The following is a 72,089-nucleotide window of genomic DNA, read 5'->3' as shown; positions in this document are numbered from 1 at the left end:
CTTTATCAGTCATCTGGACTGCTTCTTTAGGTGAGTGACCAACTGAGCCTTCCTTAATCTTGAGATTTCGACCATCCATTCTATCCTGGTCTCCGACAACTATACGATCAGTCCCAGATTTAGATCTATCTTCCACTTCTCTCTTGTCATCACTAGTAATGTCACTGCCCAATTCTGTACTCCCACTAATGTCGGTCCCACTATTATTTGAAGATGAGTACCAAGGGGATGGATGAAAAGAAATTTGTTTTGAGGCCTGTTCCTCATTTGTGGCAGGAGACTTTGTAGCAGCTCTTTCTGCTTCACTTGCTTGTGATGGTGGAATTCTTTTCTGCTCGTAGAGTTCCAACATTTGATAGCTAACTTCTGCAAGAGAATAACCATAAGGACTCAGCAGACTATACAAAAATACAGTCGTTGTTTAACAGCAAACTACCATGGAATAAAAGTGGGCTTTGTTCTCTAATAAAGATGTCTAACTCAATCAGATAATGGGGATAAAACAATCCAGACATGTGACAGTAGCAGAAATTATTATAATGCATTGAGCCATCACAAGACAGAAGACTAGGCAAATTGGATCAATTTTCTTAGCATGCAAATAAATTGAGAGGATGGCACCAACCCTCCAATTGGCATTTGGTAAGATCATACTGTTGCCACCAGTCCTTCTCACCATCTGACGGAAGATTCACTTTCAGGAACTTGGCAGCAAGAAAAAGGGCACTTGCTGCAAGATGGTTTGGCTTAAATTGCAGGCAGAGCGATGTACTCAGCCTGAAAGCCACTTTCCAAAGTGTATACAAATAAAACTACTAAAATGAATTCAACAAAATTAAATTAGAACAAGTGGCAACTTAATCATACCCGTCATCAACAAAGGACCATGCAGCTTGTACAAGGGCATAATTCTTTGCGAGATTGAGCTTGATTATGCCCTCAGCAAGGGGCTCATACGGAAGTTGAACATTCAGGTAAAAATCTAAAGTGGCAAGTAACACCCTCTCTCCAAGTAAAATTAATTCTTTCTGCTGCTCATACACTTCCTGCATCATTTACAAATCACAGAAATAAATATAATAAGGGTTATGGAAAGAGAGTGCAACGGTTGGACAGGGGCGGACCCAACCATACTTGAGGGTAGGAACTTACACCCCTCAAAAAGCAAATTATTAATTCCCTAAAGATGGTAAAATCTGTCAAATTAGTTTCTAAAATTCTAAGAAACTTGTCATTAATCTCTATAAGGGTCTGTTTATAAAAAACTTCCGTGACTAGTTGGGCGGATTTCACAAACTAAAAAAACTACTTATTATGTTCATAAATAGGTGATGAGGTGTAAGCTTAAAGATTAGATTGAGGATTTACATTTGATAAATTTGTGGCTAAATAATTCAGTTTTTAATATCAATGAATCAAATGAGTATTTGAGAATAACAAATTTAGCAATATAATAAATTAACAATCTTGATGATGAAAAAAAATTGCACCACCTGGCCCAAAGTTCCTACATCCACCACTGTGGGTGGAATCAGGGCAACTATCCAATAGGATGGGGTGTAGAGAAAAATGTTTGCTATGGTAAAATTTCATACCACCAGTTCTATTTTACGTAGAGACTAAGCTTTTCAGTATCGATGTGGAATGTTTACGATTACGGCTTTATCTGCATCTTAATCCGGTATGTTTTCTTGCTTCAACCTTTAAGTTAATGTTGATAAGAAGAAATTTACATTGTTGTATCAAAGTAAATAACTAAATTTGTAATTAGTAAGTAAAATACAAGGCTAGGGAAACTTTTTAATAATTGTTCTCTGGTGGTTAAAACACTTTCCATAGTGAAAAATTGTCTAATTGTTCATTTCATTTACTCAATCTCTTGGATAATTTCTTAATATGTTGTTCTAACATGAACAGATTCCATATGCCTTCCTGGATCTTGCACAAATGAAACATTGTTTAGCTGATATTCCGGCATTGGGAATGTTGCGTCATTTGCATCTACTCTTTGTTAACTGTGAAATTTTGTTAGGTTTACTTTTAAAATCACCGTGTCTGGAGACTCTGGTTTTAAAGGATTTAAAGGTTCGTTATTGATGCTCTTTAAATTTCACAAAATGCATTTAAGATAAGGTCTTTTGGTTTAATAGTAAAAATATGATTGAAGACAAGATATGCATTTAAGATAAGGTCTTGTGGTTTAATAGTAAAAATATAAGTGAAAACAACATATCTATCTGATTTTGTAATTTAATTCATAATATTTGTGTAAGCTTTTCCATTCCATTATCTTATTGAACCAAGTCGTGTAATATTAACAAGTTCTTTTTTTTTTTCTTCTTCTTCTGATTATCAGGTTATAGATTCTGATGAAGAACCGGTGAACTTTGCAAGTGTGCCTGACTGTTTTTTATCTACCCTCAAAGAGGTAAAATTTGAAGATTTCGCAGGTGGTAGGCATGAGTTAAGTTTTGCTAAATTTGTTATGGAAAAGGGTCAGGTTCTGGAGAGTATTAGTTTCTCATGCTATCATGGGCTGCGCGGGGCGGAATTCGAAAAACTTAAAAAGAGATGTTTTTATTTAAGAGAAGTTTTAATATAGAATTTTCACGTAATCTGGTTCCTGAAGATATTTAATAGTGTGAGGAATACACTTTTCATATTTATAATTGAACATTGTTCTTGGATGAATGTATTTCAAAACATGATTATTAATATTATTATTGCATATTAAATTTCAGTATGATTATGTGTTGTCCTCAAAAGCTTGAATTACTTTGTAGATTTTAATCTAAAGAAGTTGTAGTAGAGTCATTGAACTAAATTATAAGGGGGGAAATCTTTAGGGGCTAAAATTGCTCAAAAAAGTTGAAGGTCAAATTAACACAATTACGATATTTGGAGTCCGAAAATGCAATTAAGCTATTTTTATTGTTGTGTTATCCCCTTGATTCCTAGGAAAATTGGGTCATAGTAATTTGAAGTTCGACCATGAAGTACGTAAAAAATTATGTAAGATTCGCTCTCTTAAAATCTCTCTCTTTCCATCTAATCCCCTTTACGCCCAAAGTCCTTTCATTTCTTCCCCTCTAATCTCCCAAATATATCATAAATTATTTTGAATTCTACATAATAATCAAACTAAGAAAAATGGATTAGTGAATGTGTTCATATTATATCTTGAAATATTGTCAATAATTAAACAGGCACCATTCAGTTTTATTATAATCAATCTACTAATTTTTTGTCTTCTAAATATACCAATTTGCAGTTTTATAGTTCATCTAAAGTAATTTTCTTTTCAACTGCGGTCCCTTAAATTTTCTGTTTTTGATTTAAGTCTTTTTTTTATATATATATAAAAGTTCAGGTTACAGGTTCCAAATGATTATTTTATGACTTATCATTGATAAAACCTTGAAATATTAGTTTAATTGTTGAACTGTTTAATCTTTATTTATTTATCTATTGCTTAAAATAATGGATTAAATAGCCAAGTTAATGATATTTAAGGTCTTGACAATGACATGTTATCATAAAAAGTCACTTAGAACATGCAACATAAATGGAGACAAAAATTGATAACAGAAAAGGTGGTTTCATGGCCAACGGTATGTTAGAACCTTGGTTACGTATTATTGAAAGTAAGTTCCTTTGCAACGATTTACTTGTATGATCATTTTCTCATTTGATTGTATTGCTGAATGATTATGCGTTGACTATTGTTGAATATTTGACAATGTTTGAATCTATTGAATCTGTTTTGCTTTTATTTTTATTATTAAAAGTTAGAGGATGATTTTTCTTCATATAATTCTCCCAAAAGGAAATTCATTATTATATTTTGAATCTTCTTGCTTGAGTTGTCTTGACACCGTTTTAAACAAAATTTAAGCAAGATGTAGTCCTCAACATGAGAGCATAATACATTTATTTAAATTTGAAATGCAAGGAAACTTCACTTAAAAAATAAGATGAAAGGTGAAAGTAGGGAATGAATAATTAAATGACCAAGTGATACATACCAATAAACTTTGGCTGATTTATTGTAACAAAGATCTATAGACGAGAAAAGAAAAACCAGAATCATCTTCTTTTTTTCAAATTTGTATCCATTTATTTTACTTGAAAAATTGCGCTACAAATAGTATGCAATAAGTTGAGGGATCTTATTTCCAAGTTTAGAGCTTGGTTTTCTATTCATAATTCATGACAACAAAGTTGAAGGCTTTGGCGGCAAAATTTAATGTTTGGCAGCTCTTGTAATCATATTAATGAACATGTGTTCTCTTTCTTGGTTGTTTTGGATTCAATTCAGGTTTTTTTATTCAAATATGCATATTCAAGCCGGATTCTAGATAGTGAGTTTGTGATTAATTATGTTGCGCCTTTATAACAAGCTTGATGGCATTCTTGTTTTTCCAGAGTGTTAAAATTATTTTTGAAACCTTGTGTTTGTTATGACTGAAATCAGTTTTCCTTCTTTTTTTGAAACCTTGTGGAGGCTATATAAGGCTTCAATACCACTCAGTCAGGCCGCAAATCCTCAAGCAGATTTCTACTTGCTTATGAAATGAATGGAGATGTAAGTGCATTTGATTTTAAGCTTCACATAGTTTTCTATATTATGTCCACATATTAGTCTTAAGTGTTTGTTAGGAACCAAAGAATTGAATGGAAAAGAATAAACAATTTTATTGAAAGATTGGGAACGGACATAAGAGAATAGGAGAGAAATCTAAGGGTTTCCTCTTCACAGTTTTAGAATGTTTTCTCAGACTCCACCCTGTCAATTGAACTTGGACTCCTTCTATGGTCTTGAGTTAGATGCAGTTCGTTCCTCATGTTACAAGATCGTGCAAATTTCATTGGATACCATAGTGCCACCGAAACCAATGGATGTTGCTATAACAATTGAGGATGGGTCAAAAGCCTATGAAGATATCACTTTGTCATTCATTTTTCTGTTAAATAATCATTGATCAGTTCTACAATTTGAAGGGTATTGTACTTTTAATCGCTTTGAGTTCTACAATTTGATCAGGGTGTTGTACTTTGAAATATGAGTGGAAAATCTTGGTTAAAAGCGCTTGGACAATATCAGGCAGCTTTTGATGAAAACGGCAACTTAGTTTTTTCTTATATTTTTACTATTGGAAAAACTGTGATGACAATTTCTGTTGGAAATAATGCTGTCAAGTCATTTGAGGTGTTTGGAACACTTGTGGATTGTGTCATTAGCATTATGTGAGTCCTTGTTGAACAACAAAATTTCATTCTCTAATAATTTGGTAATGAAATTTGTGCAAGTCTTGTATGCATCTAAGAAAAATGGTCTTTATCATGCTAAAGATTCCATCTTGGTGGGTATAACTGAATTTGAAAAATGCCTTGTGGACATTGGATTGTACTTTCAAAATTGGTTATGTAGAGACAATAAAGTTGGTTGTTTCTACACTTGCTTCCATTCTATAGATGCTCTTCACACACCATTTGCAAATTTATTAGCTGACTCATGACATGCTAGAACACTTGGGAACATTGGAATATCCGTAAATGCTTGTTACTCTTGCACATTCATGTCAGAAGATGCTTTTAGTATTCTTAATAGTTTCTATGACGACACGGTAGCTGCATCGTTAACAGAAAGATATGAGTGGATGAGACAGTCCCCTTTGAGGAAACAAATAATACACAGCTCTTGCAAACTCTTGATTTTTTGTTTTTGCATTTTGGGCCCTCAAAGGGAAGCTTTGGATCAACCTCTTTAGTGCTGCTGCCAGCATGGTTGCCTTGCCACACAAATGTTTTTGAATTACATATCAAAGTTGCAAGGGCTGCTTTGTTTAGTGCCCAATGATTGGATTCCATGTTTTACTGGCAAACCCACTGCATCTCCTCAAATGGATTGGTGAGGAAACCCCAAATTGATATCAAACAGGTATTCTTATTACTGTACTCTCTCTGTGCCTTACCTAACTAAAGTTCAATCAATGGAAATTAATCAGTTTGTAATTTAGAGTAACTTAAGGGTTAGTTAGATTTATTCGGATGCAAGTCCAGGCGAGTCGCGCAAACTTGTAAATTTTGTACTGGCAGTTTGTTCCGATGTACAAGTATTTGTTCCCTGATTTATTAAAATAAATATGGAAATATATATATATATATATATATATATATATATATATATATATATATTAGTTTTTTTTTTTTGGGATAGGATCAAATGTTTAGAAACAATTTATTCTTTCTTTTTTTGATTAATTATTTACCAAAAAATCTCTATTGGTATTATTATAGTTTGTTTGCCAAAAATTATTCACTGTCATTCTTTTTTTTAGGGCTTATCATCCTTATTTTTTTATTCCTATTAACCTTTTTTATTTTTATTTTTCCTAGAAGAACCAAAGGAAATTGATTTATAAAGAGCACATTGCACCAAAAAATAAAAAAGAACTTATGCTACTAAACGAAAGCAAAACACAAATGCTAGAACATCCGATACAAGAATATTAGCAGCATGAACTCAAGAATACTACCATCCAACAAATCAAAGAGTAGTCAATACAAAGATGATTGAACAAAGATTAGTAAAAAAAAGAAATTGTAGGGAGAAATCAAATGGTAAATAATTAATAAAAAAAGAAAGAATAAATTGTTTCTAAAATTAAAAATTAGATAATTTGATAAGCATGTGAGCATTTAATGAATTGATGAGAGACGTCGGATTAAAGTTGAATTAATGGTTATGATTTGATGTCAAATTTAATTTGACACCATGGTATCATTTGATCCTATCCCTTTTTTTTTTTGACAAAATATATTAGTGGTTTTGATCATAATAAATAATTTCTAGGCTTACTAGAGAGATAACCTCTTCCTAGATAAAGAATGAATAGATGGATATTCCAAGTATAAAAAGTTAGTCAGATAATAAATGATTCAATCTTGTTTTGATTTTTTTCTATGCTCTAAAAAGAATGATAAAATTTAAAGTTTAAACAATATTCAAAGTTAAAAAAGCAAATCTAAGAAGTATTCAAAATATTCACGAAATATCTGTATTGATATACATATATCTTATACATATCCAACATCAATAATACATCTTCTTGGTATTTGTGCTTAGAATCAGAGTTAGGTATTCAAACTCTCGCCAAAAACAAGCACCATAACCTCTAGGCTTATAGTGATATGTTTTTCTTGACAAAAAAAAATATATTTTTATCTAATAAGTACCATTAATATTCGCGCTTAGTATTCCCGATTCCCACGATTCATTTGTATGAGTATCTATTCCTTAATTTATTAAAATTAATATGGGAATAGATACATATTTATCAGTGGTCTTGATCATCATACATAATTTATCTTGGTGCAAAGAGATACGCTTTTTTAGATAAAGAATAAATAAATGTACATTCTTGGTAGGGAAAATGTGAGTCTGAAAATGAATGATTCAATTTTGTTCTGACTTTTTTTTTTGATAAAAAAAATTGTTAATACTTCAACAATAGAGCAAATAGTGAAAAATGTTGCTATAAAGGAACGAACACTAATAAAAAAAAAAATTGAATCATAAAGGTGAAAACAATAGACCATTTTTTTTATTAGCAAATAGTGAAAAAAATTATTAGTGTTCGTGCGCTTAGAATGGTCTATTGTTGAAGTATCATTTTTCACTAATTAAAAAAATGAACACTAATAACAACATTAATAAATAAAAAATTGATAAACAACATTTTTTTTAAAATGGTCTTTAATTGTGGATTCTATTGATCAAAATATTCTCGCATGTTAAAATCCTCTGTTAATACTACCATGTTTATCCTTCAATATATTTATTTACTTTCATATCAGTCTCTATAAATCATTATTTATTGTCATTTCAATCCTTATAATAAATGAGTTGTTGAAAGACTACTTTAACTCATGTCAAAAATTATTTTGACTAGAATTTCAAACATTAAAAGTCTATTGTGACATTAATTTCATTTTTTTTTTAGAATGGATTAACTTTCACTTCTTACCGACAACAAAAAAATATTCAAAGATAAAAAAGTAAATCTTTTTTTTTTTTTGACAAAAAAGAGTAAATCTTAAAAGTATCCAAAATATTGACAGAATATCTTGTACATATCCCGATACATCTGCATTAGTGTTCGTGCGCTTAGAACTGGAGCTAGGGTTTCAAACTCTCACCGAAAACAAGCACCATAGCTTCCTTCTCTTCCACCGGCGTAGAACTTACGTCGTAAAGCGTCGTTCACACTAAACCCATCACGAAGCTCTATCCATCTCCCATCGCCATAAAGGAACGAACAAGGTAGTGAAAAATGTTGTTTCAACCAAAGGTGTTCGTTCATCTATGGGTTTGTTTTCCTTTTCGATTGAATTCATGTCCAACTCTAATTCATTTGTATCCTTTGGATGTTGTTTAATACTATTATTTAATTTGAGCTATAAGAGTTGTGATTGATGATGTTTTTTTCTTTTTTTTGAAAAAATGATTGAATGTATATATTTCTTGATTAATGAAATCTGTTTGTCGAGGGTATCTTGTCTGACACCACAAACTTAGATAACAATATAAGAGAATGAAAGTAATTGAATGTAACCAAGTGTTTGTAGCTCGAGTTTTAGACTGATCGTATCGTTCCGAAACTTCATATCTTATAATTAATTCATGTTTTTTAATATCCACATTCCTTTCCTTAAAGCTCGGGAATCATGATAACATTATTTTTTATACCATTTGTCATTTCGTTGTATTTGTAGGAATTTACTACAAGCATGAACTCTTGTCTTCTTACTGCATCTGATAGACATGAGAATGAGCCTTCCAAGAGGATGCAAATATCCAGTGCTGGTCAAGATATCATAAGCAACCTACCTGTCTTTATCATTGCCCACATTCTTTCTTTTCTTCGTATTGAAGATGCAGTCCGCACAAGTGTTTTATCACGGAGGTGGATATACATGTGGACGTTTGTCACAAAACTATATTTTGGAGATAAACCAATCTATAAGTTAAAGAAAACTAGATTTATGAACTTTGTATGCAGGGTGTTGTTTCATCTTAATAGTGCAAGCATCGATTCATTTTCTTTTTATCTTTCAGAGCAGTATGATCCCTACATTATCAGTCAGTGGATATCTGTTGTTTCAAATAGAAAAGTAAAAAAGATTCATTTACGTTCGCTTGAAGAATGCAACATTTCAGTTTATCCCATTTTCAAATGCCAGACCTTGGAGGAATTGGTGCTGGCGTTGGGTCATTCTACTGTCCGATTTCCATCCTTTGTTTGTCTTTCATCCCTCACAGTCTTGCATTTGATTGCAATCAGGACTGGAATGACAATTACTTGTTACTCTTCTAATGAGTCAAAAGAGTTACGACTTAATTTCCCAATTCTTAGAGAGTATGTGACAAATGCTTGCACTTGGTCAGGTGTAAAGTGTGTCACTTTAGAAGCGCCTCTACTTGAAGTGGTTACTATGACCCGTGGTAATCGTTATTCGCGATCTGATTTGTCACATGCTGAAATTAAGATCCATGCTTCAAATATTCAGAAATTCCGTTATGATGGTTATGTGTCAGCAGAGACCATTTTACTAGATGCACATGTTGCGAAGGCTGATATTTCTCTAATAACTTCAAAGGTCAAGAGCGTGCAACAAATGGGGATTTTTGTTCGCAAGCTTTTCAGTATTATTAATGTGGAATGTTTACGGCTTTATCTGTATCTTAATCCGGTATGTTTTCTTGCTTCAACCTTTAAGTTAATGTTGATAAGAAGAAATTTACATTGTTGTATCAAAGTAAATAACTAAATTTGTAATTAGTAAGTAATATACAAGGCTCGGGAGACTTTTTAATAATTGTTCTCTGGTGATTAAAATACTTTAGCATATTATATGATTATGAAGTTTTGAACTTTCACTAGTGATAAATTGTCTAATGGTTCATTTCATTTACTCTATCTCTTGGATAATTTCATAATCGTTGTTCTAACATGACAGGCTCCCTATGCTTTCCTAGATCCTGCACAAATGAAATATTGTTTAGCTGATATTCCGGCATTTGGAATGTTGCGTCATTTGCAGCTACTCTTTGTTAACTGTGAAGTTTTGTTAGGTTTACTTTTAAAATCACCATGTCTGGAGACTCTGGTTTTAAAGGATTTAAAGGTTCGTGATTGATGCTCTTTAAATTTTACAAAATGCATATTATTATTTTTTGGTTACTTACACAATGCATTTAAGATAAGGTCTTTTGATTTAATAGTAAAAAAGATATGCATTTAAGATAAGATCTTGTGGTTAATAGTAAAAATATTGATTGAAAACAAGATATGCATTGCATTTAAGATAAGGTCTTGTGGTTTAATAGTAAAAATATAAGTGAAAACAAGATATCTATCTGTTTTTGTAATTTAATTCAAGATACAAACATGATATTTGTGTAAGCTTTTCCATTCCATTGTCTTATTGAACCAAGTCGTGTAATATTAACAAGTTTTTTTTTTTCTTCTTCTTCTAATTATCAGGTTATAGATTCTGATGAAGAACCGGTGAATTTTGCAAGTGTGCCTGACTGTTTTTTATCTACCCTTAAAGAGGTAAAATTTGAAGATTTTGCAGGTGGTAGGCATGAGTTAAGTTTTGCTAAATTTGTTATGGAAAAGGGTCAGGTTCTGGAGAGTATTAGTTTCTCATGTTATCATGGGCTGCGCGGGGCGGAATTTGAAAAACTTAAAGAAGAGATATTTTTAGTTAAGAGAAGTTTTACTATAGAATTTTCACGTAATCTGGTTCCTGAAGATGTTTAATAGTGTGAGGAATACTCTTTTCATATTTATAAATTCAACATTGTTCTTGGATGAATTTATTTCAAAACATGATTATTAATATTATTATTGCATATTAGATTTCAGTATGATTTTGTGTTGTTCTCAAAAGCTTGAATTACTGTGTGTTGTCTTCAAAAGCTTGATTTACTTTGTAGATTTTAATCTAAAAAAGCTTAATAGAATCATTGAACTAAATTTTATGGGGCAAATCTTTAGGGGCTAAAATTGCTCAAAAAAGTTGGAGGTCAAATTAACACAATTAAGATATTTGGTGTCCGGAAATGCAATTAAGCTATTTTTATTTTGGTATTATCCCCTTGATTTCTAGGAAAATTAGGTCTTAGTAATCTTAAGTTCGGCCATGAGGTAAGCAAAAAATTCTGTAAGATTCACTCTCTTAAAAAATATATAAGATTTATCTCTTTCCATCTAATCTCCTTTACCCCCAAAGTCCTTTCATTTCTTCTCTCCAATCTCCCAAATATATCATAAATTGTTTTGAGTTCTACATAATAATCAAACTAAGAAAATATAGTCGATAATTAAGCATGCACCATTCAGTTTTATTATGATCAATCTACTTCAAAAACATTTTTCAAAAAATTGCTAGGTTTGTGTTAAGTATGATTTTATTTTCTAAGGGTGTGTTTGGATTGAGGGTTTAGGAGGGGATGGTTTACTTTTCATTTTTAAATAACGGACTATATAACATGTTTTTCAAAATTAAGTTAAGTGTGATTGAAGTATTATATGATCGTTTATCATGTGAATATGTTAACTTTTTAGAAAACATTTCATAGTGACCATATATAAGGCTTCAATACCACTCAGTCAGGCTGCAAATCCTGAAGCAGATTTCTACTTGCTTATGAAATGAATGGAGATGTAAGTGCATTTGATTTTAAGCTTCACATAGTTTTCTATATTATGTCCACATATTAGTCTTAAGTGTTTGTTAGGAACCAAAGAATTGAATGGAAAAGAATAAACAATTTTATTGAAAGATTGCGAACGGACAAAAGAGAATAGGAGAGAAATCAAAGGGTTTCCTCTTCACAGTTTTAGAATGTTTTCTCATACTCCACCCCGTCAATTGAACTTGGACTCCTTCTATGGTCTTGAGTTAGATGCAGTTCGTTCCTCATGTTACAAGATCGTGCAAATTTCATCGGATACCATAGTGCCACCGAAACCAATGGATGTTGCTATAACAATTGAGGATGGGTCAAAAGCCTATGAAGATATCACTTTGTCATTCATTTTTCTGTTAAATAATCATTGATCAGTTCTACAATTTGACGGGTATTGTACTTTTAATCGCTTTGAGTTCTACAATTTGATCAGGGTGTTGTACTTTGAAATATGAGTGAAAAATCTTGGTTAAAAGCGCTTGGACAATATCAGGCAGCTTTTGATGAAAACGGCAACTTAGTTTTTTCGTATATTTTTACTATTGGAAAAACTGTGATGACAACTTCTGTTGGAAATAATGCTGTCAAGTCATTTGAGGTGTTTGGAACACTTGTGGATTGTGTCATTAGCATTATGTAAGTCCTTGTTGAACAACAAAATTTCATTCTCTAATAATTTGGTAATGAAATTTGTGCAAGTCTTGTATGCATCTAAGAAAAATGGTCTTTATCATGCTAAAGATTCCATCTTGGTGGGTATAACTGAATTTGAAAAATGCCTTGTGGACATTGGATTGTACTTTCAAAATTGGTTATGTAGAGACAATAAAGTTGGTTGTTTCTACACTTGCTTCCATTCTATAGATGCTCTTCACACACCATTTGCAAATTTATTAGCTGACTCATGACATGCTAGAACACTTGGGAACATTGGAATATCAGTAAATGCTTGTTACTCTTGCACATTCATGTCAGAAGATGCCTTTAGCATTCTTAAAGAACTGAAAAAAATACTAGTTTCTATGACGACACGGTAGCTGCATCGTTAACAGAAAGATATGAGTGGATGAGACAGTCCCCTCTGAGGAAACAAATAATACACAGCTCTTGCAAACTTGATTTTTTGTTTGACTATTACTTTTCCCACCCTATGGTCTTCTCACGCGCCCTATGCAAATTACCAACATGTCTTTCGGATTATATAATCCGGAACATCTATATGTATTTCGGAAAATAGAATCCGGAAAATTGCGAAGTATAAAAGGAACTTCACCCCCCATTTTTACAATTTCACTTTCAACATTCTCTCTCTACATTATCCCAAGTTCCAAACACCAAAAATCTTGTCCAAATTTGAAGTTTTGTTGATCAAAAGCACCACATTTCAACCCTTTTCAAACATTATGGAAGGTGATGACAGTCGGTCATTCACTATTTTTAAAGTCTTTTTAAATAAATTTTCAGTCTATTTTTATTAGTTTAGTATTTAATTTAGAGTCAAGTTATTATCAGTATTATTGGTTATATTAATATAATCAAAGAAGAGCAAAAGAAGAGGTGACAAAAAGCAACATATTAATTGATGGGCTTATAGGAGAAAACGTACAGGAACAAGGAAAGGTGATCACGCTTTTGGAAGATATAAACACAGGAATCACGTTTTGGTAGAAGAACTTGTTCACGTTTTGGAAGGTTTTGGAGGCACGGTTCCCGAGAGCAGAGAAGAAGCAAGGCTTCAACACATGCACAAAGAAAAAAAGGCATATCAGTTCAAGAAATTCTCAATATCAAAACATTGTAATTTCTTTTATTTATTGTGAATGACAATTTAGTTTTTATTCAATTCAATTGTTTTTAATGTTTTTTATATCCTGATCAAATATAAACATGATTTAGTGAGAACGAATGACTACTAACCCTAACTTTCGACTTATACCTAATTGAATTGTTCTAATAAACATGGTTAGTCTAGGAATGGATAATCCTTTATTAGTGATACTAGGTTAACGTTCTTAAACCTTCAAAGATTATTAGACCACCTAAGGGGAATTAGGGGCTGTAGTTTGAGAAGAGGGTTCTAACTCAAGAGATTGATTAGGACTATTTTGTTAACTATCATGGAACTAGAGAATCATTCATAAGAATAGGTGCAGTATACCAATTAGGGGAACATAGATGATTCGAAAGACCTGATCTCATCTCTCTCTTATTCTTTCCAACTCTATCTTTACATTCTGTTTATTTAATTTTATGCAAACCAAAACTACTGCTCAGGGCAACTAAAAGAAATTTATACATCCTAAATATTTACCTTATTGCTAAATTGAGATTAACACAGTCCTCGTGGGAACGATATTTTTACTACTTCGATAGTATTTAGTACACTTGCTTTCGATAGTATTTAGTACACTTGCTAGAATATCTATCAAGTTTTTGGCGCCGCTGCCGGGGACTGTTGAGTCATTTCAATTTGGTAATTTTGTTTTTATTTAGGATTTCTGTCATTTATATTTTTGTTTATATAAAAAAAATATATGATTTATGCTCTTCTTTTTCTTCTCATTGTACTGTGCTACTAAAATGTTTCTTCAAGTGTTGCAGCTATGATAGACAGGTTATACCTCCATGACACAAAAGAGATTGGTATGTTGAAGTATGAAAAATATATGCTATCTTTGAAGATAGGATATTTGGACAATAAAATCTCAAGATTAAATGAGAGATGTGGTCGTTACGAGGGGGATCAACCAGGTAGTAATTGTGAAGAGAAGAAAGAGGTGATCAACATCGATTACAATACTCAACTTCAAAATATTTTAGATGATTTCTTGGTGTCAAATCAAGTTTTATTTGAGAAGTTTGATGTTCAGTGTAGTAATCTTGTTGAGAAAGCACATGAGTCTCAGAGGAAGTTGGTTCAGATGGAGACTGAGTGTCACAAGGTTGTGGTAGAAGAAAATTGCAAAGTGAGGAGTGTTGATATTTTCTCGAAGTCTGGATCAACAGGGGTTAATGATGATTAAAAAAATCTGGTAAAATAAAAAAAAATCTGGAAATATTTAAAAAAAATTGTGGAAAAGATTAATATATAATTAAATTTTCGAATTTTTTTTCCATAATATCATATTTAAAAAAACAAAATTTCCAAAAAAAGATTAATCATGTTTAAAAAAACTACATTTTCGAAAAAAAATTATGGAAAAGATTTAAATAAAACTTCTTACTTTTGAAAATAAAAATATGAATTTTTTTCAGATTTTTATAATTTTACCGGAATTGAAAGAAATCTTGAAATTTAATTTTTTTTTTCTAAATATATTAATTTTTAGAAAATTTTGATATATATTAATCTTTTTTTTTATTTTTTCATTATTTTTCTTTTTACCATATTTTTTTAATCATTTTTTATTTTTATTAATTTTTAAAATTTTTTCATTAAATTTCCAGGTTTTGTTTTATTTTTTTTCGTTTTTAAATTTCTCGTTTTTTTAAAATTATAAATGACGTCATGTTTTTTAAAAATATATTTATAATTTTTCCAGATTTTTTACATTATTTTTTATTTTACCAGATTTTTTTAATCATTATTAATTTTTCCATCTTTTTTTAAAAAATTTCAGTATTTTTATTAATTTTTAAATTTTTTTTATTTTTATTTAAAAAAAATCACAAATGCCACGTGGCGTTCATTTACACGCGTGACATGGAAAAAAAAATTGACACGTCACTGCCACGTAGGAGATTCTGCTGACACATTGGGGTGAGGGGTCAATCCTGAAGAATCTTCATTTTTCAAGGATGGAATCTAAAAAAATAAAATTACAGGGACTAAAACTAAAAGTGCACTATATTACAGGGGCCAAAAGCACTATTAACCCTTATTTTTATTTAGTTAATCTTGTTGTACTTTATTGTAACTAGTTTTTTTGTCTCTCTCAAAAACTCCATGTGTTATTAGATGCTGTTCATTATCAGTAAACTCCTCCTTCAGCTTCAACTTTGTCACTCTCTTTCAAAGTCAAATTGTTTCCCTGTCTCTCCGGTTCTAATTATACCTTCAACATTATACAATTTCATAACTTCTTCTCATTCTCATTTCCACTTGAAATATGGGTAATATTTTTTTTGTATGGCTTCGGGAAGTCGTGATTATTTAAGAAATTATTATAATTATGATTATCATGTATGTACCAGTACATTTGGGAGTAAGAAACAATTTCAAGATCATATGAAAACTCATCCAGGGAAGTATGAATGTAAGAAATGCAAAAGTATTTACGTGGAAAAAGCTGCTAGAGATGAGCACGTCAAAAATAGAGATTTTAGTAAGAAATAATTAATATTGGTGTTTTATGTAAGTATATGTGAGAGTTTATGTGTTTTAAGGGTCATTGTTGTTTTATTATGTTATGTATTTTTATTATTTGATAAAAAAAAAAATGTATGTGTGAGAGTTTGTATGTTTTAAGAGTCCTTGTTGTTCTTTCAAAAAAATAATGAAGAGTCATTGTTGTTGTATTATGCTTTTTTTTCAAGTTTAAGTGATATTATGAATTTTGAATATTTGATAAAACAAAATGTGTGACAATCTTGTTAGAAATGACGTCTATTAATGTTTATTCTCATCATTTTTTTATGTAATATATTTCTCTCGTTTATGGTAAGAGTTTTTGTACCTTTTAAACATGTGGTTATTGGTTTGTTTCGTGCTCATGCGTATGAGAAAAAATTGATTGAAAGGAAAGAACCCACCTTTTCTACCTCATCAATTTCTGACGGAGATTAGTCATCACTAATGGTGTTGTAATTTGTGTGCCTATATCGTGGTTACCCAAAAAAAGTATAACGAATAAAGATATTTTTTATCTCATAACATACTTGTTGTAGTATGACTCAAAATTTGATGGATGGAGAATATTGTTGCTAAAAATATAAAAGATTTGTTTCAAATATATTTTGTGCTGAAAATATATTTATGGACAATAAATATATTTGTGTACCGTATGAAGAATGATTTGATGCAAATATATTTTGAAAGGGAATATTATATTTTTGATGCAAATATTCTTCCACTGAAGGAGAAAAAAAAACGTATCTTCAGTGTGTTATTCGTTCCAAATTTATGAGTTATATTTTTACTATAAATATAGACCTTGAATCAGAGTAAACCTGGAGATATAGGGGGCTGAAACAAGGGTTTAGAATGGCAACAACAAAACTAGGGTTTGTATAGAGTTTGTCTCTTTAGCAACAAACACTAGGGTTTGAGGGTTGATTCACCTTGGGAAACACTATTAGGATTGAGTCTCTTGGTTACAGGAAGAGACTGGGACTTTGGGTAGAATTAGGCGGGAGACTTATTCTTGTAACTCATTGATATCTCTTTTTGTAAGGTTACTCATCATTATAGTGGAACGGATGGCTGCTCTCTCCCCTAGACTGGGTCAATTTGGACCGAACTGGATCAATAAATTCTTTTGTGTTCTCCCTTCTCTTCTTTTCTCTCGTTGTTTTCTAGTTTTGGCTTGTGATTATAATTGTTCCATACACTTTGTTTTGGTTGCTTGATTATTCCTTGTTCCACACATCAAGTTTGTTATTGGTGTGAGTTTTCTCATCAAATTCACAACAATATTACATCAATCAATGTAGATTGGTATTTTTTATAATAACATTGATTGATATTTTGTAACATTGTCCCTTCATAGAGTGCATTGAATTTTGATCCTCTAGAATATCACAACAACAAAATTAAATAAATATTAGCATAGGAAAATAATTAAGGGTCCATGTGAGTTTAGCTCAATTGGTAGGGACATTGCATAATTTATGCAGGGGTCGGAGTTTGAACTCCGGACACCCCACTTCTCCACATTTAACAAGAATTTTTTTTTATTCATGCTCTGTCATCCATAAAAATCACATCCGTTAAACATATGTGATCTTTTTTAAATTCGGCATTATCCATATTCTAATGATCTTAATCTTGAGTCTCGATATTTTATATTTAAAGTATGAATAATGTTAATAAAGTTTCTAAAAAAAATATTTAAAGTGTGAATAATGTTAATAAAGTTTCTAAAAAAAAATAATAGTATATAAAAAAGTGTATGAAAAAAACTTATAGAAGTGATATTTGTCAAACCTGAAGAATGAGAAAGGTTGATTTCAAAGATGTAATTCTACTTGTGCTAAATTTAGGTGGGTAGTTGTTTAGCAAAAATCCCTTAATTTATACTCCCTCTGTCCTAAATTGTATGACGTTTTGGGCATTTCACACATATTAAGAAATGCAATTAATATTGTGTGGAGACGAGATATTATGAGTTGTTTTACAAAATTGTCCTTAATAAATAATATGGGAAAGATAAATGAATGAATTGAAAAAAGAGAGTAATAAATAGTTAAGGTTATAATAGGAAAAGTAACATTAAAGTTGCATTGGTATTGTAAAGCGACATACAATTTGAGACCATTTTTTTCCCTAAAGCGACATACAATTTGAGACAGAGGGAGTAGTTCTAATAATATGCGAGTAGTTAAAATTTGAATTTGCATGATGCTAAAAGATAAAGAAATAACAAATATTTTAACCAATTTAAAAAATTAGGTTTTCAAGAGAAAATATAACAAAAAGCTTTAATAGAAAGAAAAAGATATAATATATGTAGTTTGGTGAGACATTTATGTTACATAAAAAATAATAAATAAAGTATACTAAAAATTTGAAAAAAAAAAATCATTAAAATAATAAAGTATCTAGAAGTCTTAGCTCAACTGGCAAAATGCCGAAATTGTTAGGCCGGATGTCATGACTGGGGTTCGAACCCTGATACCTCCACTTGTGTGTGTGAGTTTATAATGGTTTTGTTATTTTGTCTATCTACCAAAAAAAAATCATTGAAATAAACTATGATAAAGTAAAATAAAACAACAGTAAAAAGTTAAAATTAAAAAATGTACATAGATGTATAGTTAAAGTTTGAATTAGAACATGATGTCAAAAGTCTCCGTGAGCATAGCTCAGTTGGTAAGGACATGCATTGTTATATGCAGGGGTCAAGGTTCGAACTCCGGACACCTCACTTATTCTCCTTAAAAAGGGAGAATTCTAGCCACTAGACTACGTTACCAAAAAAAAAAAAATAACATGATGCCAAAAGATAACGTAATAACTAATTTAACCTTTTTTTTTCAAAAAAAAAAAAAAAACTAATCGAATGATACGGTGCTAAGAGATTACTTAGTTACTAATTGGAACTTCTTTTCCTAAAAAAAAAAAAAAAAAAAATAACTATAAATTTAAGGTAATCAATGTCTAAGCTTTTTTTTAAATAGCTTGGTGACGAGAGCTCACATATTTTAACGTGGAGAAGTGGGGTGCAGGGTTCGAACTCCAGCTCATCCTTATCAACTGGGTTAAAATTACAATGATCGTTTAAGTTAAAAACTACGAAATATAACTTCAAATATAATCAATCATTTTTTTTAAATTATCCACATTTATTATCTTGATGAGATTTTTGTCATATACAGTGAAAAAGAACCGCAAACATCGATCGCAAAACATAAGAAGCATGTGAGCATAAGCTTGACCAACCTTCGAACTGAACGGGAAGTTGTTGAATTATGAAACTGAAGGACACATCCCAGTCCACTCAAAGTGTTTAGCTGTCACTCTCAGAACGTGACCCAACTTATTTTCTCTCTTAAAACACCTTCATTAAATTAATTAATTTAATTACATATTTACTAAAAAATAATTAAAAAAATACATAGCAAAACAACGACTCTTTGTTAAAATTCATATATTTTAGTAAAACAACGACTTTGTTTTTTGATAGAACAAACCAACAACCACTAATGTTAACCAAGAAATAAAATGATATAAAAAATAACGTTCCACATGCACATATACTCACACATTTACAAAGAAAAAACTAATAACTTCGTCCTCATAATAACAGTATCAATATCAAAAATCCCTTTTGTCTAATTTGTCGCATAAGATAAAACGTGCACTTGGGCTTGGAACCTGCGTTTTTTGTTTTTTTAATAACAACAACATTTTACATTACACAATCCTAGTGCTATGGAGCTAAGGTTTTTGGTTCGGACAACCGTTTGATTCCGAACCTATAAAATTAACAATATAGCATTAGCAAAGTTAATTGTGACGGTGGATTAGTCTGCTACGCCTTGTGAGAGAAGGCAAAATCATGAAAAAGCAAAGTTATTCACAGAAAAGCAAATAACAACATTGATTCATCACAAAAAGAATTGCTTCTCTTCCAAGCCAGCTATACAGTTAGTTGATTTTACACTACCACTCATAATTTTCCACTTCCACCATTAAAACCTCACACCGTTACTCACGAGAAACAAACTTTCCGTTACTATAAAACTCATCAAAACGTTCTTCTTCCATTCTTCTCCATTTCCCAATGAAGATTTCCACATTTTCTATCATTCTTCTCTGTTTCTTTCAATCTACACGAGCCATCTTAGATCCTATTGATTTCTTAGCACTTCAATCTATTCGAAGATCGCTTCACGATGTTCCTGGTTCCAAATTCTTCTCATCATGGGACTTCACCGATGATCCCTGCAACTTCGCCGGCGTTTACTGCGCCACCGATAAAGTCATTGCACTCAGTCTAGGAGAATCTAGAGCCGGTTCACCTGGCCTCACAGGAAAAATCGACACCGCCATCGGAAAACTCTCGTCTCTCGTAGATTTAACCGTTTCTCCGGGGAGAATTTACGGTCATCTCCCTCAGTCCATTTCACAGTTGAAGAATCTCAGGTTTCTCGGTATTAGTCGGAATTTCATCTCCGGTGAGATTCCGGCAGGGCTTGGTCAACTTCGTAATGTCCGAACTATTGATCTAAGTTACAATCAGCTCGCCGGAACTATTCCTCCGTCAATCGGAAAATTGCCGGAGTTAAAGAACCTTATTCTCCGTCATAACCGTCTCGCTGGTTCAGTTCCATCATTCGCATCGGCTCGAAACCTAAACCGGCTCGATCTAAAGCATAACACACTCACCGGTTCGCTTGCTCCTGATTCTCTCCCATCTTCACTACAATACCTCACTCTCTCATGGAACCAACTCACCGGACCAGTGGATCGGGTTTTATACCGTTTAAACCGGTTAAACTATCTCGATCTAAGTTTAAACCGGTTCACCGGTTCAATCCCGGCTCAACTCTTCTCATTCCCTTTAACAAACCTACAATTAGAAAGAAACCAATTATGCGGTCCGGTTGAACCGTTCAACGAAGTTACAATCCAAACCGTTGATCTAAGCTTCAACAAATTCTCAGGTGGAATATCACCTTTATTAGCAACGGTGCAAAATTTATATCTAAACAACAACGCTTTCACCGGTGAAGTTCCCGGTAGCTTTGTGGAACGGTTATTAGCGGCGCATATTCAAATATTATATTTGCAGCATAATTATCTCACCGGAATCGTGATTAATCCAACGGCAGAGATTCCGTTGAGTAGTTCTCTTTGTTTGCAGTATAATTGCATGGTTCCTCCTGTTCAGATGACATGTCCTTCCAAAGCAGGTTACCAGAAAATCAGACCTGCTAAGGAGTGTAACAAATACCATTGAAAATCTCATACCATATATCATATTATATTATATAGTTACGTAACATATTCAGCACTATATTCTAGTCAGATGAGCTAGCTAATATTGAAACATTAAAACTAAAACCATAGACTATATTATTATATATATAGCTTTTGTATTTAATTATTCTTTTTGACTTGTTTTACTAATTTATTATTGTTATTATTTTAGTTTTTTTGAATGATATTAATAAGATAAATTTGAAGACTTGCAATTAGCAGTCAGATCCATAATGTTCTGTTTATTACTTTTACTAATGTAGTATATTCAATTTAGCTAGCAAATAAAATGAAAAAGCAAAAGTTGTAATTCTATCAACAACAAATTAAAAGAAAAGAAGCAAAGTTATGTTTTATGCTGGAATGCTCTTGCGAATAATTTTCCTTTGATACACAATATCAAACTCCAAAAAAATAAAATTCATATAGTAAAAGACCGTAAAGATATATAATATAATGGAATTTTGGGTTGATATGCAATTTAGTGTGCGGCTGTGTTTTGCCGCTAGATTTTTTAGAAGAAGAAAAAGGCCCAGCCTAGCTTGTATGATTATATCTTGAAGGATAAGCTCCTGCAATAAAAGTTTAGATACTTGGTAATGAATATGTTCCCATTATTTTTTACTAGTTTATAATGTTTTCTACTTTAATAACTAATATTTTTTATTCATTTATTTCCTATGAGTTTATGAGAACATATTTTTGGATCACATATTTCGAGTATGTTTATATCGTATCATTGTATCACATATTCATTTATTTCCAGTGAATTTATGAGAACATATTTTTTTATCACATATTTCGAGTATGTTTGTATCGATCCCACACAATTATAAATTAATCATTGTATCGCTTTCTCAAGTATATTTGTAATAGTAGTTTGACTGTTTGAGAAACATTGTATCAGCCTTTCCAGTGCGAAAGTAATAGAATTGTAAAGCCTGTTGAAGTTGATAACACAGAGTGTAAGAAATTTGTTTTAGTGTGATCAAGAAGAATAGTGTTGCTCAAAACGTTCTAGTGGCTTAAAACTATGATGAAAAATTTCACACGAAGTGTGGCGAGTGTACTTGCCTACATTGGATGAACCAGAATAATCTCTTGTGTGGTTCTTTTACCCTTATCTTTTGTTGTCTGTCTTAAACAAAAATCACACGCATTCGCGTTCGTAATATTTTCATTACACTATCCATGATGATTTGGTTATTATTAAACTAATGGCATAACATCTATCCAAAACAATGGCCCATGGTAAATTATTTGGCAAATATTTATCATTATACTATCCAAAACAGTTTGGTCTTTGTTAAGTTAAATTGTCCAATATTTATCATTATACTATCGAGAACGATCTGGTCCTTATTAATTTAATTGCCTAATATTTATCATTAGGCTATCCAAAACGATATGGTTGCCTAATATTTATCATTATACTATCCAGAACGATATGGTCCTTAATAAATTAATTCTACCAAGAATTTCTTAAGTATACAAATGTCATAAGTTGCAAGACTAAATTTGAAAAGGAACACAATTCAACACACGCACAACCCACCCCACCCCGCGGCCATTTTTTCCACGTTAATCACTTCAATCATAGTCGATGTTTGCCTTTTATCTATAAGTAGCCATTTATTCTTCAATAAAAAATATTTGAACACACACTATCTCCTTTTCATTCTTATTTTTCTTTCAGGGCGGTTATTATGTCATGGTTTCACTGTTCACCATTCATATTATCCACAAAACCATTTTGCTCTATTTATTGGGATAATACGACGGTAAATGAAGACCTTTGTATTAGTAGTTTTGTCGTTAGTACGATTGATCAAAGAGGATTGTCATATATCATCTTGTATTCTATATCAATTTGAATATGAAATTGTTCATAACAGTTTCCATCTTCTCTTGCTATGTCACCTTGGGTTATCATCTTCTTCAGATGGTACGCGAGAAGGACAACAAACTTTCTCCCGCGATATGGCGATCATGGTGCTTGGAGTCTACTCCATCATATTATATTCTAGAATTCTTGAGTAGTTGGGACATGAGGTTGTTCCCATTCTCGTTTGTTTTTTAGGCGTGCAATAAGTTTGTATAGTAGTTCTCCAAAGCAAAGATATTATAGGATTTATTCGATGTTTGTATGCATATTTATCTGATGAAATGATGAAGATGATGTTAATGTATTATGAATTTGTGTTCAAATAATAAACTATGTTGGATTAATAAATTATGTTGTTTGTTTTTATTAGAGTATGAATAATCAACTATAGTTAGTTGATAGATAAACTAGAGTTAGTAGCTTGGTTAGAAGTTAGTTAGAGTTAGTTACTCAAACTAATCTCTATATATAGGAACACTATTGTACTCATTCACTATCTTTTGTTAAATCTAGTTTACTCTCCTATGAGTCACTATGGGTATCTCCCACATGAATACACCTATGCTCTCTTTCTAGCTGATCACTATGATCTTTATCCTTGGGATTCCTTGATTACTAACAGTTTTTAATAATGTCGTCATTTTAATAAATTATGTTGAATTAATAATTTTAATAAATTATGTTGAATTTGAATTGGGAGCAATCCGATCAAATAGCCCGAATATCATTTTTTTGACTGGGTTTCAGGTAAAACCAGACCCAAACCAAATAAATCCACTTACTCAATAATGACAACATTTTTATTTTTATTTTCATTGAGAAGAAGAATAAGAAGAAGAATACAAAAGATTTTGGTCATAAACAAGTATAATTTTCAAAATTGACAAAAAAATATTCTTTATATTGAAAATCAAAACATGTTAGAGTTACAAATTCGGAAGCTGCAATTTTATGTCATGCAACTATATTTTGTTGTAAGTATTTTATGATGAAATTCATTATTTAATATTTACCATTATTATTATTTTTATGCTAAAATATAGTGAAAATATGTTCTATAAAGATATTTAAGACTCATCATTTATTCATTTAATATTGAAAAAAAAAAACATAAAAATAATTTAGGTAACCCACTGCCTAACTCAAACCAGAAATTAGTGGGTTTGTCCAAACCGACCGAATAGTGTAACGATGATTTATGAACATTTCGAAAAGAAAGAATGACGAATCAAATATTCAAAACTATTGTTCATGTATCATCGCTCCATATATTTTTATTCAGTTGTTCAATTTTTAGGGTAGAAGTGATTTTGATTTTAGGGTTAGAAGTGATTTTCGATTTTAGGTTAAAATCAAACATTACACACACTTCTTTTACACGTACAGCGTGGCAAACAACAATATGTTGATGGTATTGCATTTTATGGCTGTTGCAATTTCATACTTCCATTCTTCCATTCTCAACTTCATCAACTTCGGTCCTTTTCCAAGTTTTCAACTTTCTTCCATTTTCAATTTCATCAGCTTAAATCCTTTTCCAAGTTTTCACCTTTCTTCCATTTTTAACTTCATTTAAAGATTATGAACTTCTACTAAGCAGCTTAAATGGAGTTGAAAGAAACCTTTTTTTTAACTGCATTTAGGACAAAGTTAGCAATGTTTGAGTTTTGCTTTACTAGTCTATGATCTATTTTTTTCTTCCTTTATTTGAAGTGTCTATAATCTTGATTTTCTTGATGTGTTTTTATGATTCTGTTTTTTTCTTTCTTTCCGTGTTTAAAGTAAATTTAAATATGTGTTTGTAATTTGTATGCATTAATCACAACTTTATACACTATTTTTCTTGTACGCAGGTGAATCATATTAAGGACTCGTTCAGTTCTAGTCATCAATATTTTGATTCATTTTTGAATCCTCTGCTAGATGACACTCGAAGCACAAATATGTTCTGGTTTGAGTTTCACATCCAATTCACCGTTTGCTGAAGTGACATCCTTTTCACTCGAGAAGGATGTGCATTCATGTAATGAGAGGTCTGGTGTTGTTAAAACTAATATTTGGGAAAAGTGGTCTCCTGCCTTTGAAAAAAACATTCAACAGAACGGTGTTTGCAGATGTTTTTATTTTGGCAGACTTCAAACCAAAATCTATTGACGATTTGCAAAGCTCTAAAGGAATCTGAAGTCTTATAGTGTCATCTAGGATCCTAGGGGATGATCAAAGTATGCCCACTTTCAAATCACTTCTGAATGAATCGATTTTCAAGGTTTAAAGATTATGTTGTTTATTTAGGGTTAAAAGTGATTTTAATTTTAGGTTAAAATCAAAATTACTTCTGAGTGAATCGATTTTAATAGTTTAAAAAAAATTCACTTAAGTGATTTGATCAAATGAGAGTTTTAATTAGTAAGATTTTAAGTATATTTTTAGGGTTCTTTTTTAGGTTCTTGTTTAGGTAATTCAGTTTTCATGTTTTAATCTCTATGATTTTTGTAAATTTTGAGTGTTATGTTTTATGTTCATGACATAAATGCTATGGTACTTTGATCATTAACCCTTTATTTTAGGTTAATTCACATAAATGGATTCCCTCTCACTTCAACAAAACCTGACTGAAAATTCATCACGCGTCTCAGACACCTCAGTCTCTTTCCCCTCCCTCTCTAGCATTTGAAACGAAAGAATGGCGAGTCAAATATTCAAAACGATTGTTCAGGTATCATCGCTCCATATATTTCTATTCAGTTTTTCAATTTTTTGGGTAGAAGTGATTTTGATTTTAAGGTTAGAAGTGATTTTCGATTTTAGGTTAAAATCAAAATCACTTCTGAATGAATCGATTTTCATAGTTTAAAAAAAATCACATAAATGATTTGATCAAATGAGAGTTTTAATTAGTAAGATTTTAGGTATATTTTTAGGGTTCTTTTTTTAGGTTCTTGTTTAGGTAAGTCTGTTTTTTTGTTTTAATCTCTATGATTTTTGTAAATTTCTAGTGTTATGTTTTATGTTCATAACATAAATGCTATGGTACGTTGATTATTAATCCTTTATTTTAGGTTAATTCACATAAATGATTTGATCAAATGAGGGTTTTCATCAGCAAGATTTTGGGTATTTTAAGGGTTCTTTTGAAGGTTCTTATTTAGGTCAGTCTGTTTTTTTTTTTATTTAATCTCTATGATTTTTGTAAATTTCTAATGTTATGTTTTATGTCCCTAGAAAATCAAGGATCAACTCTTCCTTAGAATGGACTTCTTATGGGATTCCGCACCTCAAAATCCAAAATTTTATAGTTTAGACCCTTTTTTTTCATCATATTCTCATAAAAAAATCTGAAAAATATTTCTTAGTTTTATTTTATTTTTAGAATTTTTTGATGGTATTTTTATGATTTTATTTGACAGGTTTTTATCATTTTTTACTTTGTTTTTCGGTTGTTTTTAAAAGCAAAATTTAAAACTACTAAAATAGGAGAGATTCTAATTGCCGATTATATATAAGCATATTTTGAATTATAAAATTCGAACACAGTTTATATGTGTTCGGATTTTATTATCCGAAATCCCATAAGCATTTTTGTAAAAATTATAGGGTGCGTGAGAAGTAGATGGGGTGGAAAAAGTAAAAGCCTTAGAAATGGAGAACGAATTTGACTAAAAAAATGGAAATGGACAATAAAAAAGTTGTGGCCCAATCGACATGTTTTCGTTTTAACCACGGTTGAATCGTGACTGATTTTTTTTCTTCTTCACCAATTCAAATTCTAAATCGAAAAAATAAATACCTTAGATTTTAAAATCCGAACACTTAAATATGAAATTAAATTTCATTTTTTTTTCCTATAATTTTTTTGCACGAGAAGGGTTCAAAACAAGTATAGGTAGGGCTGGAAATGAGTCGATTGAATCGAACTTGTATGAGCTCGACTCGACTAGTTAAGAATTGGCTCGGTTCGAACTTCGGTTCTAGTTTGACACGAACTTTTTTTTTTAGCTCAAGTTCGGCGCTTTTAAAGTTCACGAACAGTTTGGTTCGACTCATTAGGTTCAATTCGTTTGTTCAAAGCACATAACTTTAGGTATGGAAATGAGTAAAACCAGTTGAACCGCATAGCTCAAAAGTCAAAAAATTTAAACTTTTGACACATAAATATATTGAAATTTATACCAAATTTTAAATTCATTTGTTCAAAGAATTCGTTTGTCTTAGTTTTTAAAGTATTATATATATAAACAATTATCAAATTGTGTAAAATCAATTATATAGAATTTAAAAATATTTTTTAACTGTTATATATATATATATATTATCGAGTCATCTCGTGAATCAAACGAGTCCAACTACATATAGCTCAACTTCAGCTCAATTAGTTGACGAACTTAATTTTCAACTCAAGTTTGGCTCATTTGGTTCATGAATCAAGTTCAACAAATCAATTTTCGAATCGAATTACGAACTCTAATCGAATTGGTTTGGTTCATTGTCAGCCCTATATATAGGGGACACGTCCGGCCAGATTCTAAAATCCGAAGTGCTTCTTTTTTAAGATTTCATAATCCAAACACACTATCTACACTCTAAATCCAATTTTGACATAAAGGGTGTTTGGATTATCAAATCCAAAATGCTTATTTTTCATCAATTAACAAGAAAACATGAAGCTGCAATTTTTTTCTTTGCTGATATATAAAACCAGGGAAAGTATTTTCTAAAAGGATATTTTTTCTTTGCTGATATATAAAACCAGGGAAAGTATTTTCTGAAAGGATATAACAATTCAGCACATGCAATAACACAATGATATTGCTTGTTATATACGTGTACTCTAATGACATGACTAAATGCATAAAAATAATTTGTTATTTTTGTTTCCACTGTAGTTTAGACGTAGCAAATCTTCATCAAAATCTTATGCAAAAATTAGAAATCAAATCCATGACAATTTTTTCTAAGTGTCCAAATCGCTTATCACTACGCAGGTTGTGATTAATATGCGGATCAACTCAATTTTGCCCTACTGGGTGGAGTCTGTATCAAAAGATTCGTCGTTTGCTTCATCTGGAGTGGGAGGTGAAGGTTTGCCATACCTATCGTGAAGCCAATTTGTGTGTCGATGTTCTTGCAAAATTAGGTTTCAATTTGGGTTCTACTTTGATTTGTTATGAATCATGCCGCCCGAGTCAAATTAGTTATTTGTTATTATTTGATGTTGCTGAAATCAGCATCCCTCGGTTGATTCTCGTATAGTTTCTTTTCTCATTTGAGCTTAGGCCCTCTTTTTTATCAAAAAAAAAAAAATCATTAGAGCATCTCTAATGTTGATCTTATTGAAATATAGCTTAAGCGGTCCTTAATTTAAAAAATAGATATAGCATGTTCGCGTCCACGTCGCTTATTTATATTTGTAAATGTTAATACATAATAAACGCTCATTCAGTCCAATCCAACAACTCCAATAAATTTACTGAATGGGTCTCACTTATAAATGTTTTATATTATTATATTTCAATAATAATAAATTTATCGTTTCTTAATAATTTTTTATAGAAGTGTATCATAATTATCTAATATAAAATATTATATTATTACAATTATGAATTTTATTTCCACATTTTTTTTAAACTTTTTAACAATTTAAAAAGGAAAAAATCCTAACTTTTATGAATTGCATTTTAATTCTGAGAGAAAGTGCGAACAAAAATAGAGAAAAATATATTGTTAATTTTTCATTGGTATGTGTAATCCACCAACAGTGGTAATTTTTAGCTTGGAATTCAAGAATTAAATTTTTACTATAAAATATGCAATAATACCCACATTGTGCGTAATCCAACACTGGTAATTTTAGCTTGGAATTCAAGAATTAAATTTTTACTATAAAATATGCAATAATACCCACATTAAAGCAAGAAAGAGATAATGCTTCTAGAAGCATTTCTGCTTAAGAGCAAAAATCACTTTTAATTCTTCTTCAATGGGAGTAGTTAATACGTTATATTTATTTATTTTTTATAAAAATAAATTATATTCATTCATTCAAATTGATAGAGTATATCGATATAATGTAAATTCGCTAAAAACAAAAAAGCTAAATTTGTGAACAGACTCACAACATCTATGTTAATAGCATAAAACGACAAAGTACAAATGTCTACACATATGACTATATTTAAATCTCATGAATAACCATGTCTCCGAATTTGTAACGTGGATGACGTCAAAGTCATTGATTGGATCTGCACTGGATCGAAGCTAATCGGACAATTTGAATCAATCAAATACTTGAAAGAAACAAGAAAGACAAACAACGTCGCACAAAGACGACGAAATCTCAAAATAAAAAATAAAATAGATGTGAAAATCATTTATTTCAATAAAAGGGAAAGAGAAAAACGAGTTAGAGGGGTGATTTTAGGTAAAAAAAAAAAAAAATTAACCCTAAATCACCCGTCTTTGGTGGATGAAGAAGAAGAAATTAGGGTTTGCGTGACGGCTCACAAGAGAGAGAAATACGTTATATTCTTAAAAATCAATTGGCTTAAGTGCAGTTTTACCCCCTATTTTGATTGAATTTGGATTTTGCCCCCCTATTTTAAAACTCGGAATTTTACCCCCCCTATTTTGATTGATTCTGGATTTTCCCTCTCCTATTTTAAAACTCGGAATTTTGCCTCTCCTTTTTTAAATTCAAACAATGTAAAATGAGCAAATCATATGACGCGCGAAAAATGAATTCTCTGTATATTAAGTCAAGCCTAAGTCATTCATTCAATAGGAGTCTAACTACTCTATGTTAAGAAACGAGGTAATAAAACTAAAAGCCCTAGAAATATTTGCAAGTTTGTAAAACTTAAAGAAATGAGCTATTACTTTTTCACCCTACCTATTTCTCGTGTGTTCTATATTTTTTTATGAAAATGCTCATGCGATTTTCAGATCTTATAATTCGAATTGGGGTGAAAATGAGTTTTTCACCAATTCAGATTTTATAATTCAAAAACTTCAACAACAAAAAAAGGTTGTGTTCCTTGTTTTTTTTTTCTTTTTTCCTTCAGATTATTGAATCCGAACACCCGTTAAACACATTTTTCAGGGAAATATTGTTTGGATTATATCATTTGAATTATATAAGCACAAATTTTGAGTCTTTTTGCAACATGGAGAACGAGTTTAAGAGTCATATTAATCTTCCTAACTCTCATCATTCTGTTTTAGGTCATTGTTAGTTGTTCTTAGTAAAAAATTCGGTTTTTAGGCTACTTGATCAGATTGCTCCGAAACTTCCCTAGAAAATCAGGAAAAAAAAAATCAAGGATCAAGTCTTCCTTAGAATGGACTTCTTATGTGATTCCACTCCTCAAAATCCAAAATTGTATAGTTTAGACCCATTTTTTATTTTTATTTTACATATTCTCAGAAAAATTTGCTTAGTTTTATTTGATTTTTAAATTTTTTTGTGGTATATTTATGATTTTATTTAACAGATTTTTATCACTTTTTACTTTGTTTTTCGGTTGTTTTTAAAAGCAAAATTTAAAACTGCTAAAATAGGAGAGATTCTAATTGCCGATTATATATAAGCATATTTTGGATTATAAAATCCGAACACAATTTAAATGTGTTCGGATTTTATTATTCGAAATCCCATGAACATTTTTGTAAAAATTATAGGGCGCGTGAAAAGTAGATGGGGTGGAAAAAGTAAAAGCCTAATAAATGGAGAACGAATTTGACTAAAAAAAAGGAAATGGACAATAAAATAGTTGTGGCCCAATCGACATGTTTTGTAGGATAATTTCCTATTTACGCCCCTCAAAATCTCTTTCGACCGAAAAATATTCTGAGAGTTATCCATCAAATATTGTAAAAAAAAAAAAAAAAAACTTTGAAAATTATCTCTCGGATTTTTTAAGGGACGTAAGAGACATTGAGGGGGGGTCTAAAAAGAACCGCTCATTTTGCAGTCAGACATGATTTGTAAAGCCTAGAGCAAATATATGGAACGAAATCTATAGATCCTAATAATGATAAATTAAAAACCATATCACAAGCATATATAAAAAAAACAACAACAAAAATTTCCCACCCTTCATGTTTCTCATGTGGTGGCCTCTGAAATTTCAAAAATGTTCTTAGATTTTTCGATATTATAATCCAAAATAAGGTTTTTCTCACCCTCCATTTTTGGCTTTCATTTATCAATGCCCAAAAAATTAGTTGTTGTCGTTTTATTCATGGTTGAATCGTGACTGATTTTTTTTCTTCTTCACCAATTCAAATTCTAAATCGAAAAAATAAGTATCTTAGATTTTATAATCCGAACACTTAAATACGAAATTAAATTTCACATTTTTTCCAATAATTTTTTTGCACGAGAAGGGTTTGAAACATGTATAGCGGACACGTCCGGATTCTAAAATCCGAAGTGCTTGTTTTTTAAGATTTCATAATCAAACACACTCTCTACAGTCTAAATCCAATTTTGACATAAGGGGTGTTTGGATTATCAAATCCAAAATGCATATTTTTCATCAATTAACAAGAAAACATGAAGCTGCAAATTTTTTCTTTGCTGATATATAAAAGCAGGGAAAGTACTTTCTAAAAGGATATAACAATTCAGCACATGCAATCACACAATGATAATTTTGGTTTCCACTGTAGTTTCGAAAAAGCAAATCTTCATCGAAAACTTATACAAGAACTGGGGATCAAACCCATGATAATTTTTTCTAAATGTCCAAATCGATTATCGCTAGCAAATTCATTGTTGGTACTTGGTACCATTATGTATATATTGTATATATATGCATGTAAATATTTGGGCATTGTTAGTTTTATATGTATATACACTCTATTTTTGCTTGTGTAAAAATTGATTTTGGTTGTATGAATGATTTTACTTTGAGGTTATAATTTGTAATTTTTGTTTTCTACAGTTGATTTTATCTTTAAAGTTATTGTCAAATCAACTTTTACATAAATACATTTATATTCAACTAATATCATTAGAGCATCTCCAATATTGATCTTATTGAGATATAGCTTAAACGGTCCTTTAAAAAATAGATATAGCTTAACTAACATGTACGCGTCCACATCACTTATTTATATTTGTAAATGTTAATACATAATAAGCACTCATTCAGTCCAATCCAACAACTCCAAAAAAATTACTGAAAGGGGTCTCACTTATAAATGTTTTATATTACTATATTTCAATAATAATAAATTTATCGTTTCTTAATAATTTTTTATAGAAGCGTATCATAATTATCTCATATGAAATTATATTATTACAATTATGAATTTTATTTCCACATTTTTTTCAAACTTTTTAACAATTTAAAAAGAAAAAACATCCTAACTTTCATGAATTGCATTTTAATTCTGAGAGAAAGTGCGAACAAAAATAGAGAAAAATATATTGGTAATTTTTCATTGATATGTGCAATCCAACAGTGGTAATTTTTAGCTTCGAATTCAAGAATTAAACTTTTACTATAAAATATGCAATAATACCCACATTCAATGTAATTAAAACCGGACCGGTCGGTCGAACCGGATAAACCGGGAATCGGACCTGCATCCGGTCCGGAGAGACATAAAAACCGGATGGTCTCAACCGGAAAAACCGCCGGTTCATCAGGTTTTGAAGGTTGAACCGTGATTTGTGATTTCAAAATAAAATAGATCTAGCTTGGGAAACGAAGGGAATCAGTAGAAATCCAGTAAAATAGAAGGAAAGAAAAAAAGAAAAAAAAAAGGGTGCAACTATCCTTCATAGTAAAACAGAGAAAGAGAAGAATAGGAGAATTGGAGAGATGCATCAAGAAGGAAAAAGAACAAGCATAAAATGAAGATGAAACATTCAGTATGATAGAGATTTGAGATAGCTTATTAGTGTGGCGGCTGTTGTTTAGATTTAGGGTTATTGCTATAACTTAGAACTTTTAGTGGGCTTGGGTAAAAAAAAACGTGGGCTTGGACAAAGAAATATAAAAAGAAAAGAAAATAACTAAAAAAGCATGTCATTTTAGCCAATTAAATAATAAACGTGAGAAATTATTCACATTCTAAAGCTACTTAATACTTTTTATATAATTTAAATTATTTTTTCCTTCAAAAATAATTTAAATTATTATGTTAATTTCATGTGAAAAAAAATGATATTATACTCTCCAAAAATTATAAAAAGTAATACAATTGAATATAAAAATGATATAAAAGTATCACCGGTCCGACCCCAGTTGAACCTTTGAACCCTGAACCCATATCTAGACCGGTTTAAACTCCGGTCCGGTTTTGATTACCTTGCCCACATTAAAGCAAGAAAGAGATAATGCTTCTAGAAGCATTTCTGCTTAAGAGCAAATCACTTTTGATTCTTCTTCAATGGGAGTAGTTAATACGTTATATTCTTAAAAATCAATTTTACATAATCAAAATTAATTTTGTTTATATATATATATATATATATATATATATATATATATATATGAGTTAGGATCCGTTGACACCAGGTGTCAACGGATTCGTTAACACCAAATTTCATCCATTAAATTGGTTTAATCTAATGGCTATTATTATTCACTTAAAAGTGCACGGTGACATCAAATTTATTTTACACACCTTAATACATTGGTTCTTCACCAATCTCTTTCTACACTCCCGTAATTGACCACACAGAAAGTTTGTTGCAAATTTAATTGAAGGGTTTTCGATTTCACCAAAACCATGAAATTGGTTTTATATATTCATATATGAATTTGATATCTTACTCTTGCCATCAATTTTATGTTTTAAAATTCAATTTGATATCTCAGAGATGAACACAAGGGCATCAACAAATAAGTTTTTGTCATGAACTTAAAGATTTGTACGACAGGCATGGTGTTTTTATTTTTCAAAGAAAGGGTATAACCTTTGTCCATGAACGTTCCTCTGCACAACCACAACGTAAATGCTTTTGTCGAAATTTCACTTTTAGTAATTGATTACCTCATACTCTCTTCAATTAGCTTCTCCATGTGACTTAGAATGCAAATTGATATTAAAGGGGGAAAGAGACGATCACAATTCCTATAAGAATTTGTTGGAATAGAAGTGAAATTTTATCGGTCATCGAAGAGGGAGGTAAACGGAAACGTAATCACCAACAATGATGAAAGAAAGAGCTACAACACCTGAGTGCAGGGGGAGTCCACTCTAGTTATCATGTAGATGAATTATTAGCCATTCGATTAAAAATTTAGACGGTCAGAATTTGATGTCAACGGATCTTGACTATATATATATATATATAATATGGGAGTAGATTAATTAAGTACACTTTGGATGCCATAAGGTCAGAACGAGAGAAAGAAATTTTGGAAGTTAGTTTGCTAGAAATCAGAAAAACCCAACAAGATAAGTAGGTCCCAACATTTATTTACCCATAGAACTATAGAAGACATTTTCTGCTACTTGATTTTGACCCCCAAATCAGGTAAAAACACAAGCTGTTGTTACAAATTTTGTCTTTTGTGGTAGTTGCTATTTGATTTCTCCTTCTCCGGTTCTTTAAAATATAGTAACATAAAATGTGTCTAACATTGACATCTAAAAAATGTTAAAAAGATGGATATTATAAAGAAAATTGTAAATGTTAACTTGTGCTATCAAAGACACATATTAAAAAATTTATTTTAAAAATATATGTATCAAAATTATCTGTTCAACTTCTTAAAAATTAGGTTAAATGCATCTAAAGGTTCTTTAAGTTTTTCGTTTTTCCCAAAGTGGTCCTTTAAGTTTCAAAAGTCCCAAACAAGTCCTTTAAGTTTAAAAGTCTCAAACAAGTCCTTTTAATTTTTGAATCGTTTCAAACAAGTCCTCTTAGAGTATGATGGTGATGATTCAGATGATAGCAACAAAGAACATTATCCACCATTTGTCATGCCTAAAAAGATGACTAATTTTAACTGGGTGTTAGGAGTCAAATTTGGTACCAAAGATGAGTTCAAGGAAGCAACTACCAACTATGCTATCTACAATAGGACTTGTTTGAAACGATTCAAAAACTAAAAGGACTTGTTTGGGACTTTTGAAACTTAAAGGACCACTTTGGGAAAAACGAAAAAACTTAAAGGACTTTTAGATGCATTTGACCTAAAAATTAAAATGTTATATCTTTTAATGCAAAATTGCTCTTTTTAGATTGATTGATATGTGTCTTTAAGCAATCTTTTTAGGTTGCTTAATATGTGTCTTTAGGACACAAGTTATTATCGCCTTAAAAAATAGGTCAAATATTTTCCTGGGTCGTTTAAATTTCACGTTTGTTTTAGATAGGTCCTTTAAGTTTTTAAGGTTTCGGATAGGTCTTTAAAGTTTCGAGTTTGTCTCGGATAGGTCCTTTCTGTCAACCTCCGTTAAGCCAAAATTGTTTTGTCCGTTAAGGCAAAACTAATTTGTCTGTTAAGTGGGTGAGTTGGTTCTCTCTAACACTTGGCATCAATTTTTTCCCAACCAGATCATCTTTGGCTTAACGAACATATCAACTTTGACTTAACGGATGTTGAAAGAAAGGACCTATTTGAAACAAACTCGAAACTTAAAGGACCTATCTGAAACCTAAAAATCTTAAAGGACTTATCCGAAACAAACTCGAAACTTAAAGGACCTATCTGAAACCTTAGAAACTTAAAGGATCTATCTGAAACAAACATGAAACTTAAAGGACCCCGGAAGGTATTTGGCATAAAAAATATTATTGAGGGTTTTGTTGTGTCATGAGGGGAGGTTGGGGGATCTTCCACATTTATTTGAGAGTTCTGGTGGGACATAAGGGAAGGTCGGGGGATCGTCCACATCGAGGTTAGAGCAACCACATAAGTGGAAGAGACGCCACACTTTTACTCAAAACCTCAAGGCATTGAGTTTATGGTCATCTTACTTATATTCGACGGTTACTTTTCTATCTAATATGGAACATATAACTCAAACTTGCACACAACAGGTTCATCTAACTCGAACTTGAAGAGATAATGCTTTATATCTATGTGTTCATACATAGTTCATAGAACTATAAAAAAGCTGTTAACCAGTTTGTATCTTCCCATGTTTTACTCAGGACACTCTTTGTAGTCTTTTTCCTCGTCTTTGTCATTCTAGTTCTTGTTTTATATTTCAACATCATTTTCTTAATCAGTTTTTTGTATTTTCTCACGTTCCATCTACGTATCTTACAAAACCTTTTGTCACGTTCAGTATACATGTATTGATTGATGACTCCGCAACTTTATTAGGAATCACTTTTCAACAATCGAGTGTTAACTCGTAAATTCGTCCGAGTTTACGTTTTTAGGTGGCAAAAACATGTAAACTCGGAGATAAACTTGATTTTTGGTGAAATCAGAAAGTTTGATCGAGTTAACACGTGTTAAACTCGGTAAACTCGTCCGAGTTTACCTTTGAATTTTTTTTTCTTTTTTTTTGTCTCATTTTCTTGCAAAATCCAATTCTTTTTTCAATCCCAAAGTGCTGAAATGTTGTCTTTACGGTTAACATAACTCATTTTTTTCATGTTTGTTATGTACAGAAGTTACGCCAATGCGTGACAATGACATACATTGAATTTTAGGGAATGCATTCATAAGCTTGTTATTATTGATTGATTTGAAATCATTCACATTATCACCTGCTCAAGTATTTAAATGAGAAAATATAACAATTGATGTTAAAGTTACAATTGAAGATGAAACAGAGTTTAAATGTACCGATAAATTTTGTTTTTTATTGTTAGAGTTTATTATTTAAATGTGGTTAATTGGTTATATTTTGTTTAAGAGCAATGATATTTGAACAACCATTTGCTAACAACTTTCATGACAACCTCATTTTTCTCTCTTTTCATTGGTTAAAAACAATGGAGAGAGAAAAAGGAAGAGAGAAAATAAGAATATAATGTGAGTATGAGAGATAAAGTTGTTTAAAAGTTGTCAAAAAATGGTTGTACAAATATCATTTCTCTTTGTTTAAATATTAGCTTACATATGTTATATATATAATAAATTTTATATAATTTAATTTTAGGTAAACTCGTACGAGTTTATAAGTCGAGTTTACGATTCGAGTTTACATAAATAAAATGAGTTGAGGTAAACTCTCGAGTTGTAAAACCCTCCTAAGAATTATCTTTGTAATTTGGAGGTCGGTCAAAAAGTAAGTAAATTTTAGAGAAAAAAAATAATTCAATTGCAACTGAAGTACTTTTAAACGATTTGATTTTAATTCAAATTTAATTATTTACCACTTCGATCCAACCACTGATTACTAATTTTAATCGTGTTTGATATTCTTGTTAAAAGAAGCATATAGGATTCAAATTCAGATTTTGAAACTTAGAAAGAAACTTTCTTATTGCATGTAATAAAATAAAAGTTTTGAGAATAAAATTAACACGGTTTTTATGTAGCAAAGGATAGCCACCAGTGACTAAACTATACATTTCAGTGTGGAATTTGAACCAACTCAACTAAGTCGGGAATGTTTGGTTATGCATAAAAAAAAATTGAATCAATTGATTTTATAAAATAGACTGAGTTAAAAGATAAGTAATTTCTATTTGGATACATTCATTAAAAGTTTCAATTTTTAGATGGAAGTTAGGGTCTGTTTGGTAAACTCAAAAAAAGAGCTTTTATTTTTTGGAAAACACCTTTAATAGGCCATTCAAAAATCAAAATTTCTTGGAAAAAAAATCTGAAAATGGCCTATTAGGGGTGTTTTCCGAAAAATAAAAATTTTACGAGGGTGCAAATCAAACCGAAAATTTTATAGGGGCGAAAACCAGAAATGACATATATTACAGGGATGAAAAGCACTATTAACCCTTAATTTTATTCCTTTAATGGTAAGAATTTATTGAAAAAAAATTAATATTAAACATTTTGAGCAATAAATTAACACAATTTCTAATAAATAATAACTATTAATAGAATTCTTAACATGTGCCTTAAGGGCACAAGTTAACTTTTCCCTTATTCGATTACCACCTTACTCCTTCAATTTTTACTTTTTTAGGGTCAAAATAGTCATTTTCACATTGAGATGACATTTCCTTAACCAACAATTTTTGCATACATGCTGAGAAAGATTGAGCTATGAGTGAGACCCAAATTATGAGATGCCTATGACTTTACCATCCAACTCTCAACAACAAAAACAATGTTTATTAGTGAAACCACATTGGGTCCTATTGATTAAAATTATAGGATTACCACCTGCCAGGGTGTTTGGTGTGGCCGGGTCCAACTGACCTATAATCATTCAAAGTCTATAAGCAATATCATATTGGAAAAACATCCTTGTCCAAAGATCATTAATAATATTTAGGAAGTTAGTGTCTCATTTACAATGTCACACTTTCATAATATAATTAGTTAATCATGTAGGTTTAAGCTGTTCAAAGGTCACCCTCCCTAGATATAACATTTTCTAATAAAATTTGTTGACCATATGCAATATTAGATTGGGAAAATAATTGTTTTTTTTTTTTTACCATATTCTCGTTCAAAGCTCATTAACAATATTTTGGAAGTTCTGGTGACATTTCCAAATTCACACTTTGAAAATATAATAAGGATATAGGTTTGTTCAAAAGATAACCCTAGCTATATCATGACATTAATTTGAATTGTTTTATTTATCATTTGCTAAGCACCAAACTTCTAACCCTAGCCATCAAACTATCCTTATTTCCCATATTTAGAGGTCCATGTCTAATATACTAGGAAACTAATTGACTTGTGAAAACCAAAGATCTATAGACAATTCCCTACTATGATGCGTGCTGTCTGAAAACAGACATATATAGAGAATTATGTTTCTAGTTTTACTCAAACATCTCTTTTACCGTTAGAGGTGTATCAATTAATCTAGTTAGTGTACTAAACTGCATTTTCACATTGAAATCTCATTCATTAGCTAACACGAATGACATGCTACAATATATAAAATTTTCGTTGGTTGAGAAAGAAAAAGGACGAATTGAAGTGTAAGCATTTGGCAAAGTTATACTATTTTTCAAAAGGGATATAATTAATCAAATATTATTAAACTTGACCCTCAACTCTGAATGTAGAATTTTTTTATGATTATTTTTTGTATCTTTGTATACGTTCACTTTCAATTTGGTACATGCATTAATTTTAACATTAAATAAGTTTTTTATCCTTATAAATATAACGAATTTTGATACTAGTCCCTAATATATAAAATCAGATGTTTTCATCTCACAAAAATATTTGTTTTTAGTCTCTAATTTTGATATTAATTTATATTCATATGATGTCACGATTATGACTTTTTTTATGTTCAATATGTTAGCATATTATGTTGATTTATTATCTTCAATTATTGTATGTTTATATTATATTCAAGAAATGTTAATTAAGATTACTGTATGTTCAAGAAGAAGAAGAAAAAAAACATAAAACTCTTCTAAAAAATACACACACATAAACTATTAATAAATTAAATTTTATTTAATTCATCCAAAAGTGTTTTGATAAGATAATACATATCTTTTAATTTGATCAACAAATTATTCGAATATGTGTTTGAACATGTAACAACGTTAAAATAAAATTATGAAAAATAATTGTGATCTATTTAAGCCACATAAGACTCAAACGGATTAATGTTCGCAGCTAGTTAGTGTGATCGGTGGAGATATTCAATTAACACTCAAATAAAATATCTTAATTTTGTAATTTAGTTAATAACAACATCTTATCTTATGTTTAGGAGAGAGTCGGTAAGTCCGATATATTTATAGATTAAAAAGCAAGCTACCGACCAAAAACAAATTGAAGTTGTTTGTCTATGATCCCCAATAAAGAAAACCCTTTGTTGACAATGACTCCTCTCATTGTCGCATCTGGGAATATTGTCAAGACATAAACAGCTAATTTACTAAGGACAAATCACAATAAGCCATGAAATAAGCAAGAAAAAAATAATATGCAAAAATAAAGCTTAAATCCAAAAATCAATAACCATAAACCTTGTCCTCTATCTATCTATGAAAGAAAAGTCAATAAAAGACAAGGTTCCATGTCCTTGTCCAAGCTTAGCTGTTCCTCCTACACATAAACACTTTAAAGCAATCCCAACATGTGTTAATATTTTTAATTGGACTTTTTTAGAGTTCCCCTAAAGTGGTCCCTCCCTAAAGAATACGTCCAAAACTCCCAACCACTAGAAAAAATAAAATGGGTTCCTCCATTTGAAAAGAATGCCAAATTCCCGTTTTTGCTGTTTTCCCAAGCTCCAAACAGAACCTGATTGAATAGGCAATAAAGAGATGACAAGAATTAATCAGATTGATGTTGAAAGATGGCGAAATTTATGATTCAAACTCCTGCCAATCATTCTTGGCGTGAAAATCTTTTCATGTTCTTTTTTGGTGGATGGGGTTCTCCAACAAGATTCAATTATATTATTCGTTACAATCATGTTTAATCGCATCCAAATTTGTGATCAATAAAGTCTACTTAAAAATTATCGCAAAAGTTATTTAAATTTAATCGTACATAACTTGTAAAGAAATTTAATTTTTTATTTTCTAATGTAACTTGAATGCAAAATGGGTGGTAAACAAGAGAATATATCAAATGCTTCATCTTTTTTACCACTAGTGCACTAGTACTACCTTTTACTTCTATTCTATTTCTTGTGATTCAGATGCTAAAGATGATATTGGCATGCTTTACGCTTTGGAAGGTCCTAACGACAAAAATGCAAAAGAGTGGCACTTTTAGAATAGGGGAAAACGAGTTATACTTGGTTCTACTTTACTAGTCAAATGGACAATTCATCCCAAAATTAACTTATTTCACTTTGCCCTAGTAACATAGGCCTCTTATCCCTTCCGCATATTCCTTTTATTCTTCATGCTTTGTTGCTTTAGGCCTTCACTAAACCTCCATTAGCTACATTAAGCACTAAATTCACTTTAATTTGCCTAAAACTTTTGACAAAATCACATTTATTTACTCCTATTTAGTGTCAATTCAAACATGCACTTACGATTATTTTGATACTTCAACGTCGAAGCTAAGTTTTGTAGCTTATATATTTTTGACAAGACTACCTTTCATGATTTGCTACATTTGAAGTCTCATTCTCACCTCACTCACTTGGTCACTTTAGGCATCATCCTCAGCTTACCTTAGGCTTTTGTTAGTGACTTAATATTCCTTCATTAGGAAATGCAAAAAAGTAACACGCACCCACACACATGTTTTTCCACAAGCATCATGCGAACATAACAAAATCCAAGCAACAGTGCAACACTATTTGTGACCCAAGAAATTGAACTGTTGAATTGGAACCATAGCAGGATACAACAGATACAATCATAACATTGGCTTCAATCGAAAGAAGAATCCAATCAAACTAAAAAACAAAAGCAAATATCCAAGACAAAACTATATAACTATATATATTATACATTCATAAATATCAGGTTGGGATATTCTCCATGTCACATTCAGTAATTACTACTACAAGAGGATAATACAATCCTCAAATACCAAACCATCAACCAATACCTAATCTTCAATCTCCTCTCTAAAATTGACCATCATAGATGTTATAATAGTAATGCTACATAATTCTTTAAGTACACACCATTACTTGGGGAAGAAAAGATACAAAGACTAAAAACAAAAACAAAAACAAAACAAATGAAAAATTCAAGCTTTTGTTAAGTAAGGGTGAAGGTTAAGTAATAGTATTAACAGTTAGGATTAACAAAGTTCTTGATTTCCTCCATAAGGCAATAGAAATGATCGTTATTAGGCAAGAAGTAAAAACCAATAGTAGCCTCCTTAAGGTAAAGAAGTTTAACATCTTGACCAAAATTCCTTAAACCATCCACATAAGCTAATTGCCAATCTTGTAAAAGATCCAAACCAGCAACACAAACAAGACTTTTAGGAAACTTATCAAGTCCTTTAAGATTTTTTTCCCCTTTTGGACCAAACGGGTTACAAGCAGGGTGGTCTCTATCTTCACCTTCTGGTAAAAAAGCCCTCCAATACCAATCACGATCTTGTAATCTAACAAAGTACTTTCCATCTAATCTCATTTCAGAATCTGTTCTTTTTTCACCACCAAACAAAGGATGAAGAAGAATGTTCCCTAACACTTCAATTCCTTCTGCTTTTTCCTCACAAGCTTTCACTGCTACATGATGAACAATGTTTCCACCAGAACTATCACCTGCCATGTAAACATAAACTTTCTTTTCTTTCCCACTTTGAAGCCATTTTCTTGACTTCACCCATTTGAGTGCATTCCAACCATCTTCATAAGCACATGGAAACCGATACTCCGGTGATCGTCGGTAATTGACCGAAACAACAGCAGCTTTACAAACACTTACTAACCTTCTACAAAATGTATCATATATAGCACTATTTGCTGAAGAATGAGAGAAGCTTCCACCATGGAAGAATACTATAACAGGAACAATTTCTGTTGTACTTAATGGTTTCTCTAAATCTTTAACACCCCATTGAGATTCATTTTCTGAAGATGATGGTAGATAAACACGATTGAATAGACCGGTGTTTCGTTCGATATGATCGAATGAAAAGACTCCATCGACCGGAATAGCGTTTGCGGGGACTTTTCTGTCAAGAAACTCTGCTAAATCTCTGTTGAATGTTCCATCTGCTCTTCTTAGAAGATTGTAAGCAAGCTTGAAATTTGAGATAAGAACATAAGTATTCAATGGAACAACACTCTGCAAAACAAAAAACAAAAACTTTAGATTGGTTCTTTTTTGTGTTGAATCATTGTAGAAGAAAGAAAATGAAACAAATCTTGGGTAAAAGACAAAAATTTCCAATTATTGTGACACATAATGAAAATCAAATCTTTCCAATTTACCATAACAAGAAACCCAATACATTAAAAGAAAAAGAAGAAACTAGAAAGTAGAAAACAAAAACCAAATTAAACCAACTAACCAACCCACAAAAAATATTACATGATCTTAACAAAAACCACAAAAAGAAGAACAAAACTCCAATTACATATGTTAAAGTTTAGAACTTTATCAAAACCCACAAAGCAAACAACAAAACAAAAACATAAAAATGCAAACTTTAAACAAAAAAAAAACAAAACTTTCTAAGATGGAAGATGATATATTACCCTAGATTCACTGAGGTTGACTTCATTAGTACCAGTCATGTCTGGTTAGTTGTTTTTGAGAAAGAACAGAATAATAATGGAAGAGAAAGAAAGAACACACAAAGAAAGGGCTAAGAAGAAAGAGTGATCCTCATGGAGAAGAGAACAGAAGAGGAATAGAAAAAACGTTGGTGAAAGAGTTGAAGTGATGTGGGTTAGAAAAGGGTATGTAGAGATAAAAGTGTACGTAGCGTAGGTTGTTGTGTACGTATAAGTTTAATCTCAAAGGTTGGTGGTGTATTAATTGAAGAGAAGGGATTGAGTAAAGAAGAAGAAGAAGGTATGAAAGAAACAAAACAAAAGAGAACAGAGGTAGCTTAGCTTAGAGACAGAGAGGGATCATAGATATCAGAGAGAGAGAGAGAGAGAGTCAAACGCAAAGGAACGACGGGAATGGACGGAGACGAAGGACACGACAAATCGGGCGGCCGAATTTAACTGTTTATTTGGGTCCCACCATTTTTTTATATTTCATCAAATTACTTCATGCCTTTATAAAAGATAAATGATATTTGTACAACTATTTTTTGACAACTTTTGTACAACTTTCTCTCTCATACTCACATGACATTCTTATTATCTCTTTTACTTTTTCTCTCTCAATTGTTTTTGACCAATAAGAAAAGAGAAGAACAAGGTTGTCACCAAAGTTGTCATCAATTGGATGTACAAATATCACTACTCTTTATAAAATACTTTTGAATAGGTCTTTGTCTATGATATTTTTAATGTTTTTTTTTTTAGAGTTTTAAGTGTTTGTTTAACATGTCTAATATTATCTTGGTTCTCTCTAACCGTTGTTGGGTTCGTTCGATCAACAATTGTTTTTGTTATTTGGATACGAGTTCAGTAAGCGTCATCAAAAGTTTTGTTCTTGGTTGTCAAGGATTAGGTTGGTTTAAAGGTTCGTTTGAAATGGCGGTGGCTGCAGCCACGCCTTCGTCGTCATTTTCATAGAGTGTTGAATCTATTGATTTGGTTATGGTTTCGAGTTTGATTAGTTCAATGTTGTTGGGCTGAAAATCCTTCAACTCCGCCTTTGCTTTTGGATTGTAGTGCTCGAAAGTGCGATGACTTCTCGATCTGCCTCCGATGCATGTTGATTTTGTGGCTATTAACTTGCTATGGGTTTTCGTAGTAACTGGTGGGTACGTGGAGTTGTTCCGTGACGGCGGATAAGTTTCGTCTACTAGTTTTGATACATTTCACTTATACAAAGCAAAACACTCATAATGAGAGTGTGTTCCTTATTTCAGTGTGCAACACCCTATTTACAGACCTCCTCATGTATATGTTGACTTCACCTTACAATTCGATGGTCGACAACCATTAGATCATGTAAAGGGCTTAGATGTGTTTTGAGCACACTGTTTCATGCATACTAGGTGCATTATACTTCAATTATGATGGAGATAAGTCATTTATCCTTTCATTCTTTTATTTTATGTTTAATTGCATTTTTCTTCAGCTAAATTGAACAAAAATTTCAGCCATTTTTTTTAGCGATTTTAACATCTTATATTTTGCCCTTTACGATTTGATACTCTCTCTCTCTCACTTTCTCTCTGTCTTTAAATTTTATACTGAGGTGACTCTATGTGTTGGAATGACATTTAACTCTCATAGTTAGCATGAATTTTTCTAAAAATTAAAATGTAAAATACCAAAAATCAACTTGTACATTTGAGATCAAAGAAAATATCTCATTAGAGTTTCAAATTATCTTATGAGGTATTGTCCGTTTTGGATGTAAGCCCTACACGGTTTTATGTTTTATAAAAGTGACACATTGAGTTGAGGAGTACTGTTATGTTACAACCTCAAGAACGCCACAACACCTTTCAGGTTATTGTCCGCTTTTGGTGTAAGTTTGTCAAGATTTTGTCATTTATAAAGACGTGTTGTTGGGTTAAGGATTGCGAGACTTTATAGAGAGAATGTTAGCTATAGATAATACATTTTTTATTTTGACAAGTAGATAATACATTTCTAGAAACAATGAAAACAATTAATTTCATTGTTTTAAAAAAAATCACATAATCATTCACTCCAAACGTCTACTGTTTCATATGCTATATTTTTTTGTCTTGATGATCAAAAAGACAAATCTCTGAAGAACTAGAGCTTATTGCAGGTTTCTGGGCCATTTAATCTTTAATAATGGGCCGAATTGATATTTCTATCCAAACTCTTGCCCAAACTCGATTTTATAGATTAGGTTAATGTTTAGACCTATAAAGAACATCATCTTTTATTAAGCCACTTTTCATATTTCGAATTTGTGCAAAACTAATCCTATGGAGTTAGATCAATTCATTGGCCAAGGGTTCTGTTTTGTTTTAAGTCTCGAGGTTTTATTTTAATGTCAATTTCATGTTCTATGATTTAATGTCTTTTCCTTGTCAATCTTCAATTGTATGTGTTGAAAGCTTTATGTACTAAAGGCTTGCTTCAAATCTTATTTGATTTCATCAATTATAATTCATAGTTTCATAAGTTGAACACTTGTTTCAATTCTGCTGAATTGTAATCATGTGTCTGCTTAGGGTTTCTTGAATTAAATTAGACGTATGTTTTAATTTATATTCGAGTGAAGATTGTTAGGTTCTTTAACGCTTGGTTATTGGTTTTATAGAATTCAGTTATTAGGTTAATGACATATTTGTGATGCTTGTTCCCTAATTGTGATTAATCAGACTCTAAGTTATATTGCCGCTTGTTCATATAATCAGTAGGAATTCTTACGAATTTTATTGATGCTTAATTAATTGAATTTGTGATCAAACAAGTTATTGAATTGTGGAACCGAATAATTTTGCCAATTTGATCATCATTTTCTACAAACAAAACTCTTAATTTTACTTTATGTTTTTGTTTGTTGTTCTAATTTGGTATAGTTTTATCATAGATTCTTGAGAAACGACCATAGTTTAAATAGTTTGTACTATTTTTTGTAAATTATTTTGACCGCGAAGGATAACGATCAAATTGAACGTCTACTATTTCATATGCTTCATGTTTTTTGTTTTTTTTGGAAAGAAATGCCATATCCTTCATGCTGTAATGCGTTTATCAACATTCAACACTACTGGAACAGTGGAACATATGTGAATTGGAACACACGACTTCTCTTGACTCTCCCCCCTGTTTGTTCATGCATGTGTCAGCCACTAATCTAGTAACAAAAAATTATATTAATCTACATTGACAAGTAAATTAACATAACTTTTTAAAATTGAAATAGTAAATTTTTCGAAGGAAAAAATGAAATAATAAATGTATTCACATATAATAAATGGGACCATATATCATCTAAAAAAAGGACCATATATACTTTACTTTCAGAATTTTTAGTTACACCGTCTTTTTATTTGATTTCTCAAGGCGTCGTTATTTTTTTTTTGGGTTAGATTTTACGTATCCGGTCTTTGTATCTTTTTCTTTTAATTTAATATATTTTCTTTTTATTTTAGAAAATATATTTTTTCTTGTTGTCTTTTTCCCTTAGTGCAGGAGGGTGGTTGACAAATCCTTTTAGCCTCGTTTACAATATGGGCAGATAAATTAACTTCAATCCTTATTTAATTGTCAAGCGAAAAAAGGGATTAAGTTTGTGTTGTAAAAACAAGACGCGTAAATCTCAAAATAAACAAACAAAACTTGTGGCGCTAATAACATGAAAGATATTTGACCAAAAAAAAAAAAAACATGAAAGATATTATCCCGTGAAAGATATTAACCTGTTGGTAGGAATATTACATATTTTATATGCAGAGGCCGGAGTTCGAATCCCGAACACTTCACTTATCCACAATTAAATTATGTGAGCTCTTGCCACAAAAAAAAAAATGATAGATACTTCATTATTTTTATTAAATAACTAGACTCTGACCCGTGCGATGCACGTGTTTTTGTAGAGTTTCATATATAAAATATCAAATTGACTATATTATTAATCGTAGAGTTACATTTAAACTCAGAAACAATCAAATTAAGTGACAATTGAGAGTGATCGATATACACAATCTCAAAGAAGCAAATTAACAACATTTAGTTTGCATCAACAAAAATGAATATGGAAATCACCAAAAATGAACATAGAATCAAAGTCATCACTTTGCCAAAACAAAGAAATCTTATAGTCTATTGTAGTGAACTTTGCAAATAAAAAGTCACAACAAAAGATTCATGTAATATAATACAGGAAAAAGTGAAGTTTCTAATGAAAAAATTATCATCTAGATCAGTCAAGTTATCTACAATTTTAAAGATACAACTTTAATATCGTAACACGCAGATAACTGCTATGAGAGAGGAAACCACTAGGGCGGTTGGGGCTTTAAAAAAATTATTTTAGTCATGTATTTTATTTTTGGAAGCAACAATATTTCAACAAAAAGAGAAGTGGCACAGTGGCTATAGTTGTAAAGTGTTAGCATATGGTACCTGGTTTGATCCCTTGCAAACTCTTTTTTTCATAAAAATTATTCAGACCCACCAAAAAAGGCGGGATCAGAATAAGGGCAATGTAACGCCCTAGTCGTTAAATTATTTGTTATTGATTTATTTAGAGTCTTTATATGATTTAAATAATATTTGTGGATTATGTGGTGTGTATTATTTTATTATTATGATTGTTTTAATAATAATTAGAAAAAGTGGGAAATAGAATTAGTTAGAAGTTGTGGGATTAATTTTTAATTAATAGAAATTAATAGGGAGTTAAGTGAATTAAAGGGAGTTATGTAAGGGGAGTTAGAAGAATAGAAAATCAGTTTTACGTGAAAACAGCAGTTTTGGGAGAAAACCAGAGAAAAGCAAGAGAACCAAGGGAGAGCCAAGTGAACCAGATTTCTGTTGGAATTATTCTTCTGAATTAAGGTAAGGGTGAGATTTATTTCAGTAATATAGTTATTGAATTCTGATTTTGGATTTAACAGGTTTATGATAGAATTAGGGATTTTGGGGTTTATGTTGGATTATGTTTTCTTGAGTGAATTGAGTGTAGAAATTGATGTTCTGATGGTAGAATTAGGTTCTGGTTGCATATAATACTTAGTCTTGCTTCTGTAAACTAATTTGGGGAGTGAATGTGAGAAAATTGGGATCTTTGCTTGAAAACTCGGTGTCTCAACGTTTTTGCAAACAGAGTATGTGAGGTTCTGGAAATCGAGTTTTGGGTGGTTGAAAACTTGAATTTTTCTGTAGATTATGATAGAGCTAAGTGTCAGGAGCGCGTAGGCGAAAACGACATTGAAAACGGGTTAACGGTTTGGATTTTACGCGCGAAAACGTGAAAATTAGAAAATCTGATGTTGTCTGTCGAGCAGAAATCGGTCTACGATTTTGACCAGGTTTTGGGGTGTTTCAGCACGTAAAATATCGGACTACGATGGGTAAAAATCGGGCTACGATTTTGCCTGACCAGGAACTTTTAAAATGCATTTTTCTTCGCTCCAATTGCTTCCAAACTTCTTCCTAAGTGTAGGGACTTTATCCTAACCATCTAGAGATGTTTTTAGGTAAGAAATAACCTCGTATAAAGGGGCTAATGAGTTCATGGGTTGGTCTTTGGGGTAGAAATGGATGAACTTGATTGTGTGAGCATGATTGTGATCAATTGTATATTTTCTGGAATTCTTGAATTGACTATAATGATTTGTTGATGGCTGTAATGTATGTATATTTATTAAATCATACATGTTGAATAAATTCGGAGTCACATGGAGTTTGTATGCATGGTCAGTTGTATGTAGATATACACAAGTAGGTCCATTGCATATGCATAAACAGCGGAGAGGACTCATGTCCTGGAGCACTAGTTGCTCAACAGCGGTGAGGGCTTCGGTCCTGGTTGGTACCACATGCATATTTGCATATTTGAGGAGTCTAAGGTGTTGTCTTAGCAGTGTTGTCATGTCCATTGCATGAGTCTTAATTGTTGGTTGTAGATGCCACTAGATGTTGTTGATGTCGTTGATGAATATATGTAAATATTTATATACATATGGTGATGTGTGGATATTGATGATTGTTGTTGTTGCTTTGTGAATTATTATGTTATATTTGCAAGATGATGTATTTGATGTTAAGGTGTTAGATTCAATTGAAGATTTTGATATCTATATTTATTGTTGTGAATCTCACCCCTTCTGCTTGAAAATGTTGCCCTTCCTATGGGTAACTTGCAGGTGATCCTGAGTAGTCGGTGGTGGCTCAATGTCGTGTCTAGGGCTCTGATACGTGGGATGGGAATTACTATTTATATTATTGTTGTTTTTCCTTCCTATGTATCAATTTTTGGAACTTGATGATGCGGCCCTTTGATGGTTGATATTGTTGTTAGGCTTATGCCAAGATATTATGTTGGAGGTTTTTAACCGTTGTTGTGGTTATTTGAAATGCAAACTTTCCGCTGCATAATTTTTGAGGTTATGAATGATGTCGATTTAAATAGTTTTATTTTCTATTTAAGGAATTTTGAATTTGCAATGTAGCATGCCCGTTTGGTGCTTAACTCTGATGAATAATTGTTATTTAATTACTTTTGGGTAACGGGGTGTTACAGGCAAACCTTTCAAAACTGTTTAACATTTATATATATATTAAGATTAAGATACTTAACTTGGTCATCAAAAGAGAAAATATACTTAACTTTTAGTTTTTATAAAATTTTCAATCACCACTTTTGATTCCTATTTTCAAGCCAACTCATGCATTTCTTAATGAAATGTGCATAAATGTGTAGTATATTGTAACATTCTCTCCAAAAAAAAAAAAAAATATTAACAAAACGTGGATTAAATATGATCTTTTAACTGCAAAAAAGATAAAAATTCATATTTAATTAATGTTTTGTTAAAAAATTCTATTTTTTTAAGAGGTTCTTATAATATTATAATTTTTTTTTGCAAAATTTTATTCAAAAATATGAATTCTAGATATGAGTTTACTTATAAGGAGGAACCAAAAGTGTAAATGGAAATTTTTTGGAGGACTAAAAATGGAAGATAAATTTTAGAGGGATTCGAACGAAAAATTTGTATATTTATAAGAACTAAAAATATATTTAACTCTTTAACGTGAGATATCTTATTCCCCATCTCCAATGATGGTTCTTTAGTGGATTTTGAAAATAGAAGAAACCCTTATTAACAAACTCTTACATAAATTTACTTTTAAATCGGATATTTTAACGAAATCAGATGGGCTTTTAGAGCTTTAATATCATAACCTGATAAGAGACTCATGTCCATTAACGAGTTTAACATCACATTATGTTCTTCAGTCACGATAAAGAACAAGAAAGGCGAAAAATGATCATCTTGACGCATATCTCTCCCCATCTAAAACTTCTCGACAGGGTTTCCATTAACTAAAACAAAAGTGGTTGTTGTTCCAAGACATTCTATGATCTACCACCATTTTGAAGGAAAGTTCATCTTCAACATAACCACTTTCTAGTAAGCCAACTCAATATAATCATAAGACTTTTCAAAATCTACTTTAAACATGATGGGATCCTTTTATTTTAGCATCATCGACAACCTTGTATGCAATGACAATACCATACAAAATATGTCGACCTTTTATAAAAGTTGACTGAGATTGATATATCACATTTTGAGTGACTGCTTTTAATATGTTTTTGAATGAATGTTCAAATGATCGTTCATAAACTTGTTCAAAATTTTGAATGATACTCATGAATCAACTTAAAAGCTTGTATAAAAAACGGTGATGTAAAATTTTTTGGGGATCAACAATCGACTTTTTTTAGAGGAATTTAAACAAAAGATTGCAATAGTTATATAGATCAAACACATATTTAACTCTTCATTAATCTATCCATTTTGCCACCTCTTGATAAAGCTGAGAAAGTCTTTTGTTTACACTAATGCAGCCCTAATGACCCATTTACAAGTCACAACATTGTCCCTTGATATTACAAGATTAAGTTTTTACAACCGAACAAACACTTCATGAGTAAGACTTTTAGACTTCATGAGTAAGACCAACTTGTCACGAATAAAAAGTAAGTTATTTTCACAACTTTAAACTAAATTAAAGACTTCTCATGAAGTTTAATTTTATTCTACGTTCATTCTCAAAATGCCTTTAAAAGGATTATGTGATCAGATGGCCGGATCGCGTTTTCATATGGTCGCTACATTCGGTATAAATTGACTAAAAACAAAATGGACAACGATATACTAGGAGAGGAAAAGATTATAAAACACCCTACATTATACTTCGTCATATTTAATTATAAGTAAAAACTTGATTTGTAAATTCATTTAATAACCAATATATATTTGACATTCCCTCAAAAAAATAAAGCCAATATATTTGACATGTCTTATGAACCAAATACATTAATTATTAAATAAATTTAAAAACTGGACGGATTGAGATTCCTTGCTGTAAAAAAGCACGTTGTTTTGCATCTCAGCCGTTGATTATAGATCATATATTTAAATTAACTCAGTTGTCAAATCACTTCAAACCATCTTAACCACACGATTCAGATCGGACGGCCCTATGCTGTTACAGCGTCCTGCTGTAACAGCAGGAAATCCAGATCTCTTTTTTATATAGTTAAGATTAATTTAAACTCTACGTTTTGAAAATGGATATTACTTGGATGAAAATTTGTATGCTACTCCGACTGGCCCTTGCTTCAAATCTAAAAAAAAGGTGGTGCTTACGTTGTGGATTTTTTCTACCAAGAAAGAAAATATTGTGGGACAGGGTTGAAGGACGAGGAGGCAGTCTCGAGGCTTTTTCCATACGACACGAGTTCAATGTGCAGTTGTTTCAATTCATGAGCTATACTGTAGGTGACGATTGCTGCTAGCACTCTGTGGTTGATCACTGCCATTTGTTACTTTAGGGACTGATGGACGATGGGAGATAGATAGATGTGGTGACGAGTAAGAATAAGAGATATTAAAACTTGACAACTCAATTAACCCATCCAATCCACCATCAATATTCCTTACCTATACTCCCTCCGTTCCAGAGTAACTGTGTCATGTATTAGGGGACGAAGGAAATATCTTATTTGTTTTTTGTTAGATAAAAAGATTAATTAATTTTGTTAAAACATATAAAAGATTTAATATGCTTCTTGTCTCTCTCAAAATATACAAGTACCTCGAGTATTAATGGAGCTTTGACCCTTAGCGTTTAACAAGTAATTGGCATTTAGATGTATTTGTTTCAAGGCAATTTTGTAAATTTTTTAGAATAAAACGATAGCAAATATACATTTTACTATTCTCTAAAATAAGAAAAAAGTACATTTTACTATTGTTATGAATTTAGTCTTTTTAATGCAAAAAGCTTCGCTTTCTCTCCGCCCTTTATTCTTTATTGATTAGAGATAGATGGTTTTTAGCAGGGGTAGTTCAAAACTGAACCAACCCAATAGAAAAACTGTAAATCGAAACAATTCAAACCGAAACCACATTTAGTTCGGATATAATCAGATCATTTTTTTGTTCAACTGCATGGTTTGATTTGGTTTGCGGTTTTCATTTTACCAACCGAACCAAACCAAACCAAACCAAACAGCAACATAAGAAAAATGTTAATTAAATATATCTCACTTCTTCTTCTTTTCAGAAGGGTGATTTAGGATAAATTTTGACTCAAAGATCACCCCTTCGAATTATTTTTCCTTCTATCTAATTGAATAAGTGGTTTCAGTTTCTCATATTTTCTATTTTCTTTCGTTTGTTTATGTGATTTTGTCGTCTCAGAATGACTCTGTTTGTTTTGATTTCTCGTCTTTGTGCGGTGTGTTTTTTATTTTCCGTCTTAGTGCGTAGTTTATTTGATTCAGGTTGAAAGATTAACATTGAGCAAATGCAGATGACTTTGGCGTCGTCAACGTTGCAGATCTGGAGACATGAGTATTCAGGAGACATGAATATAGTCATATTTGTAGGCATATGTACTTTGTCGTTTTATGCTATTAACATGGATGCTGTGAGTTTGTTCACATATTCATCCCTTTTGTTTTTAGCGAATTTGGATTTGTATTGTATCATGTACTCTATCAATTTGAATGAATGAATATCGTTTATTTTTGCCAAAAAAAAAAAATTCCAACTTTGATTTTTATTTAAAAAACATATTTATGCGCTACTTGAAATTTTAGAGAATGAGAAAATCTTAGTCTTTTGCATTTCTAACAAAATAGAATTATATTTTGTCCATGTTTTTAACTTGGTCTATGTTGTTGGAAACATTGTAAAATGAAAATGAAATTGTAATATTTGATGAAATTTAAAACATTGTTGAAAATATGTTGTGTTTAAAATTTTTAACTTGATTTTAATGTTGGAAACAAAAAATTGTATCGTATCGAAAAAACCGCACCAACCGATTCAACCCAAACCGCATTGGTTTAGTTTGGTTCGGATTCTATTTTTAAAGTCAACCAAACCAAACCAAACCAAACTGCATGTTTTTTTTATCTTGCGATTTGGATGAATTTTACCATCAAAATCGAACCAACCCGCACCACGAACACCCCTTGTTTTTAGTCATTTGTTTTAGGGAAATGCTAACCCTTTGTTTTAGGTTTAATACATGCTTTGGTCCCTCAACTTATTTTTGAATTTCATTTTGGTCCCTTAACTTTAAACCGTCTCAATTTGGTCCCATAACTTTACCTCCGTTTTTTTTTTTTTTGCTAAACCATGAGCATGAACAAGCATCAAGGGGAAGCGACGACATCCCAACTAGGTTGGCACCCCGAGGAACCCCCATCCTATGCCGGTCAGCTCAAAATTTTATTAAAAAAAGGAAAAAGATGTACAGGAGGGGGGACTAGGCCAAAACCCTCGAAACAAAAAGAAAAGAGAAAACAGAAAAAAGAAAACAGAAAAAATAACAGCAGCTAAGGGAACCGAAAGTTAGGCAAAGCATGACGATCCCGAAAGAACTGTGGTAGCAAAGCTGACGACATCACCGAATACCAAACCGTATCATGAATATAGTTTACCTCCGTTTACCTAAGTGGTCCCTTCTGTTAAAAAAACTAACCGAAGAGACCACTTAGGTAAACGGAAGTAAAGTTATGGGACCAAATTGAGACGGTTTAAAGTTAAGGGATCAAAATAAAATTCAAAAATAAGTTGAGGGACCAACGCATGTATTAAGCCATAATTTTAATATCTATACCTATAATTTTAATCTAAATCAAAATAATTTTAATTAAAAACAAAATTTAACATTAATAATAATAATAATAATAATGAAATTAACATATACAAAAGAGGCTTAAATGCTCTTTTGGTCCCTTAACTATTTAATTGGTATCGCTTTGGTCCCTTAACTAAAAAAAAGATTGTTCGAGGGTTTTAAGTTTTTTTTTAGTCTCGTTTTGATCCCTTCTGTTAGGTTTCCGTTAGGGTTTTAAAAAAAAGTTAACTCCTGGACACGTGTCACCTTGTCATTGGCTCTGAGTTTTTTTTTTTTTTTTTTACAAAAAAAATTATTTTTTTTTTAAATATATATATTTAAAAAAAAAATCCCAAAGCCAATTACAACGTGACACGTGTCACCTTGTCATTGGTTCTGGGAATTTTTAAAAATATATATATATATATATATTAAAAAAAATTGTAAAAAAAAAAAACTCAGAGCCAATGATAAGGTGACACGTGTCCACACTTAACGTTTTTTATTAAAACTAACGGAAACCTAACAGAAGGGACCAAAACGAGACTAGAAAAAAACTTAAAATCCCCAAACAATCTTTTTTTTTAGTTAAGGGACCAAAGCGATATCAATTAAATAGTTAAGGGACCAAAAGAGCATTTAAGCCTACAAAAGAAATATATTCCAAAATCTATATAACAAGAATCTAAATTTAATTATTGAGTTGAATAATTATTGATCAGACTTTCCTACCTATTAATCGAACTTCAAATTACCACTACTTCTTTCTCCCAAAATCGGATGGTATATTATACTATAATACTTTTTTTTTCTAATGAGTCAATGTAAAAAAAATAAAATTATTGGAAGGTATATTAACTTATTTTTGAATTTCATTTTGGTCCCTTAACTTTAAATCGTCTCAATTTGGTCCCATAACTTTACCTCCGTTTACCTAAGTGGTCCCTTCTGTTAGTTTTTTTAACAGAACGAACCTCTTAGGTAAACGGAGGTAAGTTATGAGATCAAATTGAGACAGTTTAAAGTTAAGGTACCAAAATGAAATTCAAAAATAAGTTAAGGGACCAAAGCATGTATTAAGCCTTTATTTTAATATGAAATCACATATCTACAATAGTTTTCTCTCATTCTATTCTATCTAAAGAAGTGTTATACACATAGATTTAATTATTTTCTGTGATTTCTTTGTTTGAGTATGTTTTTGTTATTTTGTTCGTTATTTTTTTTTGGTATTGTTGCGTTATTTGCATCAAATTGTTATATCACTTTCAATCATTATATGTTTAATCAATGGTAATTTGAACATCAATGTTGTAGATCTCGAAGTATTGATATTTTGGTCACATTTGTCACTTTTGTGGCTATTGTGTTATTGTATGATATTAATTTTGATGTTGTGAGCTTATCTATGGACCATTCTTTTCATGTCAACAAATTCTTCATAATAAATAACATTTTCAAAGAAAATAGTGGAAATAAAATTCCCTTGAAGGTGGAAATAAATCTACGTGTAAACTGTTGATAAACATTTCTCTTAATGTAACTCATCAGAATAATATGGAGTAAATGTTAATCAAGCATATTTTTTTAAAAAGCATCTAGGAATACAGATTTAATCAAAAGTTATTTCCGATAATAAATTTAATAAACTTAAAAAAAATCCTTTATGTTTAGTTTTTCTATCCATGCCAACAATCAATTATCAAAGGCTAAAATATGGTTTTAGTCCCTGCAAATATGCCTCGTTTTGGTTTTAGTACCTGTAAAAAAAAAATTGTTTTTGGTCCCTGCAAAATTTTTTGTTTTTGAAAATAGTCCCTGACCCCACTTTTGTGATGATTTGCATACGTGATACATTATAACTGAACCAATTTTGTAGTTTTTGGTCCCTGCAAAATATTTTGTTTTTAAAAAAGGTCCCTGCAAAATTTTTTGTTTTTGAAAATAGTCCCTTTTAGGGACTATTTTCAAAGTCCCTTTTAGGGACTATTTTCAAAAACAAAAAATTTTGCAGGGACCAAAAACAAAGTTTTTTTTTACAGGGACTAAAACCAAAACGAGACATATTTGCAGGGACTAAAACCATATTTTAATCATTATCAAATTTTATTCTATTAAGTGAGATTGGTTACATGAATCAAATAACACTATAATATTATGTCATATATCACATCACTCTCGAACTCATCAATCTCTAAAACTTTTATAATAATTTCTCTTGTAGTTTTCCTAAATCTCCACTTGCCACTAGTAATTTGACAACCATCCATCTCATTTATTTCCTTAATGCAAAATTTATAGGTCTTGTATGTACATAACATTATTTTGGTGCGGTCTTGAGTGAGGTCCATGTCATGGTTATATGTTTTTTTTTTTCAATACTCTTAACTATTTATTATTTAATTTCATATATTATCTCTTGGTGATAAATATTTAAGCATATTGTTGACAAAATAAAAATCAATGTTATGTTAAACTTAAAAACACAATTAAAATATAGATAAGTTTTAAAAAGTGACAAGTAAATAAGACCATAAGAAGTATATAGTATTGGAATCCCTTAAAAAAAGTAACAGTATTGGAAGGAAGCATGTGGTATCCATTTGTGCATGCATCATGGTTGCCACTAACTATAGTTATGGATCACTACAACAACGGATTATTCAAATAATATACTCCAATGCTTAATTTAAGTGCAAATAACATTATCCATCGTCAATGTTTTTGTACTATATAGTATATAGTGTATGAATAATATATATAGTCAGTGGCAATTTAATAATCTCATAATATAATTGTACAAAGTGTTGCCTTTAGTTAGGGATTAAGTCTACAGGGGTTACCATTTCATCTGGAATATAAAGACAAAAAATGTTGTTACAGTGATACATGCAATGAATGCACGGTTTTAGACTATTTTCCTTCTGTGATCTTTGAATTGTTGTATAAAGCAAAGATCCACCGAACTTGGGGTGCAATGCATTTGTGTCATTGTGTGAGTGTGACGTTGGCTGATAAATTTCAAAGATTCTTCCTTGACCAAAAGTAAAATCATTTTAGAAAATTTAGGGGGAGTGAATGAATTGGTTTCATTTTAAGTTATCTCCTAAGTGTGTTTGGTTCAGCTTCGGATATAATTGATTCTAATAGAATTGATTTTGATAGAATTGATTCTGACGGAATTGATTTTGAGAGAATTGATTTATGTTTGGATACAATAATGCAGAATTGATTAAACAAAGTGAATGTTGTTTGGATAGTTTTTATCAAAATTGCAAAGCAAAAAGAAGGAGAATTGATAAAGGGCAATAAAGGAAAATCATAAGTTGTAATAATCAAAATAGAAAATTTAATGTAGAATTGATTCTAGAAAAGCTAGAAGTTAGGATTTGTAGCTTTAAAGATAATTGCTTTTGGAGGATAGAACCAATTCTTAAAAGCCAAACCAAACATCATTAAAAACTTAATTTTTCACTTTTGAAAGTTGTAGAATTCTTTCTTGATGTTGAAAAGTCAAACCAAACAGGCTCGTACGTCATAGGCCTGGAGTGGGAAGCATGAATGAATTCAACATCTTTAAAGTTTTGAACCAAGGATTTTTTAATATGAATTCAACATAATCGAATGAATGGATTCCTGATTTAAAAATAAGTTTTGAAATAAAGGCAGCGTTAGTTTTTTATTTGCAATCGGAAAACACGGTGGGGGAGCATGTTTTATTTGAAGGCAGCATCAGTTGTTTAATTTTCTAAAGAGGAAGCATCAGCGGTTGCAGAAAATTAACCTTATCAAATGTATACTATTGTGTTTTAATAAGATAAAGACTACCATGTACCGAAAATCTTTAATGATTCACTCATTGTATCAAATGAACTTTTTTGGTTAAAGCAATGAAAATAAAATGCAAATCAGTATTAATACCTGAGCCTATTTACAAAAGAGTGAAAGGAAGCTAAAGACTATCCTATAACAACAAAACTAAGTGTAGCCTGCCAATAAAGAATATGGCTTCAAATGTCCCTACAGAAATCTAATCAGATATAGCATCTGTAAAGCAAAAAAGATGAATATCAAAATTTCCTAATCCTCTAATCATCATATTTGGGATTGTTTTTGATAACACCATGTTTGAATCTTGTATTCATATTATCAGAGTCAGTCTCAATAAGATTTGTAGAGGTTTTGTGTTTTTATTTGGTGTCAGATACTGTTATGGGCCTCTTGGCCTTTCTAGGTCTCCCTCTCTTGCCCTTTTTAGCAGTGTCAGTAGTGTGTGATAAGAATTTGTGCACTTCAGGATGAGCCTCTAACAGAGCCAATTGCTGCTCAGTAAAAGTGTCAGGCTCCAAGGTTCTATCGGATGCCTGATTAGTGTCCAAATCATCTGCCCAAAATTTGCTCAGAATTTTCTCACTCTTCCTGCAAGCTGTATCGAATGAACTTAATATACATATACACTTAATAAATTTATAGTACCCGAGTGAAAGTTTCGTTGAGAGATTCCATCACCAAGGTGTCCGTGCAATTATGAAGACATGAAAGTATCTTGGCCTCCCTTCGATAGTAAGGCGCAACAAAGAAGCAACTTTCAATTTTATACAGGACCGAATATGACATAAGATTTATAGTTGGAGCACCAGATGTTTGTCTAGAGTAAGAAGGAAGGTAATGATAAAATTGGTACTCCAATCTACCCCATCTTATATTTTGAACGTATATCTCCTCCCTCACAAATTGATATATCACATATAAAAAATGATAGATGTTCTTTTGTGGGGACATGATGGTTCTATGAGAAAGGGCATGCATCGGTTGTCTTGGAAAAGTTTGATTGTTCACAAATATTATGGAGGTATGAGATTTAAGGACCTTGCTTCTTTTATTGTGGCGATGCCTGGTAAACAGGGGTGAAAGTTTCAAACGGATCCCACTAGCCTTGTTACTAGATTGTTTAAAGCTTGTTGTATTTCCAAATAGTGATTTATAGGTTCAAGGTTGGGATGTAATATGAGTTATGTGTGGAAAAGCATTTTCACCGCAAAAAATGACGGTATAGGTACATGTACCAATATCCCTTTGTTTGGTGCACCGTGGCTTACAAACATAATGGCTATTGCACGCTAGCTTACACTCACTTGGTCAACATTAAGTGAGCCGGTCCAACATATTAAGCTGGTAAGAATGTCCAAACAACATCATCAAATTCAATAGGATGCGATGGATCTCTCCAGATGGATCTAAATGTATCTCATATCGCTAGAATCCTCAAAATATAGAGCCCATAAGAAAGACAAAAGAGGTGTAAACCAACAACCACAAGGACACAATCGAAGACTTCCACCTTCAATATTGATAATATATCGTTTGAGCACACACAAACTTCTGTTAACCTTTAACCAAGAAGATTCTAGGAACCCAACATTACATGAGAGCCAAATCGTGAATCTTAGAAGGGATCAGAGTGGTCTCCATTGGTAGAACGAAATGTCTACTGACGACCACTTAAAATGACCCAAAATGACTTAAAGACGGTGACACCGAGAGGAGACCATTGCATCATTGAAACAGAGGCTACATTGTGTATTAATTGGACGGGGGAGACAGTGGCAGACAATGGTCAACATTATGCGCTTGACAATGTATTGAAAAATTTAATTATTTTTCCTTTGACAAAATATAGTGTACCCATTTTGTTTTACTTATAATACAACAATTTAATTATTTTTCCTTTGAACAATATAATAAAATCATGAATTGTTTACTTATAACCTGATGCAGAAAAATATCTATTCATTTTGTAAGATTGAGTAATCCATTGCTTTGTTTTGAAAAAAGAAGAGATAATATGACGTCAAATAACAAAATATTGAGGGGGAATGGATCTTAAATGGATGGATGAGTATGAAAATATTTTTGTGTCATTTTATATCTTTTTATACCGTTTATTTATCTTATCAAGCATCTGTTATTTATTTTTTATTAAAATAGTCATAAAGTAATATTTTAGCTAACTATTATTTATTCTCTTTGTCGCAAAACAAGTGATACAATTTAATTATGTGCAACATTCATATGTTAAATTCGTCTTGATGAACATTTTAATAATATATCACATTATTATAATTTTCATTAACAAATAATTAACCGTATTAATTTTTTTTTTGAGATGCAAGAAATATAACTTAATTTAACAAAGAGTGTAGCAGTGTACTTTGATGTTATACTAGCTTGAAAAAAAGAAAGAAAGATAAGGCAAGTTTTTGAAGAAATAGAGAGGCACGAATATTTTTTGATTGCCGCTCAAAAGCAGATTCACGAAACTCAAATTAAAAAATTCAATTTAGTCTCTTTTTGATTCCCGCTCAAAACTCAAACTTGTTTTGCGGTGCCACGTTGGCGATCCGCGTGAAACCTCTCTAAGCCAATCAGAATGAAGAACGAAACCTCTATATAAACCAAACCAAACCCAACCCAATTAAACTTAACAACTCAAACTCTTTCATCTTCTCTGCAAATTCAAGTTCAAACAAGAAAGTAACAATGGCTTCAGATGCAACTGCAACAACCAAGAAAGGTGGAAGGGGCAAACCCATAACCACCAAGTCCGTTTCCAGATCAAGCAAAGCCGGTCTCCAGTTCCCCGTCGGCCGCATCGCTCGCTTCCTCAAAGCAGGTCGTTATTCTCAGCGTGTTGGATCTGGTTCCCCTGTTTACCTCTCTGCTGTTCTCGAATACCTCTGCGCTGAGGTAATTTTTCTTTAGATTAACCCTTGAATGTTATTTTGAATTTGAAATTATGTTTATTATTGATCACTGATGTTAATTTTTGGGGGTTTAGGTTTTGGAATTGGCTGGTAATGCTGCAAGGGATAACAAGAAGACAAGGATTGTACCAAGGCACCTTCAACTCGCTGTGAGGAACGATGAAGAATTGAGCAAATTGTTGGGACATGTGACTATTGCTAATGGTGGTGTTTTGCCTAACATTCACCAGACTTTGTTGCCAAAGAAGGTTGCTGGAAAGAAGGGTGAAATTGGATCCGTTAGTCAGGAGTTTTAGGGTTTTTATGTTGGATCGTTAAAATGTTAGATTTAGTAGATTCAGTTTTATTGGTATTTTGTTATGCAATCGTGTTCTTATTTTTGAGATTAGGTAGGATTAATGTTGGATGATGTATAGATCTTCATTCTGATAATGATAATATAATATTAGATTTCTGCAGATTTTGTCTTCCACTTATGCATATGTCTATTGTTTGGAATTTTTACTATTTGCCACTTGCTTTCTTTTCTTTTCTAAATTCATTTTCCGGTTTTATGTTATATACAAAATCTGTAACTTGTAAAATTTCCTTTATCAACAATATAACTTAATTTACCGAAGCGTGACAAGTGTACCTTGGGGTCAGATTAAACATGTTGAAACCATTCAACACTACCATTGGAGACTATCCACATGTTGAATATGCTTTCAACATACCCATTTAACACCTATTGAACCTGTTCGTATGAATCAGTTTTTAAGGATGAGTTAGGCCTACAATTTCATTACAATGGATGGAATCGTTTAAATTGAATTTATAGGATTGGATGAAAGCATAATGATTAATGAATTGTATACGGAGATCCAAGTATTCCTCGACAGTGGTTAAAGAAAACAGCTTGTTGCAGTGCTATTTTTGAGGACTCTATTAGATCAATTGACTTGTGTGTGGATTACTTTTATTTGGACTTTGGACAACGTAGAAATTAAGGAATCAAAGATTTTTAAATGAGAAGGAATCAGAAATTCTGGCGTGTAGATTGAAATAGAGCATATCTAAGAGGTTCAAGTATTCATTGGTGCAATGGTTGAAAAATCATAGACCTTGTCTAGAGTCTACAACATTGGTGTGCAGACAAAAGTCATAACATAAACTATATTGTGCAACTTCTATAAATCCATTTACAATATGGTTGAAGTTGTGATACATTGGCTCTGACTTGGTTGAATTATGTGCGTTAGGTTTTGATGAAGCTATTTAGAATTAGTTTTGATGTGTATATCATTTATTCCTATTAGATATGCTCATCAAGTTTGACTGTGCGAGAGGTAAACTGGCACTTTGGATTTTCGCAGGGTGGAGTTACTGTGTTTGAGTGGCTTGATTCATATCATATTTGTCCAAGGGCTGCATCACTTTTCAGTTATGAATATCATCAAGTAGTATATAATAATAAAATTAAAGGGCAACGAACAAAGATATATATGTTGATGAGAAGAAACTTGCTTATACATCTTTGTCAAAAAGGGAGACGATACATTTTTTCATCGAAAACTTTTAAGTCATAAGGTAAATGAGTCATTTCTTTTTTATAGTCGACTTGGACACTTAATCACTTACACTTTCTTGTGTAGGAAAATTGAGTGTACTCTGGTTAAAAACCCAACAGGTTCAACTGGTGCTGTCTCTCTTAAACTCTTTGCAAGTAGTTGTCATATGAAAAACTTGCTTTCTCTCGTTCACCACTCTCTACGACACAAATCACCATACCATCTCGAACACATTAAACCATTCTCATTCACAACCAATAAACCAAAATGGAACTCACCAACAAACGTAATTATCACAAACCCAACCCTCTTGATAATGGAATCATGTTCCACAATGCGTCAACTCAAACAAATTCAAGCACGCATGACTCTCACCGGCATCATCACCCACGCGTTTCCCGTCAGCAGAGTAATCGCGTTCTGTGCACTTGCCCATTCCGGTGACCTTCATTACGCACACACAATTTTCAATCGCGTTGAACAACCCAACACGTTCATGTGGAACACTATGATAAGGGGATATCAAAATGCTCGAAAACCCATTTTTGCATTCTCTTTCTTTGTCTATATGTTTCAATTACGCGTTGAAATGGATTCTAGAAGCTTTGTTTTCGCGCTGAAGGCTTGTCAGCAGTTTGAGACGGTTTTTGAGGGAGAATCCGTGTATTGTGTTGTTTGGAAAATGGGATTTGATTGTGAGTTGCTTGTGAGGAATGGGTTGATTCATTTTTATGCTGAACGTGGGTTGTTGAAAAATGCGCGTCAAGTGTTTGATGAAAGTTCTGATAAGGATGTTGTTACTTGGACTACTATGATTGATGGGTATGCGGCACATGACTGTTCCGAGGAGGCTATGGAGGTTTTTGAATTGATGTTGTTAAGTCATGTTGAGCCGAATGAGGTGACTTTGATTGCGGTGGTTTCAGCTTGTTCTGACATGGGTAACCTTGAAATGGGGAAGAGAGTTCATGAAAAAGTGGAAGAGAAGAATATGAGGTGTAGTTTGAGTTTGCATAACGCGTTGTTGGATATGTATGTGAAATGTGATTGTTTGGTTGATGCTAGAGAGCTTTTTGATAGAATGGCAACCAAGGATGTTTACTCGTGGACTAGTATGGTTAATGGGTATGCTAAATGTGGTGACTTGGAATCTGCTAGGAGGTTTTTTGATCAAACTCCTCGGAAAAATGCGGTCTGTTGGAGTGCAATGATTGCAGGATATTCTCAGAATAACAAACCTAAGGAATCATTGAAATTGTTTCATGAAATGATGGAGCGAGGTGTGGTTCCGATTGAGCATACCTTAGTGAGTGTACTCTCTGCTTGTGGCCAGCTAACTTGCTTGAACTTGGGCGATTGGATTCACCAATATTTTGTTGTTGGGAAAATAATTCCCCTTAGTGTTACTCTTGAAAATGCGATTGTAGATATGTATGCCAAATGTGGAAGCATAGATGCAGCAACAGAAGTTTTCAGTACAATGCCAGAGAGAAATCTAATTTCTTGGAATACTATGATTGCAGGGTATGCGGCTAATGGTAGAGCAAAGCAAGCCATCAATGTATTTGATCAGATGAGAAATATGGGATTTGAGCCAAACAATATCACATTTGTGAGTTTGTTGACAGCTTGCAGCCACGGTGGTTTGATTTCCGAAGGTCGAGAATATTTTGACAACATGGAGAGAAAGTATGGGATAAAACCCGAAAGGGGACATTATGCATGCATGGTTGATCTATTAGGTCGAACTGGACTCCTCGAAGAAGCTTACAAGTTAATAGCAAACATGCCAATGCAGCCTTGTGAGGCTGCTTGGGGTGCCCTTCTAAATGCTTGTAGAATGCATGGCAATGTTGAGCTTGCCAGATTGTCGGCACATAATCTTCTAAGATTGGACCCAGAAGACAGTGGAATATATGTGCTGCTGGCAAATACTTGTGCTAATGATAGAAAATGGAGTGATGTAAGGAGGGTGAGAAGTTTGATGAAAGACAAGGGTGTGAAGAAGATTCCTGGTTATAGCTTAATAGAGATAGATGGCGGGTTTGTAGAATTTTTGGTGGCCGATGAATCACACCCTCAATCTGAGGAGATCTATAAAGTACTAGAGGAAATACTTTTGTTGTCAAAATTGGAAGACTATAGTTATGACTTGTAAACTTTATCTTGCTAGAACCTGAGGCTATTATTTATTGGTGACTTTTCTAGTTGGAATGCGATAATCTTTCTTCGAAAAAGCTTACTTGGGTTTCTGGTGGTTGTAAATTAATCATCTTTGGCCGGAGCAAGAGGTTACTTGGGTTTATTTGCGGGGTGCAAGGTCTATTTGCTTCAAGTGTTAACAGTTACATGGTAATTTTTTTAATCTTATCTCGAGATATTTCTGTGTACTTTAGGTGAGTGACTAAATCCGACTTTTTGTCCTGATAATTGTTCCATTTTTTTTATACTTCTATAGGGTTTGAACGCTTGGCCCTTGACATTATAAAGGTTTGTCAATCCTTGAGTTCAAAGTTGCTGCATAAGCTACTGATTATAAATCTCCTAATCTGTGAGAGGAACAATCATTTTCAGTGAGTCTGACCATTGAGCCATGTACATTTATACTAACGCTGCTAAACCATTTTTGGTTGAAACAACAACAACAAAATCTACTAGATAATACATTTGGGGAATATAGGTTGCAACAGTAAGTAGCAACACAATTAGGGGTGCTCATTTTAACCGATGAAGCTGTTTATCTGTACCCATATCCAAATCCAGTTATAAAAAACCTGACAAATTTTTGTAATTGAACAGCCTTATAACTTGGACTTTGTTGATGCCTGTATCCAATATGTTGGCTGCCCATATCCAAGACATAAACAAGATTTCTTCTGTCCAACAATATGTTTTGGTGAATTTCCTTATTGACACATTACCAACAGTTCCTGAATGAAGCATAGTTCTGATTTTGCTTGTTTGTCCACTTGCACATGTCAGAAGGTTTAGCTCTGATGTCCTATATCCCTAGTTTTTGGGTGAATTTAGCTGATGTAATGAAAGCTTATGGTGAATTGAAAATTTGTGTGTCGAAGATTGGTATACTGTTGTTGATTTGACTCTCTTGCATGCGTTGGTTGACTTGAACTTGTTTCATATCGTGCTGGTTTTTGCTAATTAACCTTCTAGTTATGCATCAAAGAGTTTTCCACCTTTGCTCTTTACATATTTTTCAAAATCTAGACTGACTCTAACAAACCTATGTGCGATTCCGCATCTTACATAATTTCTTCATGATCCTGGTGTATGTTTGGTTTCAATTTTGGATGAGTTAAAATTGACAGCAATATTATCCACTGCACACCTCAAGAATAAGGAGGCGCGCAACAATTTTTTAATCTACGCTATGCAATGAAATCAACGAGTAACAATTATGAACTTAATTACCTTTCACTTTTTAGTGATCTATCATGATGCTTTCACTGACACCAGGCTTGTATAATTAGCTTAACATGATTTATATAATGCATTCACTCCCATAATAGTTTGAAGGATGATTAAAGGTATTTGATCAGCATGTTTTTCTTCCGAAACTACTTTTTTGCCAAACTCTAAACCTACTTTTTTGGCTCCAATCTATCCAGATCGTTAGATCATTGTAATTAGGAGCGGTTAGCACATCAGCCGTTGATCAAATCTCACTCCTTGAAAATTGACACACGCGCATAGGGAAACAAAACCTCTTCTTCTCCATTATTTGTTCAATACTGATGCAAACTCTACAGAGCCCCATGCTTCCCTCTTCTTCTCCCTCTGTCACATTTTGATTAAACATCTTCAATCGCCGGCTGAAAACAATTCTGTTGAGGAGCTGTTACCGTTTGAACATGAGGTTGAGAAAGGGAGCGCTTTCGCACTTGGACTTCTTGATGTTAAGGTAACTTCACTTCCACCTTTTCTCTATTCCATCATTGTTCATATTTGTTTATTTTATGAATTTTCTCTCAAGGTTATCGTTTTATCTAGATTCTAATTGTTATCATCCTCTCTCAACGCCATCGTCATCGTCGACTATACTGCCACCGTTTGCGACGAAGGCTTCATCGGTTTTCACCTCTGCGAAAAACTCATGTCCGATATGAAGGTCTCAATATCAAAACGATCCGCAACTTGAAGGTCTCCTCAAGATGACAGATCTGGTAATTTTCAATTTTAGGATTTTTTTTTTCAAATTAATTAGTTTTTTATTTTGATTTGTTCTTAGAATTTTTTTGATTTTGATTTTGATTTGTATTCCAACTGATTACTGTACACGTCCACTTGATACAATTTATAGCAATTTCATTTCATTGATGCACTTTTGTGGTGAGTTTTTAAGAAAATTAAGTTTTCTTTTGGGTATGTGTATGAACTGCAGCAAAATCGTGGGTGTCTGATGAACAAGGCTTCTGCAATATGACAGCACCTGCAACTAATGTTAAGGTAATTTGAGGATTGGAGAACAAGATTTCTACAATATGTCTGAAGCTCTAATTATCTTTTTTTCATCACTATTTTATTTTCTTTTTTGTTTTTCATTTGGTGGATATAAAGGATACTAATGTTTGTTTACACAAATTGCTATTTCTAACTCATATGTATATTAGATTCTATTTCTATTTGATGCATCAAATGTAGTTTCTTTCTGAATAAACTAATGAAGATTTTATTGAAATAGAATCTAAACTAGAATGTGAAGTGTGTTACACATGTTGAAAAGTGAAAAATGCAAAATTGAAAAGTAAAATGGATCTGTTGAAATTGATTTTATGATATGTCGCAACTTACCATACTGTGGTCTTTCAGCCTTATAATCTTGATTAAAATACTGATAAATGTTGTGATTAGTTTTACAAAATTTAATGGTAGATTTTAAGTTTCATTAGTCTGTCATAGGCGTGCATTCTTATCTCTTTCATAAATTTTGATAAACTGGTGATTTACAAGTTTTAATATTTTTTGGATCTGTTATAAGTATATTGTGTTATTTTGGTTCATTGGCTTTGATGAATTCAAATTGGGATGGGCTCATTGCGTTGCCAATCCGTTAACTCGATTTGTTTCAGCTATATTGGTGTGCTATCAAAAAGTAAGAACACACGGTATTTTTTGAAGTGATGCTTGGCTTAATTGCAAGATTTCTATTGGTTTTACTATTTTGTAAGTTGTGTGATTGAAACTCTATGTGATCCTTTTAATATTTTTAAACAGCTTGTGTGGTTCTTGGTTCTGGCTAAGCTTCAAAATCCCAACCTATCGTCGATGCATAGGCGTATGTGGCTCTTCCCTTGCAGCTTACATGGTTTCTGCAAATGTAAGTAATTATTTATATATAGATCAGATGTATATTTCTTTCTAAATTCGTCTGATTTTGATTTCTGATTTTTTGCTTTGGTTTGAATAGGAAGAAGAAACCATGGTAAAACAAAGGAGAGGAGACAAATCGAATGAAAATAGGCAAATAAATGCAGAGAATAACATTACAATGTTGTCATAATAGATAATAACATAAGGTTGATTTTTGACATACCTTTCTGGTCGCAATTTACGCCACATCTATTTGACTGAGGTTGATAATAGCTGAACTTTAAGCAGCTATTTGACTGCACTCTCTTTGAGCAAACAATGGTTACATGCCTCAGATTTAAGAGGTTTGTGGTTAATGTTTAGTAGAGATTCTATATTTGTGATTATAATCAGTTTTAGTTCTATATTTATTAGCATTAGCTCTTGAAGAGTTATGTTAGGTGACTGCTGAAGAGTTTTGGGTTTTATGGTTCATGAATCTATATGTTTTGATTTCATCTGAAGTACTCCTATATATGTTAAAACCCTTCAAAGTCAATAGCAATTTCCTCTATTCAACTGACTTTCCTTTCCATTTTGTGAGTACCACTTTCAATAAGCAATTTGAGGTAATGAAAATCAGCATGTATGGATATTAAGATGTCATACATTTCCCAATTCCAGTGTTATATTTTTTTCTTGGCTATTTAATCTTCTACAACAATTTCATTTTACACAAGGACGGAGAAGCAAATAGAGATAGTTAAAAGACGACTCACTTTGGATCTGTACTTTGAAAAATCGAAACCAAATTGAGAGGTTGCAGAAAGAGCGAGCAATCGCTGAAAGAAAAAATGTAACAAACTTATTTTTTTTTTTCCATAACATACATTAAATGTTGCAGTAGCTTGGGTTGTTTTTGATTAGCCTTCTTTTGTATTTAGAGGTGCTGTTTGATCAATTTAGACAGTCTTCGGGTTACAGCTTTGGGTTTGTTTTAAGCTACTGCTTGGATTTGGCCGTTCTTTATTTCAGGTGTTTTTGTTCTTGGTTTTTGCTGCAGTCGGCACTGCTATTGTCAATTGTTTAGAAGGAAAGAAAAAAAACTATTTGAATGTCAATTTATGGCTTCAAGCATCCCTTTGCTTTACACAGTTTTATTCATCATATGTTATTTGAATGTGATGTTGGATTGCGGAGGAATATTGTCTAAGAGGAGCATTATTTTACTGTAAATTTTGTCATCAATAAGGTATTTTTGTTCTATTTCAACTCGATTTCAAAAAATAAAAACATGATTTTACTATATCAGTGTATATCAGAAACTATATTGGTCTTTAATATTGGTCTTTACTATCTTAGCCATACATGAAGAAAATAAAAGATTGTTTGCTGCTTACTTTTGATATTGTGGATTGACATATGTGAATTGATTAATGTAACTGAAATCTTTTGATGATTTGCAGCTAGATTGAGTCAAATGAAGTTAAAAGCATGGCAGGCACAAAACATACCATATCATACTAGAGAATTTGTTGGAATGGTTTCTTATGCTCTCTTGGTTCTTATTTCCTTTTTTTAGGGCTCTTGCATAACTACTGTATTTCCTTTAGTCTCTTTATAATGTTCATATTAATGTTATGTAGTCTCAAAACTACAAGCAGTCCTTACAAAAGTCAGTTTTGAACCTTAGTGGATTAGTTGTTGCAAGTAGCATATCATGGAAGCAAATCAATGCATAGTATTAGTAAATGGTCATTGAAGGACTACTTGCTGATGTCAAGAGTATGCTTATTTTGTGAATTTAAGTTTGGAACTATTTATTGATTGTAATTTTTATAATGGAAGTCTACTGAGTTTTGGACACTTAAATGTCAATTTAATTTTATACAGTTTTTTGGTGAGCTGGATATTGCTGATATATTTAGTTTTGATGGTTTGAAATTTTTTAGCCTATTAAATGTAATTGCTTTACGGTTGTAGGATAGCTAACAATATTATTCTCACATTTTACTTTATTTTATTTTATTTTCTATGCATCAAATGAGACAAAAATTAATGTCCTCCAAGTATATGATATGAAGCATTTTAGGAAGATATAGTGATAGCATATTTCAATCATGCCTGAAGCATATTTGTGAATGCTATGTGTTATTCCCTCATATTTTTCATTTACCAACATATATCTCTTTAGTCTACACACTTTCATTTCCTTCAATTTGTCATCTCGATTGTTCCATCACTCCATGATCTTCTTCATTTATCTTCCCGATTGGCCATAGCAGGTTCAGCTGGTTTTGTGTTGCTATCGTTGTAATGTAAATTATATAATATAACGTAGGGGTGTGAATCTACATTTCTCATCTTTGTTGATTTAAGCATGGTCTGTTTGTAAGGCTTGGGACTTGGTTTTGCTAACAAAGGCCATAACAGGTTTGGCTGGTTATGTTGTTATCTTTGGATTAATGTACATCACACACACACACACACACACACACACATATATATATATATATATATATATATGTATGTATGTATGTATTGGTGTCATAAGAACATTTTTGACGTCAATTTTGGTTATATAAGACTCATCTTGCTGGTTATATAACGTATCGCGTGTGTCATAGACATTTCGTTCGACAATTCACAATGAATATCAAGTAATGTTTTAGCACTTCTTTTCTCTTTTTAAAATATCTGAGTTAAAAACAAAAATAAGCAATTCATATTTTAAAATATCAATGGCATAAGAGGTATCTTGCTACTTTTCTCATTTTAGAAGATAAAACATAAAGCTATCGGACCTACCATTTATTATCCTCTCTTCTCAATTTCTCTTCTTTCTAAAGAAGAGAAATCTCCCGATTCCTCGTTCTTATCTCCCTCTGCACAAGTTCAACTTCTCTTATTTCAATCACTCTTTATCTCAACTTTGACTTTCATTCTTGGTGTGCTATTAGATGAAGACAAAATTCCTCACACGCCGATAGCCTTTGCTTGTTCCCCACAATGCTGTCATTAAAATATATATGGTGTGTTTGATCCGATAAAAAAAAAAAAATCACAAAACAAATTTTTTAAAGTATTGAATAGATTTTTATATTGTACAATGTTTGGTGGATAAAATATTATTTTGATATTGTAAACAATTTAGACAAAATGTTTTGTCGTAGTTTAATGAAGAACAATAATTTCAGATTTTGTTTAATTCTTTGCCCTCCATTTTGTCCAATTTTAGGAACAATTCAGAATATTTAATGTTACCACTATACTTAGAAAAAAAAATGTTACCACTGTACTGCAAGTCTACAACGTGCGTGACGACTACTTCCATCCTATCTTCACGTGATATTGCGGACAGTCTATCATCGACGCTCAACTTTGCTTTTGAATTCAACTCTCCATCCAATTGTCAAATGTAATTTATACATTAGTTTAGAGAGAGACCTATCGTGGTACTTTGCCAACCTTATTTAAAGTTCGAGCAATGTTATTTCAACATTATAAAAACAACAGCAATGATACATGAACACAAAAAAACATACACAATACAGACACCACCGTATTTTATACAGTATTTTTCCTTTTTTTTTTTCATTTTCTTTCCCTGTTAATCGATTTCTCTCATTCCCTCCACTGTTTGTTTCTCTCTCATAGCTCACACCACCACCATTACACAATCTCACCCATGTTCAACTCTCCGGCCACCGGTGACCACCGTCGTTCTCCA

General features: G+C 31.7%; 6 protein-coding genes across 13 annotated transcripts in view; 4 read left to right on the top strand and 2 right to left on the bottom strand.

Moving 5' to 3' along the window:
- LOC25499053 (cyclin-T1-3) overlaps nt 1–1,978 on the bottom strand; it is a 2,421-nt gene extending 443 nt beyond the window's left edge. The window contains exons 1-5 of the mRNA XM_024769730.2: nt 1,910–1,978; nt 868–1,046; nt 626–777; nt 181–366; nt 1–90 (exon numbers count right to left, since the gene is read on the bottom strand). The exon at nt 1–90 is cut by the window's left edge and continues 443 nt beyond it. Coding sequence (XP_024625498.2) covers nt 1–90; nt 181–366; nt 626–777; nt 868–1,046; nt 1,910–1,978 — 676 coding nt within the window. The remainder of the gene's footprint in view (nt 91–180; nt 367–625; nt 778–867; nt 1,047–1,909) is intronic.
- Nucleotides 1,979–5,062: 3,084 nt separating this feature from the next.
- Nucleotides 5,063–14,787, top strand: LOC120577077 (F-box/LRR-repeat protein At3g59250). The gene is made up of 6 exons (XM_039828008.1): nt 5,063–5,209; nt 8,779–8,969; nt 9,066–9,756; nt 10,024–10,191; nt 10,551–10,694; nt 14,635–14,787. Exons 1-6 carry the CDS (start codon nt 5,063–5,065, stop codon nt 14,785–14,787), a joined length of 1,494 nt encoding a protein of 497 aa, XP_039683942.1.
- A 5,262-nt stretch (nt 14,788–20,049) lies between these two features.
- On the top strand, nt 20,050–21,430 carry LOC25499049 (receptor-like protein 31). The gene has a single exon (XM_013594199.3). The coding sequence runs from the start codon at nt 20,209–20,211 to the stop codon at nt 21,385–21,387; it is 1,179 nt and encodes a 392-aa protein (XP_013449653.1). The 5' UTR covers nt 20,050–20,208; the 3' UTR covers nt 21,388–21,430.
- Nucleotides 21,431–41,757: 20,327 nt separating this feature from the next.
- LOC11437344 (gibberellin receptor GID1B) lies at nt 41,758–43,961 on the bottom strand. The gene is made up of 2 exons (XM_003625279.4): nt 43,507–43,961; nt 41,758–43,093 (listed from the first exon to the last, which is right to left on the bottom strand). Exons 1-2 carry the CDS (start codon nt 43,543–43,545, stop codon nt 42,080–42,082), a joined length of 1,053 nt encoding a protein of 350 aa, XP_003625327.1. The 5' UTR covers nt 43,546–43,961; the 3' UTR covers nt 41,758–42,079.
- Nucleotides 43,962–61,206: 17,245 nt separating this feature from the next.
- Nucleotides 61,207–61,958, top strand: LOC11443483 (probable histone H2AXb). Its single transcript, XM_003625275.4, has 2 exons — nt 61,207–61,485; nt 61,577–61,958. Exons 1-2 carry the CDS (start codon nt 61,279–61,281, stop codon nt 61,796–61,798), a joined length of 429 nt encoding a protein of 142 aa, XP_003625323.1. The 5' UTR covers nt 61,207–61,278; the 3' UTR covers nt 61,799–61,958.
- A 1,059-nt stretch (nt 61,959–63,017) lies between these two features.
- LOC11428210 (pentatricopeptide repeat-containing protein At2g22410, mitochondrial) lies at nt 63,018–70,263 on the top strand. Of its 8 annotated transcripts, XM_024769542.2 has the most exons (9): nt 63,018–65,404; nt 65,511–66,037; nt 66,679–66,971; nt 67,061–67,233; nt 67,452–67,516; nt 68,285–68,387; nt 68,478–68,724; nt 69,395–69,611; nt 69,826–70,263. In XM_024769542.2, exon 1 carries the CDS (start codon nt 63,219–63,221, stop codon nt 65,208–65,210), a length of 1,992 nt encoding a protein of 663 aa, XP_024625310.1. In that variant the 5' UTR covers nt 63,018–63,218; the 3' UTR covers nt 65,211–65,404; nt 65,511–66,037; nt 66,679–66,971; nt 67,061–67,233; nt 67,452–67,516; nt 68,285–68,387; nt 68,478–68,724; nt 69,395–69,611; nt 69,826–70,263. The 8 variants fall into 8 exon arrangements, with proteins under 8 accessions (XP_024625310.1, XP_039684032.1, XP_039684031.1 ...); XM_039828098.1 differs by having other exon boundaries at nt 65,852–66,037; nt 69,395–70,263; XM_039828097.1 differs by having other exon boundaries at nt 65,511–65,542; nt 69,395–70,263.
- Nucleotides 70,264–72,089: the final 1,826 nt, after the last annotated feature.

Source organism: Medicago truncatula, chromosome 7, assembly GCF_003473485.1.
Source record: "Medicago truncatula cultivar Jemalong A17 chromosome 7, MtrunA17r5.0-ANR, whole genome shotgun sequence".
Lineage (NCBI taxonomy): Eukaryota > Viridiplantae > Streptophyta > Magnoliopsida > Fabales > Fabaceae > Medicago > Medicago truncatula.
This window is presented reverse-complemented; position numbering and strand designations above follow the sequence as displayed.

Excerpts from the sequence above, each read along its gene's own strand:
- LOC120577077 (XM_039828008.1), top strand. The coding sequence starts at position 5,063 with ATGAGTGGAAAATCTTGGTTAAAAGCGCTTGGACAATATCAGGCAGCT. Across the intron at positions 5,210-8,778 it reads ATGCTGTCAAGTCATTTGAG|GAATTTACTACAAGCATGAA; the intron begins GTGTTTGGAACA and ends TTGTATTTGTAG. Across the intron at positions 8,970-9,065 it reads ACAAGTGTTTTATCACGGAG|GGTGTTGTTTCATCTTAATA; the intron begins GTGGATATACAT and ends CTTTGTATGCAG.
- LOC25499049 (XM_013594199.3), top strand. The coding sequence starts at position 20,209 with ATGAAGATTTCCACATTTTCTATCATTCTTCTCTGTTTCTTTCAATCT.
- LOC11437344 (XM_003625279.4), bottom strand. The coding sequence starts at position 43,545 with ATGACTGGTACTAATGAAGTCAACCTCAGTGAATCTAGG. Across the intron at positions 43,094-43,506 it reads TCAACCTCAGTGAATCTAGG|AGTGTTGTTCCATTGAATAC; the intron begins GTAATATATCAT and ends TTTGTTTTGCAG.
- LOC11443483 (XM_003625275.4), top strand. The coding sequence starts at position 61,279 with ATGGCTTCAGATGCAACTGCAACAACCAAGAAAGGTGGAAGGGGCAAA. Across the intron at positions 61,486-61,576 it reads TCGAATACCTCTGCGCTGAG|GTTTTGGAATTGGCTGGTAA; the intron begins GTAATTTTTCTT and ends TTGGGGGTTTAG.
- LOC11428210 (XM_039828098.1), top strand. The coding sequence starts at position 63,219 with ATGAAAAACTTGCTTTCTCTCGTTCACCACTCTCTACGACACAAATCA.